At 43.5% G+C, this 71,342-nt stretch overlaps 4 protein-coding genes and 1 long non-coding RNA gene across 5 annotated transcripts in view; 3 read left to right on the top strand and 2 right to left on the bottom strand.

Annotated features, from left to right (window-relative positions):
* The first annotated feature begins 6,763 nt into the window (after window positions 1-6,763).
* On the top strand, window positions 6,764-15,155 carry hoxc13 (homeobox C13). Its single transcript, XM_003216679.4, has 2 exons — window positions 6,764-7,556; window positions 12,812-15,155. Exons 1-2 carry the CDS (start codon window positions 6,854-6,856, stop codon window positions 13,066-13,068), a joined length of 960 nt encoding a protein of 319 aa, XP_003216727.1. The 5' UTR covers window positions 6,764-6,853; the 3' UTR covers window positions 13,069-15,155.
* Window positions 15,156-31,002: 15,847 nt separating this feature from the next.
* hoxc12 (homeobox C12) lies at window positions 31,003-36,366 on the top strand. Its single transcript, XM_003216678.3, has 2 exons — window positions 31,003-33,164; window positions 35,441-36,366. The coding sequence occupies exons 1-2, from the start codon at window positions 32,555-32,557 to the stop codon at window positions 35,677-35,679; spliced, it is 849 nt and encodes a 282-aa protein (XP_003216726.3). The 5' UTR covers window positions 31,003-32,554; the 3' UTR covers window positions 35,680-36,366.
* Window positions 36,367-42,509: 6,143 nt separating this feature from the next.
* Window positions 42,510-45,093, bottom strand: LOC134296508 (uncharacterized). Its single transcript, XM_062971623.1, has one exon. The coding sequence runs from the start codon at window positions 44,845-44,847 to the stop codon at window positions 42,715-42,717; it is 2,133 nt and encodes a 710-aa protein (XP_062827693.1). The 5' UTR covers window positions 44,848-45,093; the 3' UTR covers window positions 42,510-42,714.
* A 2,818-nt stretch (window positions 45,094-47,911) lies between these two features.
* LOC134296509 (uncharacterized) lies at window positions 47,912-57,623 on the bottom strand. Its single transcript, XR_010003287.1, has 2 exons — window positions 57,544-57,623; window positions 47,912-49,426 (listed from the first exon to the last, which is right to left on the bottom strand). It is a non-coding gene; the product is annotated as an uncharacterized LOC134296509 (long non-coding RNA).
* Window positions 57,624-66,497: 8,874 nt separating this feature from the next.
* hoxc11 (homeobox C11) overlaps window positions 66,498-71,342 on the top strand; it is a 7,496-nt gene continuing 2,651 nt past the window's right edge. The window contains exon 1 of the mRNA XM_008103643.3: window positions 66,498-70,559. Coding sequence (XP_008101850.1) covers window positions 69,845-70,559 — 715 coding nt within the window. The 5' untranslated portion in view covers window positions 66,498-69,844. The remainder of the gene's footprint in view (window positions 70,560-71,342) is intronic.

Consider the following 71,342-nt stretch of genomic DNA (forward strand, 5'->3'; position numbering starts at 1 on the left):
GGGTTATTTTTGAGTCTAACAGCTCAGATTTCCCAACATGATGGAAGTCTCATTTTTGTTCACATCAATAAAATCCTTCCACTGTTTAGACATTTCTCTTATAGCAAACTGAAAAAGGGGGCACTATCCAAGAAATATGCCCTCCCTAAGCAAAGGTTTTAATTCTTTACAGTTCCTTGCACATGGCAATGAATTTCCTTAATGTTAAAACAATTATTTTTTTCTTTAATTAAATGATTTCCAATCAAGCTAATAAAAACTATCATTTTTACTCTCAAATCTGGGACAATGCCTGTTTCACCACCGGCTTTCATTTGCTTTTGCCTTCATTCCCTCCTTATCGTTTCTATCCTATTCTTGGTAAACCAAGTTTGAAAAATGTGTTATTGTGCATATATGTGTGTATTGAAACATAATAACCTCCTGACACAGAATTCGGCTTTTTCACTGCTCAACAGCTTTTAGGAGACTGTATATAGTGGAAAGCGAAAACCTCACAATTTCATGGGCCTCCTTCTCATGAGCGGCTCCAACCCTGAGAGAAATGATTTGAGAATAAGGTTTCTTGAACAGAATGGGACCTTGGGTCCTTCCATGCAGTCCCATGTCCCAGAATATCTGCTTTGAACTATATGGCAGTGTGTACTCAGATAGCCCAGCTCAAAGCAGATATTGTGGGATTTTCTGCCTTGATATTCTGAGTTATATGACTGTGTGGAAAGGCCCCAAGCTTGGGATCACCAGACAGAAGGTTATTCCACCTATCCAGATGGAAGATTCCTCAGTTGCTACCCAGTTGCTGTGTCCTCACGTGTTTCGCCCATTGTTCTCCAAGGAAGGTTCTGATTATAAAGCAGGATGTCAATCCATCTGCAGCAGGAATTGAGGAAAAGGATGGGAAGCGCGTCCCTTATGGACAACCGCTACCACAGATATCCGAGGCGAGTGCATTCCAGGAAACTACCTAAACGCTGTTTCTCATTCCTCCTTTTGCACTGGGATATTGCTAATAGATTGAATCACCGGGATTGTGGCAAACCAATCTGCCTGGCTTTCTTTCTTTGCTCGCAGACGGGGGCTTCCTTGTGCATTTTTAAGTTAATTAAAGCCAGCCGAATTGACTCGGGCTATCAATCCACCGCTCCATATCTTAGCAAGATCAGCTCGTTTAAATGAGATACCGCTAAGCCATTTATGAAATGAAAAGCTGCTTAAGACAAGGGCAGATAAATGAAGAGGAGGCCAGGCTCTGGAATAGCATTTCTTAACCAAATGCTAGATTCTTTTCGCCTGGGTTTATTTATTTGGTAATTCCACCATCCAAATTTAAAGCGGAATGTTAATTTCTCGGAGCATGAAAGGCACAGATTTGTCTGACTTTTCTTAGGCATGCTTTGCCCCATTTTCCTCTTACCCACCTGCTCCACAATAAATAGAATTGTAAAATCCGAGTTTTAATTAAGTCTATATTTCATCGAAATAGGAATTGCAAATGGTCTTATATAAACTCTGGGAAAGATCAGGCCACTGGTGTTATTTACTACTTTTGTCCTCTTTGCTCAGGAAACACACCTTTTAAAAAAGTGAACTGGGGGAGAAAGAAAAGAAAGAACTCTTGGGAAATGAAGCTATTTTCTCTGCACACATTCAGATACATCCTTGTGCACGACCCATGGTGTGTCTCTTTCATCAGCCTCTGTATTTCTAAACTAGGACTCTCCAGTTGTAAACCATTCCTTTCCCACAGCTAACTCCCCCTGTGAGTAAACCTCGTGTTTAAAAAATCGTTTTGAATATGGGAAACAGTGGGTTGCTGTGAGTTTTCCAGGCTGTATGGCCATGTTCCAGAAGCATTCTCTCCTGCCTTTCACCCACATCTATGGGAGGCATCCTAAGATGCTGTGAGGTCTGTTAGAAACTCGCAAGTGGGGTTTTTATATCTCTGGAAAATCCAGAGTGGGAGAAAGAACTTTTGTCTGTTTGAGGCAAGTGTGGATGTTGCAATTGATCATCATGATTAGCATTTAATCGCAGATTCAAAGCCTGGATGCTTCCTGCCTGAAGGAATCCTTTGCTGGGAGGTGTTCTCTGGCCCTGATTGTTTCTTGTCTGGAATTCCCCTGTTTTCAAAGTGTTGCTCTTTATTTGCTGTCCTGATTTTAGAGTTTTTTTTAAAATACTGGTATCCAGATTTTGTTCATTTTCATGGTTTCCTCCTTTCTTTTGAAATTGTCCACATGATGTATATTTAATTTAATTTAATTTAATTTGTGTATTGAATGTTTGCCATTAAATGCTAATCAAGGTGATCAGTTGCAACATTCACATTTGCCTCAAACAAACAAGAGTTCTTTCTTCCACCCTGGAATTTTCACAGATATACAAACCCCACTTGCCTAGTTTGCAATAGACCTCACAACCTCTGAGGATGCCTGCCATAGATGTGGGCGAAACGTCAGGAGAGGACATGGCCATACGCACCAACTCACAGCAATCCAGTGATTCTGGCCATGAAAACTTTCTACAACACATGGCAAGCAATGTTTGGTTAGAAGGCAATGATATTTAGGTCTACATTTTTCCATGAGAGTTTTCTCAGGCTGTTGCTGCAAAAACAACCCAGTTTTATGACACCTTACAGACCAAAAATACTTTCATTTGGGAAAATTTTTCCTAAGATTTCAGCATATTTTTCTTGGTCACGTTGAGGACTTCCCCAATAGACTAACATTCACATCCAAACACAATAGTGGGACTGGGACATGAGACATGTATCTCACAGTCAATTTTTGGAATAAAATCACGATATATGCCGATATTGCCAGTGTTCCTTGTTTGATACAGTCAATTCTGCCTATATTGTTCATCCCAAGGCTTTTTTAAAATGATGTATGCCTCTTTCTAGATCACAGTTCAGTAGAATGAACCGCCTTGGTCTTCTCTTTCTCCCACAACTAAAATAAAAAATAATGAGTCTCTTATCTCACACACATAGGGAGAGAGAATAATGGCCTTTAAAATGATATTTTCTAGAAAACATCATCCTTCATACCTTTCCTTGTAATGGCCGCCCCTTCAGACTCAAAGACGTCCCATCCCCTTTAGACGCTACATGTGAACTTCATTCTTTTCGGTCTAGACACTAATTGGGAGCCAGTTGGTCTATTTTGTCTATTTTGCCTTGACCTTGGACTTCGGCTGGTTCAGATGCTTTTGCCGGCAAAGTGTAAGCCACACTTGCATTTTGGGGTCTCTTTCTTTACTTTCCAAAGCAAAAGGTTTCTAGTAGAAGACGGGATTTTCTCTAAAGACGTCAGATCCTGAGATTATTTTATGTTGGGATATTAGAGGAATTTTGTGATTTCAGTGTGACTGTTGCGTTTTGTTGGTGGGTAACTAAGATGTAGTGAGCTCGATGGTGGACAATGTTACCGCTGGACAATGCTACCGAAAATCGCTTGTATCTATGGTTCGCAACTTCAGAGGATCTGAAGCAAAGCAAATGTAATATATATTATATACACACATACATATATACAGCCTTCAGAAGATCTGATCGTAATAAAGCAAGTGGACTCTCTCTGCTTCTCACTATATATAAAATCTATATGTATATATGTGTGTGTGTGTGTATATATATATATATATACACACACACACACACATATATACACCCAAGTATTGCTAATTTTCCTGGAAAGTTCATCCTGCAATAGGTCGAAGGTGTACAATGCTATCGAAAATCGCCTGCATCTATGGCTGGCAACTTCAAAGGATCTGTAGTTAAGCAAGTGGAATATATATATATATAATCTTCAGAAGATCTGATCGCAGTAAAGCAAGTGGACTCTCTCTCTCTCAGTATGTGTGTATATTCCGAAGTATTGCTGATTTTTCTGGAATGTTTATTACAATAGGCAATGGGTGATTTCCTTTCCCCTCTTATGAACAAACCTTGGTCTCACCCTTGTTGAGAGCAGCGTGAGTTGGGTTTTCCTCTTGTCTTTTCCCTCACAGAACCATGCATATGGACTTTCAGTCCAGATATGTGATAACTTTGTCAACTGATCTAAACCAAAGAGAGTTGGAAGGAGTGTGGAGCTAGTCCCAAGATTTTGGGGTGAAGTTGACCTTTTAAGATACTGGTTGCAGTGGGATTTCAAGAGAACCGAAGCAGAAGTCCCATCCATGCTAATCTTGAATTGATTGGGACCATCTTCCAAGTAATTGTCTACAATCCCTTGCGAGTAGGATTACGCTGTGTCTATGGGCAAGAGGGATGCTAGCATTTCTATTTTTGTTCTTCTTTCCTCTTCCTCGTCCAACACACCACCATCCCCTTGTTTGGCTACATTTATCTGTCCAAGTAATCCTTCATAATGCAGGATTGGGAAAGGAGAAAATCAGGAGATCTAAACAATTTTCCACTTGGCTCTTTCCAGTTAAATTTCAAATGCTTCCAAACGCATCCATCTGCATCAAATCAGGAATGGTCAGAGAAAAATATTTTAGAAGTGGGTTCCTTTAGTCATAAATAAGAGTCTCACAAACTCTGAGGATGCCTGCCATAGATGTGGGTGGAACGTCAGGAGAGAATGTTTCTGGAACATGGCCATACAGCCCGGAAAACTCACAGCAATCCAGTAAATAAGAGGTTCTCATCCACATGTAGCGATCATGTGTGTGTATACCGGGGCTATCAATCTTCGGCAGACTAGTTCACAATTCTTCTATTTCATCTATGTAATTATAACCCATCCATCTCGGATCCTGTTTACGCGGGGTATAAAGCGGGTCGCATTTATTTTCTTTTACACAGACACAAATCAACATTGAGACCATTAGATCTAACTCACCCAGCCTTTCAAGAGCAGACATGGTTGCTGCCATATTTACTACTGAGAGATTAAACATTAATAACAAAATATCATAATATAATCACAACCAGTCCTTTTAAAAAATCCCCAGTTGTCTGAGCACGAAAGATTAAGCATTATTGGGTTGGACTCATGCAAGGAACAAACTCTATAAAAACGCTCAAACGTTTTTGGAAGCATCTATTATATTCTTGCAATGTGGCGGCATTTCTTTCTTCCTTCCCGGTTGCTTTTTTCCCTTCGTGCCCCAATAACAACATGGTGGGCAAGTGAATTTTTTAAAAAAGAGATTAAAAAAACTCCTGCAAGAAACAATGTAGTGGTTAAGAATTGTACATAACTCATCCTAGGAAAATAATAATAATGAACCCTCTCCCCACAATATTATCAGACACGTGTCGTCTGTCTTTGTTATGTTTTAACACCATAGGGTGAATTGTTTCACATTCTTCCTGCAATGAAAAGTAAGATACCTTTAAATCCATCAACAGCAATTCAATAGAGCAAATATATCCGCTGATTACACAGAGAGAGAGAGACATACATATTATATATATATATATAGAGAGAGAGAGAGAGAGATACACACAGAGAGAGACATATATATATTACACACACACATATATCTTTGCAATACATATATAAGCAAAGAGATATTAATCTCTTCGCTCCCTCTTAAGACTGAAAGAGGCTGAGAGAAAATCAATTTCCCCGGGCGATAAACGTCTGGATTCCTCGATTCCCGTAAGATCCAATAGTTGATTCCCAGAAACAGACGGTGAGGAAGGGAGGGAGGCAAGGAGGGAGGCAAAGCAAGCGGCTAGCCGACCTTAAGCATGAAAACAAGAAAGACCTTTCAATCCGCTAGGATGGATAACACAACAGAGACAGAGAAACGGGCACAGGTGCTGGGGTCCCAATTTCTGACCTCTAAAATAATCTATCCATGTTAGGTTTCCTTGCCAGGCTGTTTTTAGTTGACCTTCCTCTCATTCTGCTTATAATATACTAGATATAAGGTCTTGTCTAGTCTCAGACCCAGTCCTCCATCTCTCTCTCTCTCTCTCTCTCTCTCTCTCTCTCTCTCTCTCAATCTCTCTCTCTCTCTATATATATATATATATATATATATATATATATATATATATATATGAAAACTCGTCTGATCAATAAACATCACAACCTCTGGGGATGTCATCCCTCAGGCAAGAAACAGACAGGCTTTGAATCTGCAAGGCCATTAAATGCTAGCCAAGCTGGCCATATGCAACATTTACACTTGCCTTCAACAGACAAGAGTTCTTTCTCCCAGCCTGGACTTTTCACAGATATTTAAACCCCACTTGCCGAGTTTCCAACAGACCTCACAACCTCTGCGGATGTAGGCTAAACCTCAGGAGAGAATGCTTCTGGAACATGGTCATACAGCCCGGGAAAACTCACAGCAACCCAGTGATTCCGGCCATGAAAGCCTTCGACAACACAATGCCATCTTATTTTTTAAAAAGAGCGAAACCATTCCATTCCTAATGTGATATGTAATTCTGAGCATTTTTTTCCCTTCGGCTCCTTTGTGTCGGCCAAATATGAAGCGCCCCACCTTGCCCTTATTTATTTCCTCGCACGCTTGACAATCAGTGGGGTGGAGGAGGAGGAGGAAGGGGGGACCTCCCGTCGCCTTTAAGGATTTTTGTTTCTGAGCGCCAATGGGAGCGCTCCGTCCTCTTCCCGAAGCAGAGGGGAGCCCTCCCATTGGCCAGCGCGACGTCACGTGCCGGGGCTCGGCAGCGGCAAGAAGCAGGCGAGAAGCGCCTCCAGACGGGTCACGTGGCCCGGCGGATTTCTTAATGAACCGGCCCCTCTCTCGAGCCGGGCTCTCTTGTGCGCATGCCCGGGCGTCAACAATATGTTGGGGAAATTAGGTGTCTCCTCTCTTTGGGAAGGCGAGTTTTAAAAAGCTCGGCGCAGACCATGCTATGACGACTTCCCTGATCTTGCATCCACGCTGGGCGGAGACCTTCATGTACGTCTACGAGGAGACCCCGAATGAGAGCAGCGCCAACAAGATCCCAGCCTCCGCCGCCGCCATGGAAGGGCTCGCGGGGAACTGCCCGGCCAGCCACTGCCGGGACCTGATCGCCCACCCGGCCCTGGGACGACACTCCAGCGGGCTCGGCGGACACCAGGGCTCGGTCTACGCGGAGATCCCGGCGCCCGACGCCGCCCGGCAGTGCCCGCCGCCGCCTCCTCCGCCTCCTCCTCCCGCCGCCTCCAGCGCCCCCTTGGGCTACGGCTACCCCTTCGGAGGCAGCTACTACGGGTGCCGCTTGTCCCACGCCCACAACGTGAACTTGCAGCAGAAGCCTTGCTCCTACCACCCGGCGGCAGCCGAGAAATACCCCCCGGAGCCCAGCGGCTCCCTCCCCAGCGAAGAACTCTCCTCCCGGGCCAAAGAGTTTGCCTTTTACCCCAGCTTTGCCAGCTCCTACCAAGCCGTCCCAGGCTATTTGGACGTATCCGTGGTGCCCGGGATCAGCGGACACCCGGAGCCCCGCCACGACGCGCTGCTGCCCATGGATGGCTACCAGCACTGGGCGCTCTCCAACGGGTGGGACGGGCAGGTCTATTGCTCCAAGGAGCAGCCCCAGTCCGGACACCTCTGGAAGTCACCCTTCCCAGGTAGGGCTGCCTCTCTCTCTCCTCCTCCTCGGGATGATCCCCCGCCCTTCCCGCTGCCTCTCTCTCTTTCTTTCTCTGCTCCGTATGTTGCATGTTAACCCAGCCGCCCAGGTGAATCTGGGGCTCTTGCACAGGCACGCAGGAGGCGAAGAAGCCAGCGGGTTGGAAATCCGGCTCCGTGCCTGCGAGCTCCGAGGTGCTGCTTTCACACTGCGTGCCAATGAATGTCTGTGCCTGTTTTGATCGCCCCCTCCTTCCCTCACGCAACTGGATTCCTCAATTCTGCTTGCATCCATCACAAACATCGGAATATTACAAACCACATGTTTATATATACAATATCAGAGTTACCCTTTATCTGGCTGGATCTACCCTGCCAAATAATGCCATATATAGATATGTAGGTAGGTAGGTAATTATTACCCCGAGTTACCCATTCTCTGGCTGGATCTACCCTGCCATTTGACTGCTACAGTAATGTAATTCAGATTCCATTATATGGGTGACTGCATCGTGCATTGTACCGGTGACTATACCATGTAGATTAACTGAATATGGCCCTTTCTTTACTGCCATCTAAAATCCAGATTATCTGCTTTGAGCTGGATTATGTGGCATTGTAGACGCCTATAATCCAGTTCGAAGCAAACAACCTGGATTATTTGCTTTGATCATCTAGATTCTAGAACCCCCGTGGTGCAATTGCTGACCGAAAGGTCGGGGGTTCGAATTCGGGAACCGGGTGAGCTCCCGTCTGTCGGCTGCAGCTCCTCGTGCCGGGACATGAGAGAAGCCTCCCACAAGGATGGTAAAACATCAAACATCCGGGCGTCCCCTGGGCAACGTCCTTGCAGAAGGCCAATTCTCTCACATCAGAAGCGATTTGCAGCAAGTCGCTTTTGACACAAAAAATCACCCCAGTTACCCTTTCTCTGGCTGGATCGACCCTGCCAAATATGAAAGCTATATCATGCCATTCAAACTCCATCATGCACTATGCATTATACCGGTGGCTGTACCATGTAGGTCACTAACTATGGCCCTTTCTATACAGCCAGTTAAAATCCAGATTATCTGCTTTCAGATGGATTATATGACAATGTAGACTCATACAATCCAGTTCGAAGCAGACAAGCTGGATTATCTGCTTTGATCATCTGGATTCTCTGGCAGTGTAGATCCAGCCTAATTCATGCTGTTCAAGCTGCATTATTCGACTAGCGTGGATCCTCTTGTTTTCCTCCCCCTTTTGCTCTCTCTCTCTCTCCCTCTTCTAGGAAGGCCAGGCTTTTATTTTTTTCGGAAAGGGACAGTAAATCATATTGCAATTACAGAAGTAGCTGTCAAGTGACATGAATCTTACAAATGAATCTTGTAAGGGTAGCGAAAGGGGGGAACGAGAGCGATGCTTTTGCCTCTGGTTAGAAATCTGGCCTGAGTGACAGGCGGCGATGGGGGGACTGAAAGCTGGGGGCGCTTTATTGGGAGGGAGAGATGGAAAACCCAGGACGACTCCTTTGCTCTTGGGGTCCCCACCTTGCCATCAATATACAGGCCCTTCTCTCACGGCGGGGTGAATAGGAGCGGAGAGTCTGAGACTGAAAAAACAAGGAGGGCTGGGTTGGGAGGGAGAGAAGGGAAGGGAAGGGGTGGGTGAGGATAAAGGCAGCGGAAAGCAGGCATTTATCGTGGGGATGCCCCTTCAAGAGAAGACTCGGCTTGCCAACAATGCCTGCTCGGAGCGAGCGTTGCATGATGGGGGTTTTCCTCCCTTCCTGTAAGGAAGGAGAAATCAGAGTTGAGTGCGGAAGGAAAGAAAGAGAAGGCCCCATTTAGTCTTGCTGTTCTTTCAGCCTCTTGTATTGGCAGAGGTTTCGTTGGGGGGTACCGGTGAAGACCTCCTTGTTTATTTGAGTCCAGAATACCCAAGGAAGCCTGGGTTAGATGGAAGGCGGAGAGGCAAGGGGTTTGCAAGCCTGAGTGGTGTGAGAATGAATGCAGGTTTCCCCATCTGTGTTCCTTTTTTTGGAAGAGGTTGGAAGGGATCTTCCATCCACTGCTGTGGTTCCTAAAAGCAGAGTGGAGAGAGCTCAAAGGAAGAGCCTCATCTCATTTTCTCCTTCATTCTCGTTCCGTTTTCCTGATACATTGTTGGAGGGGGGCGGGACTCCAAAGCACTGTATGTGTGTGTGTGTGTTTGTGTGTGCCTGCCACACTTTGTTTTCACTGCCTCAAAAGACGCCATTGAAATAATAGAAAGATATTCTAGGAACTCTGGGAAAAGTAAGAATCCACCAGCTACACAACTAGGAAAAAAGGAAAACACAAACACCTTAGCTGCCTATAAATAACAAAGAACCCTATCGCTCACTGAAGGCAAGGAGCTTTATTTGTCATGAGCGAGCGGTTAATCTACTACAGAAGAAACAACAGGGGCTTGTAGCAGCTTAAATAGACCCTAGTAGCCAGCTTTGTTTGGCTTGAACTTCGGAGGAGAGCAACCCACTATTTCAGTTGTGAGCAACTGAAATGGTGGGTCTTTAAGGTCTTGCATGATTAACTGCTGCAACCACAATTCGGGGGGGGGGGGCATTTTTCCCCATTGAGAGTGTCTCTTCTCTTCTCCATCATGGAGAAATACTCTCCATGAGGTTTCGGCTGTCCTTCGTGAGGACCCACCCCCCACCCCCCAAAAATACCTCCCTACCCCATCCCTTTGCCCCCTTCATTTCAGTCTTTCCAAGAAAATATTCTGAGAGGTTTCTGCTGTCCTTCGGCAGGAAATCCCCTCCCCAAATTACCTCCCCAACCTACTCCTTTGCCCCTTTAATTTCAGTCTTTCCGTGGCCATAGTTCGGCCAGTGCAAACCAGCTCTGAGGTATTATCCAGCCTATTTAATTCAAGAACGCCTTCGAGAGAAAGATAAAGAAAAGAGCCCGGTTGGAAGGGGGGGGGAGAGATTGAGGTCGATGCACGAGTGATTACAGTTAATCCTGACGAATTGGCAACGGGGCAGCCTTTGCAGAAGATGCTATTAAGGAGGAGACTGTATGCATGAAGGAATAATGAGGATCATTGATTCCCCACTGCCTTCTAGACTAGGCGAGGTGTTTCCCATTTCCCAACAGCGTGGGAATCGCTGGAGAAAGCACAAAGCATTCGACACAACCAGGGCCTGGTGGTTTGGGATTCTTCTTAGTGTAGCTCTCCTGAGCAGCAAAGGATGTGGACAGGAGGGGAAGGGAGAGAAGGTGCAGGTCCCTCAAGCTCACAGATGGCCCTTGAGCTGCATAGGTGCCAGAACTAAACATCAGGAGAGAAAGGGATTGGGAGAAAGAGATACACACACCACAAACACAGAAACAAACACAGGGGACTCGATGCCTCAAATGCTGAGGTCTCCTGGAACAAACCCAGACCGCGTCCACACAGCTGAGGAAAATCCCACATTATCTGCTTTGAATTGAGATATATAGCTGTGTAGACTCAGATAACCAGTTCAAAGCACATCTTGAGGGATTTTCTGCCTTCTATTCTGGGTTATATGGCTGTGTGGAAGCCCCCCCCCCCCCCCCCCCAGTTCACGAGGAAGGCGAAGAGAGTCTCTCTAAAAGCGACCGCTTCAACATTCACTGGATGCTTAGAAGGGGAGTGATGGGCTGGGTCTCCATTAAAAAAAAAAGTGGGGGGGATCACTAATTTTGGAACCAACTTCCAAATTTCTAATTTCGGCTGCCCTCTTTGCTAAATGCCTTTTCCTTGACTTGCTGGGCTTTCTTTGTCTCAGATCAGTCTCGCTCGGAATAGCAGCACCCCTTGATACCTCCCATGCTGATATATTAATACTGGCTGGAGAAGACCACTCCACCCTGCACAGTCCCAACCGCGTCTTGCTTGTCCCCCCCCCCCCCCTTTATTTCTCTCCTTAGTCTCTCATTCTATCTTCCTCTCTTTTTCTCCCCCATCCACATTTCCATTTCTTTCCTTCGCATCCTCCCCATAGGCTTATTTTCCCCTTCTCTATAATGTCTGGAAGAGACATAGCCCATCTAGTTACAAGATGCTGTTTAATATAATAGACATCTTTCTTTCTTTCTTTCCTTCCTTTCCTCCCTTCTTCCTTTCTTCCTCAATCTCTCTTCCTTTTTCCCCTCTCTGTCTCCTTCTCTTCTTCCTTCCTCAATTTTTTTCATTTACACTTTCTCTCTGCTTCTTCTCCGTTAATTTTCTTTCCTCTTCCTTTCTTCCTCAATCTTGATTTTTCTTTTTCTTTCCTCTTCTCTCTCTCTTCTTCCTTTCTTCCTCAATCTCTTTTTTCCTCTTTCTTTCCCCTTCTGCTTCTCCGGCCTTTCTCTCTCATTCCTGCCTCTTTTCTTCTTCCTCCTCAATATCTCTTCTAAATTTTTCTCTTTCCATTCTCTTTTCGGCCCTTTCTTTCTTCTGCCTGTCTTCTCTCCTTCTTCCTTTCTTCCTCAATTTTGATTTTGCTTTTCCCTCCTTTCTTCCTTCCTTTCTTTCTTTCTCTTTCTTCTTTGTTTATTCCTCAATCTCTCTTTTTTCCCTTTTTCTCCCCCTGCTTCTCCTGCCTTTCTCTCTCTCCTGCCTCTCTTTTCTTCTACTTCCCCAATATCTCTTCCTTTTTCTCTTTCTGTTCTCTTTTTGGACTCCTCTTCTTCCTTCCTTTCTTCCTCAATCTCTTTTTTCCTCTCTCTCTCCCTCTCCGTCCTTCCCCAATCTCTGTTTCTTTTTCTCTTTCTCTTCTCTTTTCTGTCCTTTCTCTCTTCTCTTCTCTGTCTTTTCTTCCTCATTTCCCTTCCCCTTTCTCTTTCTGTTCTTGTTTCTATACTTTCTTCTATTTGTCTTCCTTCCTTCCTCAATCTCTCTTCCTCTGACTCTTTCTGTTCCCCTTTCTGCCCTTTCTCTCATCTCTTCTTCTTCTCTTCTTCCTCAATCTCTTTTTCCTCTTTCTCTCCCTCTCTTCTCTCTCTCTCTCCTGTATCTCTTCTTCCCACCTTCCTCAATCTCTCTTCCTTGTTCTCTTTCTGTTCTCTGTTCTGTCCTTTCTCTCTCCACTTCTTCTTCATTTCTTCCTCAATCTCTCACCCTTTGACTCTTTCTCTTTTCTGTCCTTTCTCTCTTCTCTTATTTTTCTTCCGCCCTGAATCCTTGATTTCTCTTCCTCTGTGCTCCTCCGTCCTTTCTCTCTCCCTCTCTCTCTTCCTTCTGCTCTTTCCTCTTCTCCTCATCGTTTCAGATGTGGTCCCTCTTCAACCCGAAGTGAGCAGCTACCGTAGGGGTCGAAAGAAAAGAGTCCCCTACACGAAAATCCAGCTGAAAGAACTAGAGAAAGAGTACGCCGCCAGCAAGTTCATTACCAAAGAGAAGCGACGACGGATCTCGGCCACCACTAACCTTTCCGAGCGCCAGGTCACCATTTGGTTTCAGAACCGGAGGGTGAAGGAGAAGAAGGTGGTTAGTAAATCTAAGGCACCTCACCTGCACGCCACCTGACCCAGCCAGGCCTTCAGAGGGGGCCAGGAAGGGCAAAAACAAAGCCAGAACAAACAAGCCCAAGTCTAGAGAAGCCGCCGACACTCTCAGCACCACTACCGCCAACTAAAGGGGGGACAGGACAGAATCAAAGACACCTATTTATCGGGTCCATTTGTATAAAAATAATAATCCAGCCAGGCATCGGGACTCTTTAATTTGATTATTTAAAGAAAAAACACCTCCAAAGAGGCGGCCAGGGATTGCAACCGCCCTCTTTGGGTTGTCTTCTGTCTTCTGTCTTCTTCTGTCCATGTTGCCATCCTCTTTAACTGTGAATGCCGTCGCCTTTCTTACACAGCAGTTTGGATATGATTTTTCAAGATGCACATTGGACAAGTAGAGGGGAGGGAAAGGTGGGGTACAAATCAGTCTGGTTCCTACCAGGGGTGTCTGAATGTTATATTGTACATCGTCTTCCCTCCCCCCTCTTTCTCTTTCTTTGGCTGTTTTTTTAATGAATATATGTATATATAAATATAAATATATATATATATGGGGAACTTTTTCAAAGCGGTTCCGGTAAAGATACCATAATTATTTGTTTAATATGTTGTCGGAGGCCTTCATGGCCAGAATCACTGGGTTGCTGTGAGTTTTCCGGGCTGCACGGCCATGTTCCGGAAGCATTCTCTCCTGACGTTTCGCCCACATTTATGGCAGGCATCCTGAGGTTTTGAAACTCTTGGAAACTAAGCAAGTTGGGTATCTGTGGAAGGTGCAGGGTGGGAGAAAGAACTCTTGTCTGTTGGAGGGAAGTGTGAATGTTGCAATTAATCGCCTTGAAAAGCCTTACAGCTTCAAGACCTGGCTGCTTCCTGCCTGGGGGAATCCTTTGTTGGGAGGTGTTAGCTGGCCATGACTGTTTCCTGTCTGGAATTCCTCTTTTCTGGGTGTTGTTCATTATTTACTCTCCTGGATTTTAGAGGGTTTTTTTAATACTGCTGGCCAAATTTTGTTCATTTTCATGGTTTCCTCCTTTCTGTTGAAATTGCTCTTCTTATCGTTTGTTGTTATTTCTAAGATTATTAGATAGAGTCCAAATAACTGGTGACTCCCAGGTTTTTGAACAGAATCCGAATCTTTGAGAGATGATTCACTATATATAAAACTATATATCTGTGGATATATAGGTCTATATATATGTGGAAGGTCCAGGGTGGGAGAAAGAACTCTTGAGAGGCCAGTGAGAATGTTGCAATTAATAATTCCACAGATATATAGACCTCACTTGCTTAGTTTTCAACAGACCTCACAACCTCTGAGGATGCCTGCCATAGATATGGGAGAAACTTAGGAGAGAATGCTTCTGGAACATTGCCATTCCGCCCGGAAAACTCACAGCAACCCAAGTATTTGTTTCTTTAAGAGGGACCCAAAGCAAAGTTTGGGAGAGGGGGAGAAAAAAAAAGAGAGAGAAGTAAATAAGGCTGCTACCTTGAATATGTTGCTGTTAATATCACTTCCTCTCTGATTTTAGTATGGGATTGCTCCAATACTTTTTGTCCCACCTGAATTTAAAGGTGACCGGTCAATGTAATGCGGAGGACGCAGTCCAGCTACTCCCAAGACTACTTGGTTTGTAAAGCAAGACATTCAAACGGGTTTTTTCAAAATTCGTCATTGACCTGAATGCGATTAAATATCCCTTCCTTTTTGGCCGAATCGTAGCCTTGTTCTTTTTTAATTTGCTGGAAAAGGTTCTCAGCCGGGTTTGATTTTTTCCTTATTTTTTATTAGAATTGTTGTCGCTGTTGTTGTTGTTATGGTGCGTTTGTTTTCCCCGCTACCAAACTGGAATGTTTTTTTCTCTGTGGACATTGCGGGGGGAAATGCGAAACTCTGTTGTTGATTTTTTTGTTTCTTGGGCGATGCTCCCCTCCTTTCTATATAAATTCAAGTCAGGAAGAGCCGTAGGTGTTCTTTCACGATGTTAAAGCGTCTTTTTTTTAAAAAAAAAAGAGAGAGAACAAAATTGTCTTGTATATGTATATAATGTGGTGTCCGAATGATATGTACTGAATGCAGAATACATTTCTTAAAAATAAGTCTTTCCCTTTCTTTTCTTCCCCCCATCCCAACCAACGCACGTTTTATTTTTCCTGATTTGGGAAACCATGACCTGATGGCTTTCCTTCTGAATGGTAAAAGTAAAATAATAATAATAATAATAAATGATTATTATTATAATAATTATATTATTATTAATAATTATAATATTTTATTATTTTACCTGCCTCCATCCTAATGACTTTACTTCTGAATGCTAATAGAATAATAATAATAATAATAATAATAATAATAATAATAATAATAATAATAATAGATGACGATGATTTTACCCACTTCAATCCAGGTGGGGAACTATAACATTTAAAAAGAAAATATACCATCTCTGACTCAGGATTTCCCCCTTTTAAAGAAAGGTGGACTTCTATGCGGACCTAATCCTCAACCCAATCTGAATAGAGCTAGAGTGTTGGGGAATCTGAGCTGTTAGCCTCAAAATAACCCTCAGTTGGGGTGTCGAGAGCAACCTGAGAACCTGAAAATTGCTAGTTGGGGTGATTCCACCATAAATATAGCAGAGTACCAGAAGTAAACTTCATAACCAGCAGAAACCTAGGTGTGCTGAGCTGGGATAAGCTTCTGTTCCTTAGGATGGTTTAGGATTGCAGAGTCAGAACTTTAGGTTCAATCATATTTCTTTCCTATCTGCAACGCCATTCTGATAAGGAAAATAGGAAGGGGAATGCTGGTGAGCTATTCCACAAAGCGTTTGAGTAGATCTCTCACAGCCTCAGTCAGTCCTCCAAACTTCAGGCAATCTCTTAACCTGATTCCTTACTCTTGCCAGAAACTCCAACAAAGAGAAAGGAAAGGCCCTGTTCTATTAGACTCTACAGGATTCCTCCATAGGTTTTCACGCAGGCAGGGATTTTTTCCCCTTTCTTTAAGTGTTTTAGAGATATAGAGATGGGCGAAGGCTCTCCTCCTGCACAGCCCTGGCATTGGAGAATACTGGCATAGGGCTAACGCTTGAGTGCTTCTCCAAATAAACAATATAAGAGGGGGAAAGGGGGTACAGAAGGAGGAAATGGGTGAATTTCAAGCGGAGGTTGCTATCCCAAGGGAGATTGGCCATTTCACTTCTCATCTCTCCAGGGAAGATTCCTCTTTGAAGGATCTTTCAATGTTTCCCAAATATAAACTCTCTTTTTATCTATATCCCATTTTCCTTAACAGGTTCGGGAGGCTTGAGGACTAGCAGTCTCGCCTACGACTTATGCCGACCTAATAAACTGCATAGAGCTTTCTTAGGCAAAAAAGCAAATGGCGTTTTTTTCAGTCCCTTCCTCTAAAACAGGGGTCCTCAAACTTTTTAAGCAGAGGGCCGGTCCACGGTTCCTGACTATAGTTTGAAAAAAAAGTACAAATTCCTATGCACAGGGCACATGTCTTATTTGTAGAGCAAAAAACAAACGAACAACGAAAGAACAATACAATATTTAAAAATAAAAACAATTTTAACCAACATAAACCTACCAGGATTTCAATGGGAAATGTGGGTCTACTTCTTGCTGATGAGATAGTCAAGTTAATTAGGATTGTTGTTGTTGTTGTGTGCCTTCAAGTCATTTCAGACTTAGGACGAGCCTAAGTCTAAAACTGAGGGCGGGGACTAGAGAAATAACCTTGGAGAGTCGCATCCGGCCCACGGGCCTTAGTTTGGGGACCCCTGCCCCTAAAATATAGCCAACAGCACCCTGTATTCCTTGGCGGTCTCCTATGGGAGCTCTCCTATACAAGTACTAACCAACTTGTTTTCTAAGATCATGTGGGATCTGGTGCTTTTAGTGTATTTAGGACTTCAAGGACAACCTTCCATGCTCTTAGTTGTGAATTGTTGGGGAATCTGTGCTGTTTGGCTCAAAATAACCCTCAGTTGGGGCAATTCCACCAAAAATATACCAGAGTACCAGAAGTAAACTTCATAACCAGCCGAAACTTTGTGTGATGAGTTGGGATAAGCTTCTATTTCTTAGGATGGTTTGGGATTGCAGAGTCAGAACTTTAGGTTGAAAAATATTTATTGAAATAAAAGACATAAATTCTTGATAGAAAAAGGTACTGGAGCTAATTAACTTACTGTGGGCCCTTCCACACAGCCATATAACCCAGAATATCAAGGCAGAATAACCCACAATATTTGTTCTGAACTGGAATATCTGAATCAACACTGCCATATATCCCAGTTCAAAGCAGATATGGTGTGGTTTTATTCAGCTGTGTGGAAGGGGCCCAGGTTTCATCTTTTAATGAGGTAAAAGACCACGCAGCTTCATTTTGGCTAGAGAGAGGCAAAAATGTGCATATAACCCCCTAAGGAGGTCTGTGGACCTTCTTTCTGAGTCAGCACCCCAGAAGTCCACCTTAAATGTTCTGCTCCTGATCCTCGCCCCTTGAATTCCCTGTTCCTGTCTATGAAATAATACTTCTAGGCCTAAAGTCTCTTTTATTTTGTTTATCTAGAAGATGTAAAGACCTGGCCGTCAGAAGCAGTGAACGCTGCTAGACTTCCTCCTGGGTAGACACACAGATTAGGCGAGAGGTGGATCCAAGAGTTTTCTTTGCTTGGGCCAGCGCTAGTATGCATATTTTCTCCCACTGAACCCATCTTAAATTTGTCAGCGGTCAAAGCTTTTTGGACCATCGCTGAGCAATCCGTCCTTGGTACATTATGAAGTCACAGAGGCCCAGCACAACCGGTCCGGAGAGCCCACGGCCCTGGGCGAGTGGGCAAAATGCAGGCGGAGAGGCTGAGGCCGGGCACTCTCTGATCCCTATCTTGAAGCTGGTGTGGCACTTTTCTTCTGCCCCATCGCCTACATCTTCCTGAGCTGTCCTCAATCCGGTAGGCATTTTCTAATTCATTTAAAGTATTTTAAAAATATGAATCTTGTGTACAACAGTGGTGCAAAGTATCCCAAATACAACAACTAACTTATCAAACGCCAGGATCTCAAGCCTAAACCTGTTACATGTCTGCATCTATGGATGGATCTATGCTGCTCTATATTGCAGTTTCAGAATGCAGATATAACATGATTTTTTGTTCCTGGGTTATAAATGCCGTTTCCTAATTGGTTCTGTCATAAAAACATGGAAACAGTTGATTACATTGCATTTTTGCGGGACATCCTGCAACACATTTTGCCATAGTTTTTCAAAGAATATCCCATCGAGCCTCAACCAGTTCAACATAGTAAAAAACAAGATTCTGAAGTATAAGAACTACTTTCAAAGTAAGTACCGCACAATTAAATAGGAATAACACTTTCAAAACAGGAACATAAGTTTTGTTCAAATTTTGTTACCTAGTGTTATATGGCAGTGTGGATTCGCATAATCCAGTTCAATTCAGTTAATCTGCATTTTGAAACTTAATTATATGGCAGTGTAGATCCAGTCTTATTTTATTTTATTCACATACATGGTTGCCGGTCCAAAATTTTTGCACTTTCCAAGAAAGGTAGGGAGAATTTTTTTAAAATAGCTTTAATGTGTTTTCATAAATTAGGGCGTCAGAAGCATTCATCTTTGGATACGCTTATTGTATCTACATATATAGACTTGTTGCATTCTAGTTCAAAAACTCTTTAGTTTTTAGAGTGTGTTCATATAACTGTGAGTTTTAGGCGCATTTGCCTTTCAGTAGATGAGACCAGTCCTATCCATCCAATCCTTGATGCCCTTCAGTGAGTCTAAATTGTAAGTAATGGCTGCAGTTCAAGAAATAAAAGTTATGTCATTATGTTGTCCATGGTTTTCATGGCCGGAATCACTGGGTTGCTGTGAGTTTTCCGGGCTGTATGGCCATGTTCCAGAAGCATTCTCTCCTGACATTTCACCCGCATCTATGGCAGGCATCCTCAGAGGTTGTGAGCTGTGGATGCCTGCCATAGATGTGGGCGAAACTTCAGGAGAGAATGCTTCTGAAACATAACCATACAGCCCGGAAAACTCACAGTAACCCAGTTATATTGGGGGGAGAGGGGAGATATTGCTTCTCAAAAGGTGACAGAGGCCCCTTCCATACAGCTGAATAAAATCCCACATTATCTGCTTTGAACTGGAATATATGGCAGTGTGGACACAGATAACCCAGTTCAAAGCAGATATTGTGGGATTTACTGCCTTGATATTCTGGGTTATGTGACTGTGTGGAAGGGACCAGAGAGAAAAGAAGGGTTGAATTATTCTGTCCTCTTCCTCACTTCGTTTCACCAAACCCGATGCCTTTAAGGAAGCCTGGAATTAATGTATCTATCTATCCCATCCGCTTGGTCGACCTATATTTATGCGATAGAGCCAGGCAAAGCACCCCGCCCGCCTTCCAAGGGTAAGGTTAAGGCTTATGGAAGAAATGCAGTGGACACTCCCCATTGCCCTCCACATTAAATATAGAAACTACATCAATATTTACTTGGGTTAAGTGTTTGTTTTTAAACCAAGGGAGAAGGTGACATGAAAATAAAATCTATATCGGGTCACCTCGTTTGGGGTTTCGGGTGTGACAATGATAATAATATTTTTTGAAAAAACATATCCCTGAAAATATATATGGGCAGGCGCCTGGTTTGAGTCTGACGTCTAAAGATATCTCTGTGCCCGAGTCAGGTTCGATTAAAATTAAGAAGGCGTGACTCCTTACAGCAGATGGAATTCGGCCCCGTCTGGCCCAGTTTAGTCGCTCATGACCCTTGAATCTCAGCAAAGATCTTTCATAGAAGAGATTCACCATGGGGTGTTTGGGTGTACTTTGCACCTTATTGCAATCCGCTGCCTCCTATTGCCCAGACTCCAAACTCGTGGTTAAAACGCAAAGAGGGAGAGGTTGAATTTAATGGGGAAGAATCCCAGGGCGTGTAAATTTCCCATGCTTCACTTGAGTGGATCGTGCCCATCAATCTGAAAAAAAGAGGGTTCTCCCATTGGAGTGTTCGGTCCTAGAGCAGCACAACTGGATCTGCTATGGAGTCCATGCTAAAGGAATCATGTTTTGTGAGCACTCTACTCCCAATCTAAATTCAGTGGTGTCAGTAAGAGCCATTTTGGTTTCGGTGGGAAGGTTGCTTTTGTTTCTAATGCATTCAGGTTTCGGCCTAAAGGCGCTCTGACGGCGCACTTGTGTTCAAGTCAGTGCAAATGTGCTCCGGATAGGAGGTGCAGCAGCCCAGCTCACAACCCCGTTACCCCAAATCTAATGACTAATTACCCCGATCCCCTCATAGCAATGCTTCTGGAACATGGCCATACAGCCGGGAAAACTCACAGCAACCCAGTAATTCCGGCAATGAAAGCCTTCGACAACACAGAGTCATAGTAATAATGTCTTAAATTTTTCCTTTTGGTTTTCTCAATGCTTTCTGGATCTAAAGGCTCATCCATGTAAACCAGTGGTTCTTAACCTGGATCCCCAGATGTTTTTGGCCTACAACTCCCAGAAATCCCAGCTAGTTTACCAGCTGTTAGGATTTCTGGGAGTTGAAGGCCAAAAACAACTGGGGACCCCAGGTTGAGAACCACAGATGTAAACCCAGTGAAAAAGACTGCCTATAAGAATTGATTCTTTATTTCAAGGCTGTGGAGTTGGTGGTTGTCCTCCTCCTCCTTTTTTCTGTTTTGATAGCTCTTCTCTCATATTTGGGGAAGAGAGATTGCTGCTGCCAGTGCCTAGCTAGCGAACAAGATCCATTACCTAAACGAGAAGAAAACAATAAATTTCAGGGAAGTGTTGGTGGTGGGGGGGGGGGAGCAATGTGAGAAGATAGACGTGGCTCCCTTGGGCTGCAGTCTTCCATAGGGCTGTGTTATTAGTTTCCCTGGCCTAAATCCAACTGTTATTTCAAACTGGGGTAAACTCACTAGGAACTCGAAAAACTAACACTCATGTAAATTCTATTTATTCAATGGCTCGGGTGGCGGTCAAGAATGAGATTTAGGTTTCTGGTGCTTCAAAAGAGGAGGTCAGGCTCAACATTTTACCGGCTTTTTCCCCCTGCCTTTCTCCCACCAGAAAGAGGCCTTGAACCAGAAAGAGGCCTTTTATAGGGCCTCTTTCTGGGACAAAAATTGATTGGGAATGCACGTCTGTTTTCCCGGGGAAATAAACAGCACTGGAATCAATGCCTCTTGATATCCAATAGGCTCCAATAAATAGGATTACAGGATGAGATGTGGGGTTTTTTTTTTTCTAAATTCCTGGTTTGTTTTGTTTAGTTTCTGCAAACCAAAGGAAATTAAGGTGCCTGTAACCAGTTTACATAAGATGAAGAGTAATAGCTAATTGGGTGGTGGGATCCTGCTGTTTACCTTGAGGGTAGAGATGGAAATCATGAGACCCTCCAGTGTTTGCTGGTTTGCAATTCCAGTAGCCCCAGTCAACATGGTCAGAGGAAAACTAGAAATCGTAGCCCAGCAACACTTGGAAGTCTACACCACTTGCCTTCCGTCCTGGTAGTGTCCTTTAATTTGAAAGAAAGGTGTAGTGATTTCTGCCTAATCTAATTTCAGCGATGAGCATAGCAGAAATATTAGGACATCACTACTACTGTACTCATCTCAGTTCCAGCGTTTGGGATGCTGTTGCAGAAGGCTTTCATGGCCGGAATCACTGGGTTGCTATGAGTTTTCCAGGCTGTATGGCCATGATCCTGAAGCGTTCTCTTCTGACTTTTCACCCACATCTATGGCAGGCATCCTCAGAGGTTGTGAAGTCTGTTGGAAACTAGGCAAGGCATGCTGTTTCCTGTAGATCTTCCTAGAGAAATTGCTTTGGTTTGAGAGGGAAAGGCCACAAAGATGAACAGAGCTTACTTAGTTTGCTTTTTGGACGACAGCTTCCAGAATCCTCCAGACAGTACTTTGAATAAACGTTACTCCCCCAAAGTATTGATGTTTCTCCCTCCGCAATGCCTCTTCGACCCAAAAGTTCTCAAAAAGAGCCTTATCGAGCTGTAGCTCCTGCAAACAGACAGAGTGGCGGTTATTTTATCTTTTCCATTCAGTCCCAAGAGACAAGCCAACAGTGAAGCAACATCATTGACAGCAACTCAGAGAAGATTCCTGGCATCGTCCATCTCCTTTAATGGGGATCTGGCACTTCATGCACAACTATGTCATTTCTCTTTCATGTACCACTGTATCACCCTCAACTCACAATTTACTAAACAACATGCATTCCCCCTTCCATTCAAGCACTTTATTTAAGTTTGCTGATTCCTTATTTGGTGTTCTACATATAAATGGAACAGCCATTCCTAACTTTTCTTTGGAAGCACGTGTACAATCCTTTGTTTATATTACTGTGTGCCTTCAAATCCCTTACGATTTATGGCGATCTTAAGGACAACTTATCACCTTTTTTGTGGTTGAGAATGTGTGATTCACCAAGTACCATTGGCCAAATGGGATTTGAGCCATGGTTTCCAGAATCATTGTCCAATCAAAGTGGGCTCCGTAATAATTTGTAACCTTGTTTATTTGGCAATTGGCAAGGCAGACACATACACAACCGAGTTTAACTGTCCCAACAAAACGTGTACAGCAAGAGTGGCCTTCTAGATATGCCTGGACTGCAAGTATTCTCCGTTTTAGCTTGCATAACCAGTGGGATTGAAGTTTCAACGGGAAGGTCCTGATGAACAGAATCACAGCCTTACATGGTTTCCTAAGAAGCTTTTCACCAAGTGGATATCTAGTCTATAGAAAACCTACACCACAGTGTATCTGTTAAACCAGTGGTTCTCAACCTGAGGTTCCCATATGTTTTTCAACTCCCAGAAATCCTAATAGCTGGTAAACTGGCTGGGATTTCTGGGAGTTGTAGGCCAAAAACATCTGGGGACACCAGGTTGAGAACCACTGTATTAAACCTTTGTTATTCCTCTTTATTTCCATGTTGTTCTCAGTATGTAACTCCGGGACACACTTCAGGCTCGGAAGATACTAGTGAAAAACTTATGAAGCCATGAAGCCAGAAACAGGCATCTCTGAACGATAAATGAGCGATTTCAGGAACTGCTAACAGGTTGTCTGTTGATTTTAACAGGAGATAAACCTATTAGGAATAAATCCATCTACACAAGAAGGAAGAAAGAGCAAAAATCAAACTTTGATACTTAAGTAAGCAACTAATTTCAGAGGTGCCCTGAAACTTCTCTCTTAAAGAAGTTTTTAGGAAGGATTATGGTCTGAGGAAATGCAATAACCCGGTCCACATCCTATGGTCCACTCTGAAGTCCATTTACACCGCTCCGTTTTTCATGGGTTGTATAAACTTTGCCTCCTCTTGTTCTTCCTATTTGAATCTTTAACAAGCACCTGTGGTCGTAAAAAGAAAAAAAAACTTTTAAAATAACTAACAACAGTTTCGTGTGTCTGCCGACTGCAGGATCTGTTGAGAGACAGGGCTTATGTGGAAGGAAGAGCAAGGGAAGAAAGGGGGAGAGGACTTTAAAAGGGGCACACCAACCGAAACTGGTCGACAAATTTGGGACAAACTAACCAACAACACAGCTGTAAATGCCTCTCATCAACGCACTTGCACCCACAGCTCTCAAGTTCGTGGGGGAGTCTGCAGGGGACTTCCGAACAAACAAAGTTTCTTTGAGTCTCCTTTGTGGAGACAAAAAAGCAGGATATAAATACATCACAACAACAACAATACAGAAGCAGCAGCAACAACAACATGACTTTACTTTTTTCTTCTACACTCAGGGGTACCACTGAACTTGTCACGTCACAGATAGTTTGCTTATAAAGTTATGTTCCTTGGTACTTCTCCCCATGCACCCGGGGAAAAACTTTAGGCGAATCTACAATGTAGATTAAATTATTTATTTATGTATTTACTATATTTATATACCACCTTTCTCACCCCTGGGAGGGGACTCAAAGCGGTTTACAATATATTAATGGCAGATATTCAGCGCAAACATACATATAATAGGGGGGAAATCATAATAGCTAAACACTAACATGTAGCTATAAATTAAAACAATTAAAATCATTAAACATATGCATAAGCAGAATTTAAACACTAAGACAAAGCATTAAAACATCCTAATATAAATATTAAAACCACATGATCCAATGCTGTTTGCCTCCAATTTAACTGCCATGGCTCAATACTGTGGAATCAGGAGAGATGTAGTTTGATCAGGCACCAGTCCTCTTTGGCAAAGAAGGCTAAAGACCTTGTAAAACTCCAGTCCTCATAATTCCCTAGCACTGAGCCATGGTAGCCGAAGTTGTGTCAAACGGCATTAATTTTACAGAAACCCCAGTCTAAGAAAGCAATTTTGGAGGTCCAACAATAGCCAAGTGCATACTGATATTCCAAACTATGTCTTTTACCTCAGAAGAGGAATCCCATTCCATCCTGACTGTGAGCCATTCTGCCTTATGCTGAGCGAGGACTTGAACCACCACCTCCAATCCTGGGTTATTGTTCCAGACATGAAACAATCAAGACCAGTTAACACCTCCCAACAAAGGATCCCCCCCTCAGGAAGCAGCCAGGCTTTGAAGCTGCAAAGTTTTTCAATGCTAATCAAGGTGATTAATTGCAACATTCACACTTGCCTCCAACAAAGAGAGTTTTTTCTCCCACCCTGGACCTTCCACAGATACATAAACTCACTTGCCTAGTTTTCCAATATACTTCACAACCTCTGAGGATGACTGTCATAGGTGTGGGTGAAACGTCAAGAGAGAATGGAACATGGCCATACAGCCCGGAAAACTCACAGCAGCCCATTGATTGGGCCATGAAAGCCTTCCATAACACAATCCTGATTTAGTTGGCATGGGTGAGAAGACTGTGACGTCACTGCCGGGCTAGCCTTGACCGTGACTATGCGGCCTATTTGACCTTGACATCACTAGCTTCCTGCGTAATGATCAACAAGTCTAAAACCTTGATCTTCCAGCAGCCACTCAAGAGCTGGTCTCCTCTCTTAAGTGTTCCTTGCTTCTGTTTGCAGATAAACAAGGTGTCATTTCAAGTCTAGACAGGCGGCCTAATGGCCAACAATAAAGGCTTGAAAAGGAAACTTCCCAGGTTTAGCCCTTTCTTTCCTTTGTAAGCACTGCCTTGACTACAGTCTTTTATAGCAGAAAAAGGAGCCCCCTCCTCCCTTCAGCCATTTCCCCCATTTCCTATGTAGTTAGTTATACATCCCTTGCACTTGAAGTTTGCTTTTTTCAAGTTCATTATTTATCTGCAAGAGGAAATTGGTCTCACAGTACAAAATAGTCGGCTTGATGGTGCAGTCCCATGCTTGTCTTTCCAGAAGTTATTCCTGTTGTGTTCAATGGGACAGACTCTGAGGTAAGTGTATAAGACTACAGCCTTAATTGCTAACTTTTCGCATTCTTCCTCTCTTTAAGGATATCATCTTTAGGATTAATGTATTTCTGACTTAGAGTGGGAGAGAGTTGTAATTTACACATAAATAAATCTAAATATAGGAAAAGGAAGCAATGCAGAGTCAGCCATGGGCGAGTACTTGGATGTGAAACCGCCCCAAAATATCAGGTGTTACAGACTCTGTTTCAGAAAATTAACTAACAAACTACCTCTAAATCCATACACTGCCATATAATCGAGATTATCAAATCATATAATCCACATTATCTGCTTTGAACTGGGTTAGACGAGTCTACATTGCCAAATAGTCTAGTTCAAATCAGAAAATCTGGATTTTATACGCATCTTAGAGCCAGTTTGAGGCCCCTTCCACACAGCTGAATAAAATCCCACATTTTCTACTTTGAACTGGAATATATGGCAGTGTGGACTCAGATAACCCCGTTCAAAGCAGATATTGTCGGATTTTCTGCCTTGATATCCTGGGTTATATTATTGTGTGGAAGGGCCGTTAGTGTTCTTTGCCTAAGAAAACCCCATGAAATTCATGGAATTGCCTTAAATCCACAAGCCACTGGAAGGCATACACACTCACAACCCACGAACACAATTCTGAAACACCGTAATGGATAGACTTTTTAGCCGCAGAGATTTTGATGCAAGTATGTCCCGGAAGCAAGATGTTTTCAGTAGACGGTTGCAGGAAGGGTTCAATTGTGAAAATGATATCTCCTGCCAGGTGTGTGAGTGTGTGGTATTGGGAGGTGACCTTTTTGGGTTTGTCCTTTGATACGTCTGTGATTAATACACGAAGAGAGACTTTACTTCTTGCCTGTTGCATTTCGTTTGACTCCATGAGAAGTTTCAGGAAAGTTCTAGAGATTGACCACCCAAGTATTGGAACTGAAAAACAAGCCTTATTGAAATCAATAAGGTGCATTTTGGTGGGCTTAGGAGATAACTGTTCACCCCACCATTCTCAGACAATAAACGGGCACTGAACAAAATGAAAATACTACATAACTGAGGGCCCTTCCACACAGCCATATAACCCAGAATATCAAGGCAGAAAATCCCATAATACCTGCTTTGAATTGGGTTATCTGAGTCCACACTGCCATATATACCAGTTCAAAGCTGAAAATGTAGGGTTTATTTAGCTGTGTGGAAGGGGCTTGAGAAGCAGAAGAGGCAATGAATAGGTAGAAGCCAAACCTTGCTGTCTTTTCCCTCTTTAGCCCTACACCTTCCCTGCACTCAAGATACAGGAGTAGGTTTACATAAATCCAGCAGGAGAATGATAGCCTCTGCTGGCAATGTTGGGGAAAATGTAGCTGCATCCATAAGCGTTTAACTCTTAAGGGCACTTGAGCAGGATCAGCAACAAAAACATTTAAACTTGTAATCTGATTTTTTTTTTAAAAAAAATCAAAGTCCAGGTAAAGCTAAAGAGTGGAGGTGTTTCTATATCTTCAGAAGTTCCATTCTGTTCTCTTTCTTCTCCCCACTTCTGCAATGCTCTCATAAGAATAACTCCACACAGCCACATATCCCAGAATATCAAGGCAGAAAGTCCCACAATATCTGCTTTGAACTGGAATATATGGCAGTTTGGACTCAGATAACCCAGTTCAAAGCAGATATTGTGGGATTTTCTGCCTTGATATCCTGGGATATAGGGCCGTGTGGAAGGACCCTCAGTCTCTTTTATCCAGCCATCAAATCCATCCATTTGAACAGGACCACTTCTATAGGCGTTCGTGATCAATGGCCAATGCTGTGGGTTTGAGGACCATTTTAAATCAATATGTAACTTGATGAAGCCTTCGACAACACGATATATCATAAGGAATATGACCAAGAATGGGGCAAACATAGCGGGGGGGGGGGGGGGGATTGTATGGAATGTCTATAGGTGGTCTAAAACTTGAAAACACTTTAGTAAGGAGGAATTTGGGTTTTTAAAAAAGGTTTTGTTTAACTAAATAACATTCTTACCCAAAAAAATAATAATTGGAGACCATATCAATTGGGTGTTAAAACGGGGGGGGGGGGGGGGTGTTGTTGGGAAGTCACGGACTGTACTCTACTTTTTATGTAGCGGAAAGGAATTTTCCATCAGAAGTTTAAGTTCAATTGTATTCTCTTGCCACAAACTGGAGACGTTTTCCTAATATTTTTATGTATTTTTTATTTTAATGCAATGTTGAAATAAGTTGGCACGGTTTGGAGTTTGGGTGGGTGGGCGGTGTTGCTTCCAGAAAGACCCGCTTAAGGGAGGGCAGAATATTTTTGGAAGCAGAAAGAGAGAGAGAGAGAAAGAGAGAGAGGAGTCAAAGAAAGAAAGAAAGGCGAGGGGATCCTTTTGAGAGGGTGAGGGCACAAGCTTTGTGGAGAGAAGAAGAGTTGCATACTTTGCGGAGGGTCTTCGGAAAGGTGAAAGTAGCTGGGGACAAAGCTTTGCTGGGAAGAGCCGAGGGAGAAGAGAGGGGTCTCCCACCCCTCCCCAAGCTCTTTCTGTGTCTCTCTCCCCTTCGCAATAGCTGGTGTCTTTCAAGACAGTCATTTGCATAAGATGTCGGGCCCATTTAATACACTAGACAGTGACCTTGAACTGGCTCAAGCGCCATCTCTCAACTCGGATTCCACTTTCGGGGGGGGGGGGGGGGGCTTCCACACAGCTGAATAAAATCCCACATTTTCTGCTTTGACCTGGGATATATGGACTCAGATTCAAAGCAGACATTATGGAATTTTCTGCCTTGATATTCTGGGTTATATGGCTGTGTGGAAGGGCCCTGGGCCCCTTCCCCCAAAGAAACACTTCTCAACAGAGAAATCATTGGATCCTGTAGGCTAGAGAACCCCACATTTCTTTAAATCCCAGATGGGTGCGTGGTGGAGGGTTTTGAAAGCACCCCTTCCTTCTTTGCTCTGCCTTTGCTATAGGGATAGATATATCTCAGGCCTATTAGTGGCCTTGATTTCCTGTATCGGAAAAAGGTGGGGGAATAAACTCTAAATTAACAAATTAATTTTCCTCTTCCTCACAAGGCTGCCCCATAACTGGCTAACAGTATTATTTTTTAAAAAAAACAACCTCAGGACAGTAAATAAAGAACAACACCCAGAAAACAGGGGAATTCCAGACAGGAAACAATCAGGGCTAACTAACACCTCCCAACAAAGGATTTCCCAGGCGGGAATCAGCCAGGCTTTGAAGCTGCAAGGCTTTTCAATGAGAATCAGGGTGATTAATTGCAACACTCACACTTGACTCCAACAGACAAGAGTTCTTTCTCCCACTCTGGACCTTCCACAGATATATAAACCTTACTTGCTTAGTTTCCAACATACCTCACAACCTCTGAGGATGCCTGCCATATATGTGGGCGCAACATCAGGAGAGAATGCTCCTGGAACATGGTCATACAACCCGGGAAACTCACAGCAACCCAGTCAAAAGCCTTCGACAACACAATGCCCCATAACTGTTCTTGATTTTTCTTTGTAGGACTTTTGAGGCGGCAAACAGAGAAGCCCGGTCTCTTTGCCCAATATCCCAGAAGTCTTGACTTACAAACCCATGGAGATGCTAAATGAGAACCGAATTCACCCTCAGACGCACATTCCTTTTTCTCCCTTTTATAAAAATGCCTTTCTCCCTTTCCCACTCCCTCCTTTAAATTACTAATATCAATTATTCATGAGCGAGGCTTAGCCTAGTCTTTCCGAATGTTTGATTTTAAGGACAGCAGTGAAATAATTACATTCTCTCTCAAGGATAGTTGTGTGGAGGTTCCCCCCCCCCATCTTAAAGACGCAATAACAACCAGAGGGGTGTTTTTTTTAGAGAACGGGCACCATTTTTGACAATAGATCCATAAAATCTTTGAAAGACATAGAGAAAGATTTATATTTTTATTCTCCTTTGTTTTGTTTTTTAATCTGCGACATTATTATTATTATTATAGAGGAAAGCGATAATAATAAGGGACAATAGAACAGAGGCAGCAGCAGTCAGGAGCATGTTATTGAGCTGATCAAAAATATTGTGTTGTTCCATATAAGGGAATCTTTCCCTCTCATGAAACCGATGCTGTCTTAAGGAGCTCAAATCCCACTTAAATCAATGAGGATGAAAAGATCTAAGCGAGGAAGTATGAGACTGCACAGCCGCCTGATCTATTGGATAGGATTATCCAATTTATAATATTGTCTCCCTTTAGTCTCAAGGTGTTTCCAGACTTCTTGGCTACATCTCCTATTTAAGGGCTGGATATATTTGAGAACTGAAGGGGGGTTCATGAGATGGGATAATTTTATTTTCTAACTGACGTGATGAAAAGCTTAGGGTGTCTAGCATTATTATTTATCTCTGCTCTCTATCCTGAACTATTGTTATCGGAGCACGGAATATAAATGTCTCCGCCAGACATATGGGAAGCTGAAGTTACTCTTCCCCCGGATTGATAAGAGAACAAAGCCATGCAGTCTCGGGAAGCCACAAAGCCAGAGAGAGAGAAAAGGACAAGAGATCAAAACAAAGAACTAGGTCTTCTTTTAAAAAATAAAAATAAAATAAAATCCCAATAGTATGGGATTATTTTAGATCGCACACGAAGGAGGCTGTAAAACGGTTTATTCCACGGCGGGTTAACAGAGAGAGATAAAATATCTCCATTTAAAAGCGTGAATTATAAGGCGGCGCCTGGAAAGGTTAAGAATATGGGCTAGCCCTGCATAATGTCGGGTTAACGTTGCTTGGCTGCCGGACACAGGACTCGCGTTTAGAAGGTACAGACATGCGGCTGGGAAAGGAGGGCTTGCTTGCATGTGGGCACTTGGGAAAGGGGATGGGGGAGATGGGGGAGATCAGGGGCTGCCCCTTTAATAGAGAGAGGAAATACAAATGTTTATTTGATTAACACGTGATTTCTCACCCCCCCCTTTCTTCCTACCTAGCGGGGGCATGAAAGTATCCAGCGGGCCATTAACGTAAAGGAAGCTCCCCCCCCCATAACCGAGGCAGAGGAATGTGGAGAATCCTGGGGGGAGGGGGCCTTTTAAACCTTAACGTGAAATATGTGTGGGTAGAACACAACCCTTCTCTTTTTTCCTTTTCTTGGTTTCTCTGGAGCGGGGTGTCGCGTCTCTCTTAAATCCGTCCTGACCTCTATAGGAGTATTTACGGTAATTTTGCCCTCTCGCCCGGCGGCCTTGGAAGTTGGTGGCGGAGAAAATTCCTCAGACCTTCTTGGGAGGGAGGAGGGCAGGGAGGAAATCGGGAGGAGGAATATATGTGTGTGCGCGCACGTTAATAATATAAAATTGTGTATATATATTATATTATATTATAATATATTACATATATATACTTTAACCTTATAGAAATATATCTGTATATATATATCCATCCCCACTAGATAACATCTCTTTCCTTTGTTCTCTCAAGCGCCAGGGTTGGATTCTTCCCAAATATGGATTATCTTTAAGGCTCTCCCTCCCACTCCCTTTTGGGAGGGGTAGGAAGCTCGATTCCCAGAGACAGAGAGGATCTGTTTTCTGGGAAGCAGCTGTCTTTGCGGGAGGACCAAGTTTGCTAGGAATTAGATATTTCTCTAGATCCTATGTTCATCCCTATATACGGATTCCTATAACTTTGATCCCGCCTCCCTATAGTTATGACAGGTGAGAAGTGGGGAGAATAGACACCCTCCCATTCCCTTTGTTCCATCAAGGACCCCACTTCAGGAAGAGAACCACTCATTTAAAAAGCCAGGGAAATGTACGCAAATGACACTTGAATTTTCCCATATCCCCCCCTTTTTAAAAAAAATGAAGATCGAGTTCACCCGAGTTGGAATCACTGGGTTGCTGTGAGTTTTCCGGGTTGTATGGTCATGTTCCAGAAGCATTTTCTTCTGATGTTTCTCCCACCCTGAACATTCACAAATATATAATCCCAATTTGCCTGGTTTCCAACATATTTCACTACCTCTGAGGCTGCCTGCCATAGATGCAGGCGAAACGTCAGGAGGGAAAGCTTCTGTAACATGGCCGTACATCCCGGAAAACTCACAGCAACCCGATTTATGTTTGCTTCAAAAAAAATCAACCGGGTGTGGGGCTGGGAGGAAGTAGAAAGGTGGAAGGGCTGGAGCTGCTTGGAAAACTCTTCCACCCCTCTCATCTGTAAATATGAGCCTGTTGCGGTTAGACTCATTCGTCTCCTTAAAGAGCCTGTAAACTTTATATGACACAATATCTAATAGTAATTTATTAGGAGATATTGTAAATTCCAACCGGTTTTAAGTTAATAAAGGGAGCCAATTAATGAGGGAAATAGCTTAATTTTGCCAGCTGTTGAAGGCACCCTGGACGCAGCTGGGTATGCTTTATTTTTTGTAAAAAAAAAAATCAGAATATATAGAAATGTCGGTTTAGAGATAGATGCACCCCTATGTGTTTTACAATACCGTGGCTTTCTCAGGCCAGTGCTTAAAGCCCGTTTGTTTTATTTTATAATATGTTTTATGATTTTTAAAAGCAGCATATAAAAGAAGAAGAAGGGGAGAAAGAGAACAAACACGAAAGGCATTATTTTATTTATTAATTTATTTACTGGACTTATACCCCTCACTCAGGGCGGCTTGCAAACTATGGCAATAATTCAATGCCAGATTCAGACGATAGCAATATCAGTAAAACACACTATTATAAAACTGTAAAAACATATATATATCAATTAAAATAGTCTTTCGAATATCAAAAGTCTAGCAACAAGGGAGGTTTGTAAACATTGAACCAATTGCTTCTCCCGTTCTGTTTTGTTTGGTCTCAAATTGCTAAAGGTGGGTGGCACCCTTTTCCTCCCCCCCTCCCCTTCTTTTCCAACGCGAGTTGGCGCTCACGTGACCCCCTTGCGGACCAATGGGGCGGACCTTTAGGTTTAACTATGTTTAATGTCAGATAGCAATAAACTAGAAGCTCTCGGTCAGGCCCGCGGAAATGGGCGAGCATAATCTCCTGAATCCGGGGTTTGTGGGGCCGCTGGTGAACATCCACACGGGAGACACCTTCTACTTCCCCAACTTCCGGGCTTCCGGGGGCCAGCTCCCCGGCTTGCCGTCGCTCTCCTACCCGCGGAGGGACAATGTCTGCTCGCTGCCCTGGGCCGCTTCCGAGCCCTGCAACGGGTACCCGCAGCCCTACCTCGGCAGCCCCGTCTCCCTCAACCCGTCCTCCTTCGGCCGCGCCTGCGACCTGGCCCGCGTGGAGGAGAGCAAGTGCTACTACCGCGAGGCCTGCTCCGAGGGCGCGCCGCTCAAGCGCGAGGACCGGGCGGGGGGCGGGAGGGACGGAGGCGCCCTGATGCCCCTCGAGCCCGGCGGCCTCCCCGGCAGCGGCGGCATGGGCGCCGTCGCCGCCACCTTCTCCAAGTTCGACTACCCGGCCGTGGCCCCCGAGGCGCTGCCCCACGACCCCGCCTCCTGCCAGTCCTTGGAGTCCGACTCCAGCTCCTCTTTGCTCAACGAAGGCAACAAGGGAGGCGCCGGCAGCAACGAGCCTTCCGCGATGATCTCCCCTTTGCACCAAGGAGGAAGCCTCTCCGCCCCCGGTAAGCCGGCACCGCAGCGAGATCCATAACTCTATCCCCAAGACATAAAATATCCCCAGTGATGTATCCCCCTTCCTTTCTCTCTCTCTGTATCTCTCTCTACGGTGTCTCCCTTCCTCTTCCTCCTCTTCTCTCTCTCTCCCAAAGTCTCCTCGCTCCAGATCAACTCCTCCTGGGCTCCGAAGGCAAGGAAGGTCTATTTGTGCCGAGGCCGCTAGGGGTAGCACTCAAATGCCTCGCGCTTTTATGAGGTGGTGCTTCTTTGAAAAGAAAAGCCTATAAACATGTAAATATCCCATAAAAAAAATAAGAGAGACAGAGAGAGGATGGGCAAGGCAAGCAGACCGCGCTCCATGCTTCTTTCTCTCTCCATCCCCAAACCTGATGGGTTTGGTAACAGAAAGGGAACCCAGAAAGGGGTTTCTTCTCCAGTTATTGAGACATATACATATCTCCTCTATCTCCAAACCTCACGGGTTTGGCAGTAGATAGGAACCTAGAAAGGGGCTTCTTCTCCAGTTATTGAGACATATACATATCTCCTCTATCTCCAAACTTCACGGGTTTGGCAGTAGATAGGAACCTAGAAAGGGGCTTCTTCTCCAGTTATTGAGACATATACATATCTCCTCTATCTCCAAACTTCAGGGGTTTGGCAGTAGATAGGAACCTAGAAAGGGGCTTCTTCTCCAGTTATTGAGACATATACATATCTCCTCTATCTCCAAACTTCACGGGTTTGGCAGTAGATAGGAATCTAGAAAGGGGCTTCTTCTCCAGTTATTGTTGAATATATATATTTCTCCTCCACCTCCAAACCTCCTGGGTTTGGCAATAGATAGGACCCAGAAAAGAGTTTCTTCTCCAGTTATTGTTGTATTTTTTTCGTGTCAGGAGCGACTTGAGAAACTACAAGTCGCCTCTGGTGTGAGGGAATTGGCCGTTTGCAAAGATGTTGCCCAGGGAACGCCAGGATGTTTTACCATCTTGTGGGAGGCTTCTCTCTTGTCCCCGCATGGGAAGCTGGAGCTGACAGACGGGAGCTCACTCCGCTCCCGGATTCGAACCGGGTTAAACCCATTGCGCCACGAGAGCTCCTTATTGTTGTAATATATATATATATATATATATATATCCCCTCCATCTCCAAACCTCATGGGTTTGGCAATAGATATGGACCTAGAAAGGGGTTTCTTCTCGAGTTGTTATTTCAAATAGTTTCAATAAGTTCCTTGTCGGCAGCTCTCCGAGTCTTCGGCTCAGAGAGGACTATCATTGGGAGGACTTTGAATAACTCTTTCTCTCTTTCGCTGGAGTTATTTCTGGTGAAAGTCAGGGGAGGAATATCTCAAAACAAGAGGCTTCCCAGTCCATCGAGAAACCTGGCTTTCCAAGCCCCAGCTCTCTCCTCACCACCCCACAGCCCAATACAAAACCGCTATCAGTCCATATAGAGATCTCCTTTTAATAATGGAGCCTGTTTGAAAGAAAGGAGCCTTTCTCATAGACTTCCCGCTTCACTGGTGAGCAAGCCTTCCAGGAAGAAGGGCCAGTGGGTTGCCTTCCGCTTTGAGGTGCCTCTGGGTTGGCCTGTGGCTGCATGCATACTTTCTTTTCCTCTACTAAGCCTCGTTATTGGGGCTCCAACATGGAGACCCCCACCCCTTTCCCACTTTTGAACCACCACACTTCATAGCATTGCCTTGACGACTGCTTTCTCTGCGAAAATTACATTAAACTTCATTCCAGGGTATGGCTGATCCTGAATTTTCGAGTTGATGGAATTTGAGCAGCCGATTCTAACTCTGCTCTGTCTTGTCCTTCCATGTCTTAAAATCAAAAGCCAACCTCCTTTCCAGCAACCCAACAGCAAAGCGTTGGTATGCATACCATTCAAACTGTGCATGAGAGACAACGCTAGCAGCCATTTGCTTCTGCCTTGTCTTCAATTTGTATTGGCTTTCCGCGCTATTCCTGATCCAGTACCTTTGGGTCTTCGGATCTAAGACGCAGGTGGTTTAGGCTTCCTCCTTTTCGTTCTTTCTTTCCTTCTCTTCTTCCTTTCTTTCTCCAGGGGCTAAATATTCCCTACATTATGTACAGAGAGCTGGAGCTTCACCTTGGCCAAGAACTTGAACTGAAAGTTGGCTGAAAGGGAGGAATTGGTGGATTTTTTTCCTCCCTAGCCATTGTCCCTGTTCCCCGTTCATTCTCCCTCTCTCGGTCTCGGTCTCTTTCCACGTGTAAACTCTCCTTTTCCACCACACTGTCTCTAGGTGCCCCCTGGTATCCGATGCACACAAGGTCTCGGAAAAAGCGAAAGCCCTATTCTAAGCTGCAGCTCGCCGAGCTGGAAGGGGAGTTCATGGTCAATGAATTCATCACTCGCCAAAGACGGAGGGAGCTTTCAGATCGGTTAAACCTGAGCGACCAGCAAGTGAAGATCTGGTTCCAGAACCGGCGCATGAAAAAGAAAAGACTCCTCCTGAGAGAACAAGCCCTTTCTTTCTTTTAAGCGCCAGACAAGTCCGTATTGGGGGAGCCACAGAGACTCCGTAGCCTTCCTCCCAGCTGACAGTCCCGGGACTCTTACCTGTCTGGTTTCCATTGTTATCTTTTTTTTCTTTTTCAAGAAAGTCGGTATCCTTTTCAAAAGCCCAACAGCGGGCCGTTGTGCGTGTGTATGTGTATGTAGGGAGTGAGAATGAGAACGTGAGCCCCTCTATCCCTGGACTTGTTGGGGAGAGCCTCAAATGTGAATATGAACCCCCCCCCCCCCCGCATTCACTCACCGCCTTGGGTCTCTATGGTGAACAAGGCTTTGGCCGCCAGTGTGGCAGAGCTTCTGGATGAAAGATTGAGCCCCGTATTTCCCACACCTCTTTGCACTCAGTTTTCACAGGTAGGGCTTCCATTTGGAGCAACAGGACACCCTGGTCGGATTTCCGACGCAGTCTCCTTGGCTTTAGCGTTGAGTAGGTTGCCCGATCCACCAACAAAGCTCTCGCCTTGCAGTCTGTAAATGGGTGTTTTGGGGTTAGCATGTTGGGATTTTTCATTCCCTGGAGGAAACCTAAAAGTAGACGTGATGCCAATTGGAACCATTCTTAGGGGGAAATGACTGAGGCCGGTTTTTATTGTTTGCCAGAGAGAACTTTCAAAACAGGTCTGACGAAGAGCGGAGTTCCACACTCCTAAAGCAGAGAGTATTAAAATCTCTCTGAGTGTCCAGCATGTGAGGTGTGGATGAGCGCACATGTCTTCTACTAGTTGTCCCCACAACATACAGATTGAGAAGCTCTTGGTTGTTTTCCATGTTTAAGCTCAAATAGTCTTGGGGAGTGCACTGACTGCTACACTCCGCCCGTAATGTAGATTTCTATTGGAAGGAACGCCCTATGGCAGTCATTGGGTTTTTTAAATCGTGTCAGAAGCGACTTGATAACATACTGCAAGTCGCTTCTAGTGTGAGAGTATTGGCCGTCTACTCTTTGCCCAGATGACGCCCGGATGTGTAAGCCCCGTGGCAGCCGTTGGGATGACTTTCGAGTAAACGGCTTGAGTCAACACGCCAACAGTAAAAAAAACCAGACCCATTCGCCTAGTTCATCGTATTCCCCTCCTAATGAATGTCTTTTAGACTCGTTCTGTGTCACTCTGGGTGCTTAGGCTGGCTGTGGGTGCATGAGCCCCTCTCTTTTGCCCTCGCCCCACCCATTCCACCCAACTGGAGAACGCTTATTAACAATTACAACCTGTGTGCTTGATGCGGTCTCGTCCACACAGCTGAATAAAATCCCACATTTTCTTCTTTGAACTGGGTTATATGGCAGTGTGGACTCAGATAACCCAGTTCATAGCAGATATTGTGGGATTTTCTGCCTTGATATACTGGGTTATATGGCTGTGTGGAAGGGCCCATAGTGCTTCTCAATATTGTTGCTTATGGGATGATGGAGATAGTGGTGCTCCCTTTTATACATCAGTTATATGGTAGCCCTTATGTGGTAACCCCTCGGAGCGAATTAAAAGCTATTAATCCCCCCTCTTCTCTTAGAGATCTCATCTAACACGATTGGTTGCCGTTTTCGAAATGAAGGAACAGGGATCCCCCTCCTCCTTATAACCTTCCTCATGTTTAGTCAGTCATTGAGTTAAAGAGGAATTAAAACCAACAGCAAGGAGCGGTAGTCTTCGGGAACCAAGAGGTGGCCTTGTGTATTTTTCAGACTTGGGTCTCTGTACACAACTACACTGTCTGTTTTCCCTTCCTGGTTTTCCATAGGTGGCCAGGGTGAACATTTGGGAGGTGTCAACTTATGTCCCCATTCCCATCCTTTCCTTCTTTTTTTGCCCTCTCCCTCTCGCTTACAACCAGACATAAACAGCCGTTCAGACTCGAAACCTTGCTTTCGGTGATATACGGTAATTTCTCACTCAAAGCTTCCATTCTTCCCTCGGTATCCCCCTCTGCAGTTTTTCCTTCAAAAGTAGTCGGGAGCAGGAAGGCTTGGGGAAGAGCAGATCTAGTAGGTCTCCCAGATCTGCTTATTTATTTGTCGCGTCAACTGAGGGTATAGTTGTAATGAATTAAAAAACACAAACAAAGTTAAAAACTTGGCATTATATTAAATGTCCTTTGATCAGTAGCTGGCCACCTTTGACCAGTAGAGTGCCTCTGGTGTTGCTATCAAAAGCTCCTCCATTGTGCATGTAGCAGGGCTCAGGCTGCATTGTAATAGGTGGTCTGTGGTTGTGGACTCCACATCTGCTGTCTTGTTTGTACAAAAGGAAATGCCAATGAGATTTTTCGGAGGGCTGTCACGTTGAAGCATCCCTTCCTCTTTCCTGAGTCCACTTCTGGGGTGGCAGAAGGGCGGTGTTCAACAGGATTCCTCCTCCTTCAAAAACGCAGCCCTTGTTTAAGAGTCATTGCAAGCGCCCCCAACTCTGTTCTCACTCTTTCGCTTTCCTAGGCGCATACTTTAAGAATATTTAAGGTGTGTGCGTGTTTGGGGGGGGGGGTTGCTTTGTCGCGGCACGCTTTGCTTCCTTCTTCGTTTTTTATATCAGAAGGGATTAATTTTACGATAAAGGCAGGCGCTTTTCTGGCAGGGTTGCAATTTGCAAGGCTCCCCGCGTGCTTCCCGATCCCGGCGTTCATGGTCATGACCAGTGGCAGGAATGCCTCGCCTTTACGAGCTGCAAAGGATGCGGTCTAGTCCTTCAAATGCCTCCACCACCCCCACCACCCCGCCTTCCCTTGAGTCTCTACCCTCCTCGCCTCCAACAGCCTTTCCCTTTTCCATCCATATGCTTAGGATGAGGTGAGAGGGGTTGGTGGGAGATCTTTTTCTTTTAAAAAGCCTCCCTTTCTTGCAAATAAAGAGCCCTAGAAAGCAGGCTTAAAGAAATAGGAACCCCATAGCGCGCATACTGCAGCTCTCTCTCTAAATCGGTCTCTGGCTCTCTCTTCCTCTAGACTTAAGTGCTGTTGTGAGTGACACAAAGGGAAGCCGAGGAGCCCCATCTTAAGTGCACAAGCACCTTGTTGGGGAATCTGAGCTGTTCGGCTCAAAATAACCCTCCATTTTAGGATTCTCTTCTGCCTTTTCTTCCTCCCAGTAAGGACGCATTTTGCATCTCTCCAGGCAAAATGTAGCTGCATTGATATTTTCACCTTTTACCTCTTTAGAAAACGAGACTTAGCTAGTTAGCTCCAAGACCTTTTCTATCCAGAATGTATTTCTTTTACTTCAATAAATATTTTTGAACTCAAGTTCTGATTCTGCAATCCTGAACCATCCTAAGGAATAGAAGCTTCTCTCCAGTTTATCACACGTAAGTTTCTGCTGGTTGAGGAGTTTACTCTTACTTCTCTGCTATATTTTGGTGGAATTGCCCCAACTGAGGGTTATTTTGAGCCTAACAGCTCAGATTCCACAACACACCTACTTTTATTTTTCACCGGAAAGCTACTTTTGCAGAAATGGCCCCATAAGCTTCTAGTCCCGGCTTCCTTTCGCCTTTGGCTTTGCAAGGGTGTGTGTCTGCGTGTGTGTGCATTTCAACAAGAAGCCTTTTCCCGAACAAAGTGACCACCGTGAGCCATTGAAGCATAATGTGATATGTTATATAAATATATATATAGGTATATAAAAGCAAAGCGGAAGCTTTGTGTAGACGTAATAGAGGGATTGTTGTTGGCAAATGTTCCAAGCACCGGATTTCTCCATGTTGTATTTGACTGGTTTTTATTTTTTACCGCCGGCCTTCGCTTTGCCAACTTGAGGTTCTGTGACTTTGGGATGGGTTGACCAGGCGTGTAAACTTCTTAATGCGGGTTGAATTAGACCCGCGTCAGCTGGGAGGGAATGAGAAAGAGATCGAGAGAAGGAGAGAGGGGGGAGAAGGAGGAGGACGCCTGAGGAGAGACTGTCTTGTTCATATTTTTCGTGCCGAGAGCCGTTTCTCTCTCCATTGAAGGACAGGGATTGCTGCTCTTGGAATCACACGGTACACAACGCACCAGCAAGAATCCCATCCTCGGTGTGTAACTGTCCACACGAGAAGATTCTCGGTTGCCACTCCAGGGGAGGGGACAAATGTATTGGTTTTTTTAAAAGAGAGAAAATATGAAGAAGTTGAAATATATGCAATATTCTCTTTCAAATTGCATTCAAGTATTATTCCGTGTGAAATTATTCTGTCCGTCTTGTGTTAGTCCCCCGGTGTGGTCCGTGGCTCGGTCCCTTGCTTGTGAGTCTCTTAGTCTAGTTTTTTCTCCCTGCTGTTGTGAAATATGCACCCACCGCAATATAGTCCACATGTATTGTTCTTACCTCAAGCTATTCTATGTAGAGCCTATGCAAATATCTGTCATAGCACGTTTCCCCAGCTTTGTAGAGTCATGTACAAAGTTGTTTCACAATAATAATAATAATGACGATGATATTAATGATAATGATGATGACGATAATAAATTGAATGTATTATTATGTGATTTCTGATAATAAATAAAATGGCTCCAGCCTCCAGTTGCTGATTTACTATCAAATGAGGACGAACCGGCAAGGTTAATAAAAGAGTAGTAAGTTAACCTACCTCTTCCAAAGAACAACAACAACAACAAAAACAACAACAACAACCAGTGAAATCTTCGAAGACATATAATTAATGGGTTGCTGTGAGTTTTCCAGGCTGTATGGCCATGATCCAGAAGCATTCTCTCCTGCCCTTTCACCCACATCTATGACAGGCATCCTCAGAGGTTGTGAGATATATTGGATACTTGGCAAGTGGAGTTTGTATATCTGTGGAAGGTCCAGGATGGGAGAAAGAACTCTTGTCTGTTGGAGTCAAGTGTGAATGTTGCAATTAATCACCTTGATTAACATTGAAAAGCCTTGCAGCTTCAAACTCTGGTTTCTTCCTGCCTGGGGGAATCCTTTGTTGGGAGGTGTTAGCTGGCCCTGATTGTTTCCTGTCTGGAATTCCCTTGTTTACAGAATGTTGTTCTTTATTTACTGTCCTGATTTTAGAGTTTTTTTTTATACTGAGAGCCAGATTTTGTTCCTTTTCATGAACAATATATGTTATTCATGAAAACGGCCATGAAAGCCTTCCACGACACATATAGATGCTTCAATTTTTTTAAAATAATAGTAATAATAATAGGTAAATAAAATATATTATTAAAAAGGAGGCTGCCTCAGAGCCTGATGAAACCAATCACCAGGAAAAATGTCGGGATGATAAGAAAATAAATTAACCATAGATGTTATTGTTTTAATGAGAACCCCGTTTGGTGTTGGGTGGGAAGGAAGGAGGAGAAATCCTTGGGTGGACTGGCCTATGGATAGAATAATTGGTTAAATTATAAATATTTTTCGGACAGAGAAATATTATCCAGAAAACATTTTCGGTGAAGTTAGATTTCTAGCAAATTTGGAGAGGGAGAAAGAGTAAAGATTTATTTTTCACGGTATGTATATTTTTAAGGAAGAAATATTATTTAACTCTAAAGATTAAATATATTGATTATGATTTTTTAAAAAAAAATCCTTGGATTTGATTGGAGAATCCCGTATTTTAATATTATATTGCCCCTACTGAATGTCCACCCATATGGTAAATATAAAAACAGTAGAATTTGTATGTGTTTTTCGGATTATCTAAAGAGTATAGCGGCAGTTAAGGGCCCTTCCACACAGCCCTATATCCCAGAATATCAAGGCAGAAAATCCCAAAATATCTGCTTTGAACTGAGTTATCTGAGTCCACACTGCCATATATTCCAGTTCAAGGCAGATAATGTGGGATTTTATTCTGCTGTGTGGAAGTGGCCTAAAGCATTACATTCGTCTCTCCCTCCCCTTCCTCCCTCCCCTCTCTCTCGCTATACATATTTCTCTGACTTTTTCTTTCTTTCTCTCTCTGTCTCATATGCACAATCTCTCCTTCCACAAACCTTTTAAAGGATCGATAATTAGAAACAAAGGAAGAAGGGGAGTCTAGCTCCACAAAACGAAGATATACTTCTACGTAGGTTCGGTTCTGGTGACAGCTGAGCCCGGCTTTGAGTAATTTTGCGTCTATAGCTTGGCTCTCTCTTCTGCACTTATCCATGAAGAAGAAAAAAGCCCCGAACCGTACCTCAAAGCTGCAGCAAGAAGGAAAGACCTGCCCCTACGAGCTGGGAGATCGGTTTCATTTTATTTTGATCCCCCTTCTCCCCCCTAGCGGCGCCCCCTTCTGAACAGACATCATATTGACGCCGGGAAAACTTAAAAGGGGTGGCTTTGCTATACTATACATCAGGGGTCCCCAAACTAAGGCCCGGGGGCCGGATGCGGCCCTCCAAGGTCATTTACCTGGCCCCCACCCTCAGTTTTATAATATATTTTTATATCAGTTGTAATAATATAATATATTGTATATACATATAATATTGATAATAATCTTATGTTATACAATATAATACTAATAGTAATACCATATAATAATATTAATTATATGTTATATATTAGATATTATATAATAGTATAGTGGTATAGTTCAATATAGTAATATACAATGCTAATATTGTGTTATGCTAATAATATAATATATTGTATGTACATACAGCTGCTCTGAGTCCCCTTCAGGGTGAGAAGGGTGGGATATAAATGTAGTAAATAAATGCAGTAAATAAATAATTAATTTTAGACTTAGGCTCGGCCAAAGTCTGACATGACTTGAAGGCACACAGCAACAACAACAACAACAATCCTAATTAACTTGACTATCTCATTGGCTAGTAGCAGGCCCACACTTTCCATTGAAATCCTAATAAGTTTATGGGGTTGTTGTATGTCTTTCGGGCTGTGTGGCCATGTTCCAGAAGCATTCTCTCCTGACGTTTCGCCCACATCTATGGCAGGCATCCTCAGAGGTTGTGAGGTATGGAGAAAACTAAGCAAAGAGGTTAATATATATCTGTGGAAAGTCTAGGGTGAGAGAGGTCAGTGTGAATGTGTGTAGTTAATCACTTAAATTAGCATTGAAAAGCTTATCTGCTGTCTTCTTCCTGCCTCTGGGGCATCCTTTGTTTAGAGTCGTTAACTGCCCTTGGTTGATTCATGTCTGGAAACCCTCTGTTTTCAGAGTATTGCTTTTTATTTACTGTTCTGATTTTTGAGTTTTGTAATACTGGTAGCCAGATTTTGTTCATTTTCATGGTTTCTTCCTTTCTGTTGAAGTTGTCCACATGCTTGTGGATTTCAATGGCTTCTCTGTGTAGTCTGACATGATAGTTGTTAGAATGGTCCAGCATTTTTGTGTTCTCAAATAGTATTCTGTGTCCAGGCTGGTTCATCAAATGCTCTGCTATGGCTGATTTCTCTGGTTGAATTAGTCTGCAGTGCCTTTCATGTTCTTTGACTCTTGTTTGGGCGCTGCGTTTGGTGGTCCCTATGTAGACTTGTCCACAGCTGCATGGTATCCGGTAGACTCCTGCAGAAGAGAGAGGATCCCTCTTGTCCTTCGCTGACCGTAGCATTTGTTGGATTTTCTTCGTGGGTCTGTAGATAGTTTGTAGGTTGTGCTTCTTCATCAGCTTCCCTATGCGGTCAGTAGTTCCCTTGATGTATGGTAAGAACACCTTTCCTCTGGGTGGATCTTTGTCTTGACTCTCATGGCTTGTTCTTGGCCTTGCAGCTCTTCTGATGTCTGTGGTGGAGTATCCATTGGCCTGTAGAGCCCAGTTTAGGTGGTTGAGTTCACCTTGGAGGAGGTGAGGTTCGCAGATTCTTTGTGCACGGTCTGTCAGGGCTTTGATTGTGCTCCTTTTTTGACTTGGGTGATGGTTGGAGTTTTTATGAAGGTATCTATCTGTGTGTGTAGGTTTTCTGTAAACTGTGTGGCCCAATTGTTGATTGGGTTTGCGGATGACCAGAACATCTAGAAATGGCAGTTTTCCTTCCTTTTCTTTTTCCATGGTGAATTGGATGTTTGGGTGGATGCTGTTAAGATGGTCCAGGAACTTGCTGAGTTCTTCCTCTCCATGGCTCCAAATTGTGAAGGTGTCATCTACGTATCTGAACCAAACAGTTGGCTTTTTTGGTGCTGTTTCAAGGGCCTGTTTTTCAAAGTATTCCATATAGAAATTTGCTACTACTGGGCTGAGAGGGCTCCCCATGGCCACTCCATCCTTCTGTTCATAGAATCCAGTGTCCCACTGAAAGTAGCTAGTGGTGAGGCAATGGTGAAACAGGGCTGTGATGTCTTCTGGGAAGTTTTGTTTGATTAGTGTGAGGGTGTCAGCTACTGGGACTTTGGTAAAAAGGGACACCACATCAAAGCTGATCAGGATGTCCTTGGTGCTTAGATTGAGGTTGCTGATCTTTTCTATAAAGTGTGTAGAGTCCTTGATATAATGTGCAGTGAGCCCAATGTGGGTTTGTAGCTGTGTAGCCAGAAATTTTGCCAGGTTGTAAGTCGGCGATCCAATGGCACTTACAATGGGTCTGAGTGGGATGGAGTCCTTGTGGATTTTGGGGAGTCCGTAAAGCCTGGGTGGGAGGGCTTCTGATTTGCACAGCTGTTGGCGTATGTCAAAGTTAATGGAGGAGTTCTTGATTAGAGTGTTCGTTTTTCTGGTGATTTTGTTAGTGGGGTCTTGTTTCAGTTTCTTGTAAATTGTGGGATCTAGAAGTTGTCTGATTTTTTCTTTGTATTGTTTTGTTTCCATGATTACTGTGGCATTCCCCTTGTCAGCTGGAAGAATGATGATTTCAGGATCTGAGTTGAGATCTTTGATGGCCTGTCTTTCTTTTCTCGTTATGTTGCTGGGGGGGAGTTTTGCATTTCTCAGGATCCTTGCTGTTTCCATTCTTACTTCCTCTGCTTCTTCCTCAGGGAGCTGGTAAATTGCTGATTCAACATTGGCAATGATGTTTTCTACTGGGATCCTGGTGGTGGTGACTGCAAAATTTCCTCCTTTTTCTAGAATGGATACTTGGTCTTCAGTGAGTTGTCTGTCTGTCAGGTTGATGATGGTCCGTGATTTATCCAGTTCTGGCTTTGGCTGTTGCTTACGGCATTTGTCAAATTTTTGTTTTTGTCTCTTGGTGTGGAGAACCATGTCTTTCTCCATTTTCTTGTAGGTAAGGCTGTCTATTTTATCCCAGTCCTGGGTATTCATCTTTTGGCTGATGTTGATGTGGAGGTGCAGCAGTTCTTTGTCTGTGTTTGCGAGTTCTTTACGGATGGTGTGGATTCTCTCTCTCAAGAGGTTGCGTTCCAGGCGGTTGTAAATGCGATGAGCCTGTGGTGTTTTGAAGGTCCTTTTGGCTGCAAGAAATTGTGGGATGGTATCTGTGTCTCTGCAGCGTAGAAGGAAGGTCAGGGAGCACAGCAGATGTGCTTTCCTGGTCCTTAGTTTTTCCAATCTCCGTAATAAGTTTATGTTGGTTAAAATTGTTTTCATGTTTAAATATTGTATTTGTATTGTTCTTTCGTTGTTGTTGTTGTTGCACTACAAATAAGACATGTGCAGTATGCATAGAAATTTGTTTGTATTTTTTATCAAATGATAATTCGGCCCCTCAACAGTTTGAAGGATTGTGGACCGGCCCTCTGCTCAAAAAGTTTGGGGACCCCTGCTATACATGTTAGCAGCACTGAGAGCCTGGAGGAGAGCAGGTTTGGGTTTACAAGGGAGAAACAGCTGATTCCCCAGAGAGGTTCTTCCTAAAACCCCATCTACACTGTCATATAAAACCCAGATTATTTGCTTTGAACTGGATTACACGACAGTGTGGACTCATATAATCCAGTTCAAATCAGACAATGTGGATTATCTGATTTGATAATCTGGATTATATGGCAGTGTAGAAGGGGCTTTAGAATATTCGAAACCTTTCCAGGATGATCCTCTTTTCAATATGTAAATGCAAGATGTACCAGTGTGATTTTAAATCCATGCAGGGGGTCCTCCAAGTCTTGGTCTCTTCTTTAATAGCAAAGGAGAGCATTCTACTTAATTCAGCACTGGCAAAACCATCACTCTTTTGAGAAACTTTGTGGAGATGAGGAACCTTGTGTGCATGAGGACAGATAATTGAACAGCAGGAGGTAGAGAAAGACCTTAAGGAGAGGAGCTGAACATGTAAACACAGATATCCTCATTTGCTTATTTGTTAAGGGACAGGGGTCTGGAGAAAATAAAGTATCTATTGTGGGATATCCAGAGTTTGATCCCCTTCATGTTATCACATGGAAATTCACTCAGCCTTCTACCCAGGAGACAGAAGTAGAGGGAGACGTTGCAGAATTGGGAGAGAAGCTAAGCATGTCAACAATCACAAATGTCCCCATTTGGTTCTTCGTTGAGGGAGAAGACTCTAGAGAGAGTTATCTACTGCTGGATATCCAGAGTTTGACCTACTTCAGATTATTACATTTTATGATCTCAAGGGAATTCACTCAGCCTTCAACCCAGATAGAAGTAGAGGGAGACATTGCAGAACTGGGAGACAAGCTGAACATGTAAACACCACAGATGTCCCCATTTGGTTCTTCACTGAAAGAGAAAGATCTAGAGAGAGTTTAGTACCTACTGATGGATATCCAAAGTTTGACCCAGTTCAGATTATTATATTTTGTGGTGTCCAGACCACTACTGTTAAAAGAATCCATTCAGTTCTCAACCCAGCACATGGAGGTGAGTTTCATTAAGAACTAGAAGACCTAACTTTTCTGGTAAATGAGGTTCTGAGCTTGTTCAAGAGAAATTGCATGGATATACCATAGTATCCTGCATAAGAATTGGGCATAAATAGGGTTGGATGGTATCCTATTGTGAGATAGCCAATGTGAAATGCACATATGTGGCTTCAGCTTCATCTATACAGGAGCAGAGCCCATTGTTTAAATTCTTTTTTGAATACATATTTTTCTTTCATTTCTTCCCCTTTGTTCCCAAATACTAAGAAAAATATTTTGCTGGGACTTCACAAATGTGCCCCAGGTTTTACACATGCAATAATATTCAGCTTCAGACTTTCCCACTTGTAATATAGAAGTGACCCTGGCCCATTCTATAGGATAGTTGCAATGTATATGAAAATCTGAGTTGCTGTGAGTTTTTCAGCTACATGGAACATCCAGTAGCATTCTCTCTGAAGATGCCAGCCACAGATACAGGTGAAACATCAAGAGAGAATGCTACTGGAACATGGCCACACAGCCCAAAAAACTCACAGCATCCCTGTAATTCTGGCCATGAAGATCTCTGAACACACTTAAAAGAATTATGCATCATCGTAATTACCACTATCATAATTACTATTATTACCAATACACTTAATTGTGGTTTGATGGGCGTTTACATGGGGATAGTCCCCACTCAATTCAATGAGACTTCCAAGTTAACACAGCTCCTTCACAGCCCCACTGTAGTAAAGCAATACTGTATTAGAGATATCTATGTTTTGAGTACATTGGGACATAAAATGACTAAATTGATCCACAGTGTCCCACTCAAAGCATGACTTAATCTGGAACCAACTGATTGTTTGAGGACTGAGATATCCTTTTTCTGGATATTGCCTCCCCACCTTGTTGTCTTTCACACAACTGTATTGGAGACTTCCCCTGGGCTTAAGAGAATCTGAGACTTCACTCCCAAAATCATGAATTGCTTTGGTGAAAAAAAAAAGATACACTAATTGGAAGAAAGTACCCACCCAAACATAATTTTCTCCTGGAGGCATGGGACAGTAGTTGGCTGGACATAAAGAAGGCTGCAAAGGGTTCCACAGAAGTGAAGAGACTGCTGGCCCATGGCCAACAAGGCTGGACTGTATATAGTGGCATAAATTGTGTAGAAAATTGCTGGTCGGTTCACCTTGAAGAGCGAAACTTGGTTCCAAAGATGCTTAAACACTCATCCAAATAGATAAAACTTATTTATTACCAGTGAGTGGTCGGACAAATTGTTGCAGGCAGTAAAAGTGCATATTGTTTCTGTGCTTGCTTGCTTGCTGCATGTGTGTGTGTGTGTATACACACACCTACTGCTTGTATTTTATAGCTATGGTTTTAACATGAATTCATTAAGGAGCTGGAGTTATATCTCCATATACATATATATACACACACACCTCTTGAATTCCAAAGAATAATTCTGCCTTGGAAGGGAGGAAGAAAAACATACCTTCTAGGTAGTATTTCAGAGGGGTGAATTATTCCACCATAACAGGAAATATGCAAAAGCTTATTTAATTAATCCAAACATAATTCAAATAATTTCCAGGTTATCACTTTTAGGGCTGATATTTTCCATATCAGAAGGATAGTGAGTGCATAAGCGTTAGAATAGATGAAATTTGCCCTTTAGATTCGAAGAAAAGTGTTGTTGTTCAGTGACATAAATGTTGGAAGACTAATTTGCACAGAACAGAATTTGAACAAACCCTCCCACTCTCAAGAGAATCCCAGCCACAAATCTCAGGTAGTGTATATAGGGCAATCTCATCATCCCAAACAGATAGCATTCATGTGTAATTTTAGAGTTTCTTTCTTCCTTGTGTGTGTTTCCACTCCCAAACCTCTCAACCTGACATTTCTGGGATAATTTGCTTCTGATCAAAGACGGCAAAGACTATACAAAGTCCAACACACACAAAAGTATTTTTGGATGTTTTGGTTTTTTAGGCCTGGTTCTGGGGTTATTTGAGGTGCTCATTCAGAAAATTGCATTGGATACACTTCATCAGTTCAAATTTCTTGGATATGGTGTGACCAACATTTGTATAAATGTGTACTTTTTGTATGAAATAAGTAGAGTTCCATGTAATACACATTTCCTTTAATTTTAATATGTTTTCTTCATGCTTTAAATATATTAATTTAAACACAATAATTATGTAACCTGGTTTTTTATAGGCAGGTGAAGTGAAGAGTGGTATATGCTATATATTCTGTATCTCAAAAACTAGCACTAATAGGAGAAAACTGATGCCATTTTTGGGATCAGCAGGTCAAGGATACCAAGAAACAGGACTAACATTTAAGGTACCCAAATGTGTGTTGACCAGTAGGCAGGCCAATAATTCCAATAAAGCGAGCTGGAAACATTTATTGGTGGTAAAGTTGGCAAACCAACACTTAGGGCGCTTCCACACAGCTGAATAAAATCCCACATTATCTGCTTTGAACTGGAATATATGGCAGTGTGGACTCAGGTAACCCAGTTCAAAACAGACATTGTAGGATTTTCTGCCTTGATATTCTGGCTGTGTGGAAGGGCCCTTAGATCAGTTTCATTGATGGAATGGGTTAGCTTTAGCTGAGTTAACCCATGATTTGATTCATGTATTAAAAAAACCCTATGCACCCTAGTGAAATAAAAACACTAATTTCATTTTTTTTTAAATTCGCCATATATATTAGAAAATATTATCTATACTACAAACTGACATGCCTGCCCTCCTTCATGGCTCTTCCCTCTGTCCATCCTACATAGGGCAAATCTTGGTCTCAGAGAGGATTCCCTTCTATCAACCTTCTGTTGCTTCATAAGCTTGTTTTGAAGGAGTTGAGAAGAGGGTTGACAATTCTGTCTGGCACTTCCCGGGCGCAGGGAGGGGATGTCTTCCTTGGTGACAAATGGGCCCCGTTTGGGAGGTCGGCAGGCTTTGCTCTTGGCCTTCACGGAGAGGAATCTGCGGCTGAACTATCTGCCTCCTTGCTCGCCTTGGCTTTCATCCTGGCAAGGCCTACAAGCCAAAAAGAAAGAAAAAAAGGAGGGGGGAGCAAAGGAAGAATGACAAGAATTCCCGTTCTCTTCTTTTGACGTTTTGGAACCCCCTGAAAGGTTGGGTGATGATAGGGCAAATAAATAGATAAGCACATAATACATTAAGCAATGTAACGTGAAAGGCATTACAAAATGAAACATCCATTTAGCTCCAGGATGTATTACAATACTAAGCCCCTTTTGAGATTGGCAAAATTAGCCATTCTGGGGGGAAATAGGAAAAGGCACCAGAGGGGACCCAACTTTGGGGGCAAATATCAATAACCCCCACATCTCTAGGATGACAGGTGAGGATGGTGACAACTATGATACCTGAGGTTATGCTATATAAAGAAATGTGAATGCATGTAAGTATTTGTCCTTTGGAAGCATTCTGAAAGCATGGACCGCGGAAAATGCATGTTAGCATAACTAGGTACTATTACTAACTTATACAAGTGATGGTACAGTATTAGTAATATTAAAGAACAAACCTCATTTTGAAATATTGGATGAAAATGATAGTTGTGTTATGGAAAGCTTTCATAACTACAATCACTGGGTTGCTGTGAGTTTTCCGGGTTGTCTGGCCATGTTCAGAAGCATTCTCTCCTGACGTTTCGCCCACATCTGTGGCATACATCATCAGAGGTTGTGGACAAGCATGTGGACAATTTTAAAACCATGAAAATGAACAAAATCTGGCTACCCTACAATCAGGGCAGTAAATAAAGAACACTCTGAAAACAAGGGAATTCCAGATATAAAATAATCAGGGTCGGCTAACACCTCCCAACAAAGGATTCCCTCAGGCAGGAATCAGCCAGACTTTGAAGCTGAAAGGCTATTTCAATGTTAATCAAGGTGATTAATTCCAGCATTCACACTTTCCTCCAACAGACAAGAGCATTTTCTCCCACCCTGGACCTTCCATCCCATTGATATATAAACGTCCCTTCCCTAAGTTCCCAACAGATCTCACGACTTCTGAGGATGCCTGTCATAGATGCGGGCAAAACTTTCGGAGAAAATGCTTCTGGAACATGGCCACACAGCCTGGAAAAATCAGGGCAACCCAAAATGAGAGTTGTTGCCTAAATGTTTACATCTATCCAGCTGCAAAAAATAGAACTGGGCTTCATCTTTAGATGATGATGATGGATGGGAACCAGACTGAGGCCCCTCCTACACTGCCACATAAAATCCAGATTATCTGCTCTAAAATGTATTATATGGCAGTGTACAGTCATATAATCCAGTTCAAAACAGATAAAGTTGATTATCTGCTATGATAATCTGGATTATATGGCAGTGTAGAAGGGGTCTGAGTTCAACACTGTGAAGTTTCATTAAGTGTAACAGAAACAAGTTGTTTAAGCACCCCACTGAAACTGGTGTACATCTACACCAGTGGTTCTCAATCTGTGGGTCCCCAGGTGTTTTGGCCTACAACTTTCTGAAATCTCAGCCAGTTTTCCAGCTGTTAGGATTTCTAGATTTTGAAGGCCAAAACATATGGGGGACCCCACAGGTTGAGAACTACTGATCTACATTGTAGGGTTAATGCAGTTTGATACCACTTTAACTGTCATGCCTCAATGCTATGGAGTCACTAGAATTCTAGTTAGATAAGGCCTTATCATCCTTTGGCAGAGAAGTCTAAAGTGTCAAACGACCACCCCATAATTCCATAACATTGAACCATAGCATTTAAAGGGGTATTAAACTGCATTAATTCTAGATGCACCCTGGGAGGTCTGTGGACTTGCCTGGATTCTCCTTAATGGGATTAAACTCAGTGCCATCTAGGTCAGCACTACTCATAGCAGTGGTCGCTGGACGGGTGCCGATCCCAGGCAAATTTCCAGAAAAGAAAGGAAACAATTGTAGTTAATGACTCTAAATATGGTGCCGGTTCCTGGCGCACGGAGGGAAAAATAATTGCCAATCCTCCACACCAGACAGACACGCTGCTCTGGATAATACTATATCCCTCACCCCCGTTTCATTTTTAAAAATGACAAGTTAGCAATAGGGACGCAGGAGGAAAGCTTCCTTTGCGGTGACAGAAAGAGCAAACAATGCACTGGGGGAGCCATATAGCCTTTGGTTTGCTGTGAGTTTTCCGGCGGTATGGCCATATTCCTGAAGCATTCTCTCCTGACATTTCGCCCACATCTATGGCAGGCATCCTCAGAGGTTGTGAGGTATATTGGAAACTAGACAAGTGGGGTTTATATATCTGTGGAAGGTCCTCAGGAACTCAAGTGTGAATGTTGCAATTAATCACCTTGATTAGAATTGAAAAGCCTTTCAGCTTCTAAGCCTGGCTGATTCCTATATGGGGTAATCCTTTGTTGGGAGGTGTTAGCTGACCCTGATTGTTTCCTGTCTGGAATTCCCTTGATTTTAGAGTGTTGTTTTTTTTATTTACTGTCCTGATTTTAGAGTTGTTTTTTTTAAAAAAAATAGTGGTAGCCTGATTTTGTTCATTTTCATGTTTTCCTCTTTCTGTTGAAATTTTCCACATGCTTGTGGATTTTAATGGCTTATCTGTGTAGCCTGACATGGTGGTTGTGAGAGCATTTCTGTGTTCTCTAATAATATGCAGTGTCCAGGTTGGATCATCAAGTGCTCTGCTATGGCAGATTTGTCTGGTTTCCAATGTACCTCATAACCTCTGAGGATGCCTGCCATAGATGTGGGCGAAACGTCAGGAGAGAATGCTTCTGGAACATGGCCATATAGCCCGGAAAACACACAGCAACCCAGTTATTCCGGCCATGAAAGCCTTCCACAACACATATAGCCTTTCATCCTTTTTTACTTCGGACACAACCGAAAGCACCTTTCAAAGCCACCCCTTGGCAAATGACCTGCTTGCACCCACATCCAATACACACATCATGAAGAATTAAATCACAGGCAAGTACCATGAGGTTGGTAAAGGACTCAGATACCCGCCTTCTTCCCACAAAACCATATGCTATACACCGATGCAAATGCCACTAGGTTCAAAGGAGGTAAGTCAACAGAGGACTAAACAGAGCCTCCAAGAATCTCTACAAAACTGAATTGGTCTTGATCTGAACCCAGTCGCTTTCAAGACCTTTTTGGCACCTTTCAAGCGCGTTTTGTGTGGTTGAGCCGAACTCCTCAAAGCACGGGAGAAAGTAAATGGTGTATCGCCCCCCCTCACCCTATCTGAAGGAGTCCTGTATTTAATCCGCAAGTGTAAATCCGCTTTACGAAACACACAGGCGAAGCCAAAGAGAAACAGAACCGCTGCCGGTTCAACCGCAGCAGGAGTAAAACCTCCCTCTGTCCCCAACGAGACGAGGCTCTTTTAAGTAACATGTGCCATCGCCATCAATATGCCAGCGCACCTTTTACTGAGTATTTTCTCCCCCTTTTTTATAAGGGTGGGTTCATAAATACACAATAAAGACAGAGTGGGAATAATTAGCAATGTTTACCAACATATGCCACCCACGCCACCTTTGAATCCGTCTTTTATACTCTGGGATTGGGAAATGAAATAGAATACGAGTAATTAGTTTTAAAGCAAAGCGTTTCAAATGGAAACTTATAGGTAAAGCCTAATGAACTGCAGAAGAGGGTAAAAAATATCCCAGCCTGATTTTTATATGACTTGGTAGGTAGCAAGGAGACACCGCAATATTTTACTGTTGAGAGAATAAATTAATTAATATGTCTGTAGCAACCAACTGCAGTGGCTCCATGGTTGACTGCATTTAAACGAGATATATGTATCAGGCCTCGCTGGTGTTGTTAACAAGAGTGATAATAAAGATGAAAAGGATCGGAAAGATAAAAAAGATCGGTAGGTTTGTATTCCTTGCAGGGAAGTGGAAGACTTTGCTGAGGTTTTCTTACTGGCAGGCTTTGTGTCTGGGGGATGATGTTACAGCGGATTGGGTATGTGAAATAAAGATTTTTTTTCTTTCTTTAAGGAAAATCATAAATTGAGATTAGATTTAGATCTGGGTTGGAGCTAGACATAGGCCCCTTCCACACAGCTGAATAAAATCCCACATTTTCTGCTTTGAAGTGGAATATATGGCAGTGTGGACTCAGATAACCCAGTTCAAAGCAGATATTGTGGGATTTTCTGCCCTAATATTCTGGGATATAGGGCTGTGTGGAAGGGCCCTTAGCAAAGTAGACACATTGAAATAAAAGTGGCACACAAATCATAGCTGACTGAATTCCCATTTATTTCCCTGGGTCTGACTTATAGCTAGACTCAACCTAGGTATACACAAGGGCTAGATCTACATTACAATATAATGCAGTTCGAACTGCATTACATAGGATCCTTTCACACAGCCATATAACCCAGAATATCAATGCAGACAATCCCACACTATCTACCTTGAACTGGGTTATCTGAGTCCACACTGCCATATATATTCCAGTTCAAAGCAGAAAATGTGGGATTTTATTCAGCTGTGTGGAAGGGGGCATGGTCTGTAGACTCATATAATGCAGTTCAGAGCAGTTCAAACTGCATGATATGGGTCTACCCTGACCATACAATGCACTTCAAACTGCACTATATAGCAGTGTAGATCTAGCCATAGACACACACACCAGTTTGCAAGGAAATGTTACCATGGTTCTGATCCGACCCAAGGTGAGTATGTTGGAGACCCACTGGTTTCAGTTAGTCCTGTTTCTAAATTTTTTCCTTTACTCAGGCCCCTTCTACACTGCCATAGAATTCAGATGACCAAAGCAGATAATCCACATTATCTGCTTTGAACTGGATTATGTGAGTCTACACTGCTATATAATCCATTTCAAAGTAGATAATCTGGATTTTATTTGACAGCGTAGAAGGGGCCTCAGGGCCTTTCCACATAGCCATATAACCCAGAATATGAAGGCAGAAAATCTCAAAATATCAGCATTGAACTGGGTTATCTGAGTCTACACTGCCATATATTCCGGTTCAAAGCAGATAATGTGGGATTTTTTTGAGCTGTGTGGAAGGGGCCAGAGATGCACAGTGATTTAGTACAACAGTGCTTAATTAACCACAAACGAGTGCTGAAATCCCTTCCCTTGAAAGGAGTGGGTTCCCCATCATGAACCCTTCAGTCCCTATTGATTCAGACGATAAAACGATGCTTAATATGGGCTGGATCATGGCCCTCTCTTTGGATGCAAAAGCGTCCCCTTTCCTTCCCAGAGCTGATGAATTTAATCCCTTCTGCTTTTACGGTATGCCCCAAAGTCTTACTGTTTTTCTAAATACGTTTACATTTCAGAACCTCTGTTTACATTTGCCTGAAACAATAACAGCGGGATTCTGAAACAGCCACGCTAAAAAATATTGTTCATTCTCTGCAGTATAGCGGTGCGGAGGCCTTTGTTGTTCTTCCTATATGTGAGAGGGTCTCAAAGAATCGCCGCCGACATTAATCTTTTCAAGAAAGGGAAGGCGGGAGAGCATCATTTCAGGAGTGGTATCCAGGCCTTAGCTTTTACCTAAACGCACGTTTCACAGAGATGATCACATAATTACAGGGCAAGGAGAAATTCATTTCATTGGGTTGAAAAGCTAGTAATCTAGGACGAGGGCAGCGAAAAGGAAATGATTATTGCCACGATTAGCTGTATTACATGAAGGAGGCGAAGAGGAGCAGACATCCTCCCAAGGAACAAGAAGAATCACAGACTGTTTTGCCATAGACTCTACTGAGGACTGGGTTGGACCACATTGTTTGAGAAAGCTGCGATTCAGCAAAACCTAAGGGCCGGCCCGTAGTCTGCTTTGTGACGCTTAACTAGACTGCAAAAGCCAGAAATCCAGTCCCAGGGCAAGAAAAGGAGGGAGATGTAATATTCAGTCATTCTGCATGTATTGTACCATTGGATTGACAAGGCAGCTGGTTTTCTTGAAGACAAAGGAATAGGGATGCAAACGTATTGGGATGCAAGGTCCAGATCCACACACTGGGGGCCCTCCCACATAGCCATATAACCCAGAATACCAAGGCACAAAATCCCACAATACCTGCTTTGAACTGGGTTATACAAGTCCACACTGTCATATATTCCAGGTTAAAGCAGATAATGTGGGATTTTATTCAGCTGTGTGGAAGGGTCCTGGGAAGACTTAATCACAAAAGGGGCCCAAAATAAAGGTTTTGGATACTTTAAAAACCTCCCCAGTTGTTCTCACTGCAATGAAAAAGAGCCTGCAGTTTTTCCAGAAATTGTTGAGGGATATTTCAAGATTGCAAGCCTTTCACTACAATGTTGGACTCTTCTATGCACCTTTATGTACTTACAACAAACCTCACCATTTCTCCACTGGGCAACCGATTTTTAAATAATAATAACAGTAGTAGTAATAATAATAATAATAATAATAATAATAATAATAATAATAATAATAATAATAATAGATACATGTACTATGCTCTACACTTATTATTTCTCCTTCCACAGTCAGAACCAGATGAAAAAGCCAAGAAATTGTGATTCATATCTATATCGATATTTGTAGTCTACTTCCATGCCTGAAAGAAGGAAAGGATCTCCAACAAGAGGAACATAGGGTTGCTGTGAGTTTTCTGGGCTGTATGGCCATGTTCCAGAAGCATGGCCATACAGCCCGGAAAACTCACAGCCACCCAGTTATTCCGGCCATGAAATCCTTCCACAACACAAGAGGAACATACTTTATCAAGTCCCTCTTGGTCACAATAAGGATGACCCCTATTCTCTCTATAAAATTAGATGAGTGGGTGGGCCCATGGTCACCACTTCTAAAGTCTGTGGCTGATACTCCAGTCCTCTTATTTTAAAGATTGTGGGATGTGAAATTCGAGAAACAGAAGGTCTCGGAAACCTCGCCTAATAATTCACCTTAGTTGGCCTGGAACTCAATGGCTTATATAGCAAGAGTTCATCCTAAATGACTAATGAGTCAGGAATTTGGAGCAAATCTAATCATGTTCTATTTCTCACCGCTGTTTTTTAAAAATTCTTTCTTTTCCTGAAATTTAAGCCTAAATGGTAAACGTTGCCGTTTTTTACAGTAATCTGTGAGAGCCTCTTTTGTCTTCTGCCCAAGCAAACGCACAGCACACTTAAGGTCTAAACTCTCCTTGAACCCATATGCCGATATTTTCCAAAGCAAAACCAACACTTATTCTCTTAGCTTTACTATGGCCTGCTATTTGTGTCTATTAATACCAGCATTAGCGTTGTTAATATTTATTAATATTATGTATTAGTTAATAATATATATTAATATTATTCTGCTTTTGCAGAAATGGCGAGTAAGCCTGTTCTTTTTTCTCAGACTGTGTGAGCAAACTGGGTTGTTGTTTTTTCACGTCCCAGATTTCAGTTTTCCCTGTAAGAAATGAAGCTTTCAGTAGATGCCAGGATAAGCAGAGATCTTGTTTGCTAAGGAACTCTGGGGTTAGAAGGAGAAAATCAAGTCTTGGTTACCCCCAAGGAGGAAAAAAAAAAGGAAAAGGGGGAGAGAGAAAGCTATCAATTTGAGTCTGGACAGACCATTGCATTAAAAAGAAGAGCTGACCACGACCACCAGCCCTTTTTTCTTCCCCCCCCCCCCAAATGCCATCTCCACTACTTCAAGGCCACATTCAACAACAAAAACAACCTCCGACGCTGCAGTCTGCCCCAAACCCATTCCTTTGAATAGCCCTTTAATTCAGCAAGCTCAAGATTGCAAGAGGACGGGGGTTGGAGGGGGGGCGGAGACCGGCTTTTTTTTGGGGGGGGGGTTAACCTTTGGCGGTTTCCAATCTCGATCCTGACCCCCTCTTTTTCTCCCTTTCCCTCCCCTCCCTTCACCCTCCGCGAGGAAGTAGAGAAAATCGATTGTACCTCTTTTGGTGCAGGCTTTTAAAAATCAGCCCAAAATCTTAGCAATTCGGTGAGACCTTGCCTCTAATCCGCTGCTGATCTCTTCCCCTCACCCAACCCCTCCCTCCTCTCTCTTTTTTGGGTCGGGATGACTTCTGTTTACAACTGTCTGTCTGGGTGGGCGGGGGCCGCCATTGCAAAGTGAAGGTCAAGTTAGCATCCTACCTTATATGGCTATACAGCTGTCCTCCATTTTCAGGGGTTTGTCACAAGGCGGCTCAGTGGACATCGCCTGGCTTCCCCCAAGTAAACATAGGGGGTCTCTGTCCTCCCCCAGCCCACCATTCTTGTTTTTTGGGGAAATGGGGGTCATCTGAATGCAAGGAGAGAGGAAAAGGGGGGCTTAGAAGATCTACTCGTGACGACTGCGGCTTGGAAAATCTCCCCCCCCTTTCTCTCCCTCGTTCCCTCCCTTCTCTCCCCCCCCCCTTCTTGGATTGCAGACTTCAAACAAGTCTTCTTTCAGCAAGATGCAAACACGTCTGCCATGGAGGAAATTAAACGTCATAAAGAAAAGCCCAATTAGGGTTTTAATGTCTCAACATTCCCGTTTCCTCCAGAACACAATGAAGTTCGCTCGGTAAGGAGGGGAGAAAAGGGGGAGGGAAGAAGCTTGGGAGGAGGGAAAGGAAGACTTAGGTTTCCTTGTTTTGAAAGTATAATCCTTAAAGAAAAGATGGTGGAACAGGGGGGGAGGGTGGGTGGAGAGATTGCCATGAAGGAAGAGAGAGCCCCAAAACACTGGAGTGTGGGAGCGTGCGTGCGTGTGTGTGTGACTTTATGGAAGTGTGTGCTTATGTCTGTATGTACACAAAGACGGACAGAAAGGACAGGCGCGTGCACGCGCGCGCGCGCGCGCGCAAACACACACACACACACACAGAGGGTCCTAGGCCAAAGCAGCCTTAACCCCCTCCGGACATCTGCCAATGATTGGGGAGTAAGTAAGGAAGGAGTGGGTGGTCTCGGAAAATACCGAGATTGAACTGATAAAGTCTTATAGCGGCTGGATCGAGGAGAGGGAGAGGTGTGAGGGAGAAGAAAGGGGCCCCTAGGTGACTTCGGGTGCTCTATCTCCCTTCTCTTATCTTCCCTCCCTCCTTGGGGCCAAGCAATTTCCAGAATGGCAGGACTTTGTGGAGGAAAAAGTCCAAGGCAGCCGCCAACCAGCCCCAGATGCCACCCACTGGGAGGAGGAGGACTAGCCTCTGCCTTTGGGACCCAAAGCATACCTTTTGGGTCTCTGCCTTGATTGTAATCGTGCCCCCAAGACCCAGACATTGGCGTTTCCCTGACACTTCCGTAGACTCTTTTGTATATTCTTAGTGTGGGACAGGAGGAGAGCCAGTGCGGCGTTCTTTACCCGCAATCCCTTAAATCAAGGAGTAGACCGATTCTCCAGTGACAGCCTCAAAAGCTGCTTAATCTATCCAAGGTGCGTGCTTTTGCGTGTGTCTTCCTAGACTGAAGCCAGATGTGAATTTAAAAGTATTATTATTATTATTATTATTATTATTATTATTATTATTATTATTATTATGAAAACGCTCCTTCCCGCTTTGCACTTTCAGTTGTAACTTTTGTTTATTTGGATCTTGCGGGGGATGGAAGCCACTAAAATACGTCCTTGGCGGCTTTCATTTGCCCTGTGAGCAAAGGATAGATTAAAAAAAACAGGAGGGTGCATTCCCACAATTTTAAAAAATATAAATGAAAAACAAAATATTTCTTTGGGCTTTTTTTACAGCAAATATCACTTTTTCAATCCCAAATTAGTTAATCATTTTACCCTGTTTCCCAGGGTTTTCTCGGGGAGATAGGGCAAAATGACTAATTTGGAACTGAAAGAAGTGATATTTGCTGTAAAAAAAAAACCCTCAAGGAAATCTTTTGTTTTTCATGTATATTTTTTAAAATGTGGAAATGCACCCCACTCCCCATCTTCCATGATGGGAACGACTTGAGATGGCATACAGAAACACCTCCCAACAAAGGATTCCCGCAAGCAGTAAGCAGCTAGACCTTGAAGCTGAATGGCTATTAAATGCTAATTAAGGTAGTCAATTGCAACATTCACTCCTGTCTCAAACAGACAAGAGTTCTTTCTCCCACCCTGAACATTGGGCCATATAGTTTCCAACATACCTCACAACCTCTGAGGATGCCTGCCATATGTGGGCGAAACATCAGAAAATAATGCTTCTGGAACATGGTCATATAGCCCAGAAAACTCGCAGCAACCCAGTGATTCCGGCCATGAAAGCCTTCGACAACACAAAAAGTCATTTCTTTTGTCACCTCCATGTCCTGTTCTCTATGGCTGTGATAAGGAAGAATGGGACGCATGAGCTCAACTCCATTTGATTTGCTTCATAAGACGGATTGGGAGCATTTAAAAGGAGTTTGTTTTAATTAATAAGTAAGCAATGGCACTTCTATGGCTTTCAATCGGTCAATGGGCACACAGCTTTGGGCTGAGGTTTGCAAACAGCCGAGGATCTTTTCTTTAACTGACTATTGGGAAGACAAAGCAGTATCTGTGATACTATGGGCATTCCTATCTCTTCATCCTAAAAGACAAGTTTCTGTGTCACTGGGTTGGATAAGTGGTTCTGCTCCTAGTATTTCAGAGAAGGAAAGAGGAAAACTGGAGTGTGTCTGTAGAAAAGAAAGGGAGCTGCAAAAGAAAAAGCGAAAATACTCATGTAAAGGGCGGTAGAAAAGAAAGGGGGGAAGAAAAATAATGAGAAAGAAGGAAGGGAGAGAAGGAAGGAAGTGAAGCAAAACGTCCTTTATCTTGAGGAAAACAAACATGAAACATGAAATGGAATCGAATAGTTAAAAAAAAACACTGTCCACACAGAATCAGTCACTTTAAAAAAATCCAGTGTATTTCAATCATAAATAATGTTTTTAATTCTTCCATAGACATCAGGGAGAGCTTTTAGACTATCTCTTAGGCTTGTAGAAGGTTGCTATTTCCAACAATCTTGGTCTTCTGGAATGACCTATGGCTGAATATGTCTGTTTTATTCCGACATTTTTAAAAATATGCCTAACCCACTTTAGAATGGCACTTTGGTCAGCAAAGTAGGTACTTCAAAGTGTGTGCGTGTGCGTTCGTGTATATATACATATATACGTGTGTTACATATACCTATTTATATATATATTCCTTGAAGTATATATGTGTGTGTATATACACTCACACCTTGAATATACAAATTACATACAGACACACACACACACACACACGTTGTTATGTGTGTACTGTATATGTGTGTATATATATATATATATATATATATATACACACACACACACCTTGAAGTATATATTTTGTACACACACATATATACACACCTTGAAGTATAGATATTATGTACAGACACACACATACCTGTTACGGTGTGTCTATGAAGTATATGTATATGTATATATGTACACATATATACACACACACCTTGAAGTATACATATTATAAACAGACACACATAGATATTCGTGTGTACGGTGTGTACACCTTGACGTATATGTGTGTATATGTACACATTATATGTGTGTTACTCTCTCTGTGTATATATATACACCTTGAAGTATATGTATATGAGTGTATATGTACACATATATATACACATACCTTGAAGCATAAATATTACACACACACACATATAAAAACATATATGAACACACACGTAGAGTATGTATGAAAGCTTTTAATGTGAAGAGTACCACAAGGTCTCCCATAGACTTCAACCACACAGTATGGAACTTGTCTGCATCATTTCGAGCTTGTATTCCTCCCTCAGTAACTGTCTCTAAACCATCCACCGCTAACTTTTCAAAGTCCTAAGGTGTGGTCAAGATTGCCGTTATTTGCACCTAGGCCAATCTGATTGTAAATTGCGCTCCATGTTGCTGCTTTCAAAGGGATCCCTGGATAGAGAAAGAGATAGAGAGACCTCACATTTCTGGAGAGGGCTGCCGCGCGCACGCGCACACGCTCCCATTCAAACAAAGAGGCTGATATTTCATAGCAGGGCCAAAAAAGAAAGAATGAAAGCAAAGAAACCCTCCCTCGCTCCGAAGGCTCTGAAGTATCCTGCCAACCCATACAACGGGATTCTGTGTTCGCAAAGTGTCACCGCATAACCATCCCAGACAATTCCGTGGTCAATTTATTCAGATTAGTGTGGATACTGGAACTGATCCCAATGCAACCCAGCTTCCACTGAGGCGGGTGGGGTACAGAGCAGCGGTAGGAGGTTTAAGATGGGTGTGTGGTTTTCTCCCCTCCCCCTTCTTTTTCTCTTCCTTTATCCTCCTTGATCTCCACATATAAAATAGGAACAAGGCGGCCTGTTTGATGAAATGAAAGAAAAGTAGCCATCAAGATATAGAGATGTGCCATTTAAAAATATTTTTAATCTTTCTGCCCACCCTGAGGCACGCTTCCAGGCCCACAACTCAAAGGGCAATGTGTCTTCTAAGAGTGTTTGGATCAGGCCCATCCTCAAAAACTTTGTATTTCTTCAGACAAACCAAACCAAGTCCTTTTCCTCCCAGATATTGCCATTCTTGAAGTCCTTGCTTGTAAACCGGGCTGGCGCCTGAAATGCATTCTTCTTACTGCAAACCGGGTGTTGTGTATTCACTTCCCTGCTTTCCAGGAAAGCATGTTCGGACAATAAAGCAATTTTTAAAATAAAAAAGCACTGTCTGGTCACTTTTGTACCGTTTACATGAATAGCATTTAACACTCGTGATATATTTCTGAGTTTGTTGCATGTCCTGTTGGTAAATACATGCAGCAACGAATTTTTCATTTTGTTCTTAAGTAAGCGACTAGCATAATAATGGATTACTGTGAGTTTTCTGGGCTGTATGGCCATGTTCCAGAAGCATTCTCTCCTGAAGTTTCGCCCACATCTATGGCAGGCATCCTCACAACCTCTGAGGATGCCTGCCATAAATGTAGGCAAAACCTTGTGATGCTTCTGGAACATGGCCATACAGCCGGGAAAACTCACAGCAAGTAACCCAGTGGTTCCAGCCATGAAAGCCTTCGACAACACATAGAATAATAATTTCTGGAACTGGGGTCTCTCTGCCGCAAAAGTTGATTTCTTGGCTGAATTTCTATGCTTCTTTTGATTTCTTTTTTTTAAAAAAACATCATAAGTCATGGGCAAACTCCAGTGAACTTGGCTTTGTGAGTTATTTACACACCGCTTCCCTTCTCTCCTTCCTTGCTCCCCCTCTTCCCTCCCTCAAAATACTGGGGCAATGGTTTCTTTTTATTTAAGCCAGTTTTGCCAATGCATCCAACTGATTTGAGGGTGCCTTTAAAGAAATTTGTGTTGCCACTGGCATCTCATCCACACCTCCTTGGAAGGAAAGCCACCCTGGAATGAGACTCACATCTACACAAAATTAGGCTTACCCGAGGGGCGAGCTGTGTCCAACTTAATCCAAAGTCTCCTTGCCTAAGATGCGAGTCAATGAGAAGCCCTGGACTCTCCTCTTTCTCGTTGCCAACCCAAACCAGGAGCAGAGTTGCTTATTTTCACCCCAAAGGTGCTCCTCCGGGGAGGCACCGAGTGTACCTCTCTCTGCCTTTTAGGCCGCCTAAGAGCTGGCTTTGAGGGTGGCTGGTAAGCCAGGCCGCTTATCAGCTTTTATCTTTATTGGGTCCACATGATTTTGAACTTGCAACCCTGGCCTGGGAAAGATCTTTGACAAAAAAGTCCTCCCCTCCGCTTTGTTTCCTTTCGCAGCTTATGAAGCCGTCTTTAGTAGGCTGGCTTATATCCAATTAAATTTATCTTTGCCATTGGGGGATCATAACATTGTCCAAGAGCTTCCTACTTGTGGCTATTGTCTCTTGGCCCCGGATTTCCTCAACGCTCAACCAGTCGCGGGTAATCTATTTGCTGGCGAAGTTGGGCTTTTTTGGAAATACCCTTTGGGCTTCATTGAAATAGATCAGGGCATTTTATTTTGCCTTAGACAGTCATTATCTAAGGCCCTTTCTACACTACATATAACCTGGATTTTATATGGCAGTGTAGAAAGGGCCTAGTGTGTGGCAATCCTTTTGCCTAAATTAGTAAGTAACACCACCATCAGCATTAACTTAGTACACGTTGAAATAGATCAGAGCATTTTATTTTGCCTTAGGAAGTCATTATCTAAGACTCCTTCTTTACTGCCATATAAAATCCAGATTATCTGCTTTGAACTGGATTATATGGCAGTGTAGACTCATACAATCCAATTCAATGCACATAATGTAGATTATTTGCTTTAATGATCTGAATTATATGGCTGTGTAGAAAGGGGCCTGAGTGTTGCAATCCTTTTGCCCAAATTAAATAAATAACACCACATCAGCTCCAGTTTGGGACCCCAAACATGTTGACATCCAAAAGTCACTTCCACTAGAAATTTCGATATCACAGAGTCCTTAGGAGGTAAATGTTTGGGGAGGGTTTGGCCCAAGAAATGCATGAAAAACGGGTTGTATTAAACATTTTGAGGGGTTTTGCCTCTCAAATCATCCTGAAATCCGCAGAAGAAGCTCGTCCATTCTGAAAATATAAGCTTCTCTATCCTGATTTCTCTCTTTTGAAAATAAGAATAAATTCAAAAGCCATTATCGATACTCCCGCTGAGGAAGATAAGGAAAACCATCCGAAATTTAGATTAATACACATGATGGTATCCCTTTATATTTGTTTTCCAGTAAACGGTCTCTGTAAAATAGTAATATGGGCAGAACTGACAAAGGCTTCTGTGTTATAGCCTCCACAGAGAATTTTCCCTCAGTTTGGACCAAAAAGCTAAACCAAATTGACTTTGGATGGCAAATATGAATTTCTTTCTCAGAGGGATACTTGACCAAAGAGACTCGTTTCTTGACGGCAAAGGTGGGTAAACCGTGTCCAAAACCTCCTTGGACATGATATCATGCTCAGTCTGGACTTCTTTAATGTGCAATGTACACAAACAAGCCAAAGAAGGGCTGGAGTCTTGCCACTGAGACGGGAACATGCCTTTGGCCAAGTCCGCCACAACTATAACAGAGACGGGTTCTTTGGAAGTTCAGTTTAGCCGCAGTGAAAGAAGGTTTCCTAGAAAGCCTTGCTTTTGAATGTTTTCTCTCTCGTTTTACAACTAAAAATAAAACAACAAAAACAAAAAACACTGCAGTATGTATTTCACTGCTCACCATTAAAGCAGGCAAATGAGATGGACATTTATTGTATTGTTTGAACATAGGAATGCAATACGATACAATGCCGAAATACTCTCGAAGCTACAAAGAAATGGCAGGATAAATAATATACATACTTCTAATTACATGATGAAACCTTGCCCAAGAGTTTATATATGAAGATTTCCTCTGCCCTTCCTTCTTCCCTTCCTTTACATTTTAAGAAACAATGGAGAAATCACATTCTCGTGGAGGCAACTTTGAAAACATTTTGAAACTTTTTAAAAAAATCTCTTTTTCTCTTGTGCACATGTAAGCGTCTATAAACTGTAAAAAAGAAAAGCTATCCCTGATGAAAGAAACCCGCAAACACTGCAGTTTATTTGCCCTACACACATTGAGCTGCTTTTTTTTAAAAAAGAAAAAAAGTGGAGACCAAAAGGAATGTGAGACTTCCAGTCTTCATTCTTCTGTTTTATGGTAGTCAGGGAATTGACTTTGGTGGTTCAAATTCAAGTGCTGGAGCTCCGCAGCTGTCTTTTTCTGGGCTTCTTCGCAGGAAGCTGACAAATCCTATACTTTCAACCGGGCTTTAAAAAAAACTGCACCACGGCACTGGGGCTTTGCTGAGGCTTACATCTACCTATTAAGAGCAATAAATTACTGGCACACCTAAAGGAGAGATCCTGCTCATTATTATACCACCCCAATGGCTTTCAGCAGCCACCCCCTCGAGACCCCCTCTGCTTCGCCACCTAAGCAGCCCAGAAAGATGGCGAAATTAATCTAATCTCAAGAACGGGGAAATTAGAAAGAAAATGCATGGACTTTTTATCCTTTTTTACCTCTTTAAAAGAGGAGATATAATAAGTTAGTTAGCTCCAAGACCTTTTCCATCAAGAATTTATTTATTTTATTTCAATAAATATTTTTGAACCTAAAGTTTTGACTCTGCAATCCTAAAACATCCTGAGGAATAGAAGTATATCCCAGCTCACCACACTTACGTTTCTGCTGATTATGAAGTTTACTTCTGGTACTCTGCTATATTTATGGTGGAATCACCCCAACTGAGGGTTATTTTGAGCCTAACAGCTCAAATTCCCCAACAAAAAGAAAGAAAAAGAAAGGAAGGAAGGAAGGAAGGAAGGACGGGAAGTGGCATAGTCTCTCTGCAAGTATTCTCCCTACCCAGACCCATGGCAAATAATATCCGCCTGATCCCACACACCATTGGAGTTGTTCTGTTTGTGGGTGGGCATGAAGCCCCAGGATAAAGTCCCTCGTAAACAAATGCTTTATTAGTTTGGAGTTGGTATGAATATTACTTCGTAAAAAAGGGAGAGAAAGGCTCCCTGGCACTTTGCGTTTTAAAAGTTTGTGCTTAAACCAACAGCCAACTCGTAAAAAGCTGGCCGAATGCAGGGGTGCCTGCTTGAAAACAACCCATCCTTACAATGAGCAATTTTAGTGGGGTTGTTGTTTCTTCTTCTCCTTCTCTCCCTCCTTTCCTGGATCCTTGCCTTAGCCCTAAACTAGAAAGGTGTGTTGGAGATAGCAATGGGACGCAGAACACAGAAATGTTGGACCATTCTAACAACCACTATGTCAGACTACACAGAGAAGCCATTAAAATCCACAAGCATGTGGACAGTTTCATCAGAAAGGAGGAAACCATGAAAAGGAACAAAATCTGGCTACCAGTATTTTAAAAAAATCTAAAATCAGGATAGTAAATAAAGAACAACACTCTGAAAACAGGGGAATTCCAGACAGGAAACAATCAGGGCCAGCTAACACCTCCCAACAAAGGATTCCCCCAGGCAGCAACCAGTCAGGCTTTGAAGCTGCAAGGCTTTTCAATGCTAATCAAGTACATTCACGCTTGCCTTCAACAGACAAAGTTCTGCTTCCACCCTGGACCTTCCACAAATCTAGTTTCCAATATACCTCACAACCTCTGAGGGTGCCTGCCATAGATGTGGGTGAAACGTTAGGAGAGAATGCTTCTGGAACATGGCCATACAGACCGGAAAACTCGCAGCAACTCAGTGATTCTGGCCATGAAAGCTTCGAAGACACATTGGACGCAGAAGAGTTTTCAGGCCATATCTTTGAAAGAAGGACAGTACCTCAAGGCGAAGGGAAACCTCCAGAGTTCCAACGCCTAAAGGGAGGAGAGAAGGAAGGCACCCCGATCGGGTTTCGCCTTGAAGGGAGGCAAAACAAGTTGTCTGTTTCTGAAGCCCATCCCAGCCGAGCGAAGGCTGCCTCTCAATGCCAAGGGTAGCCCAATTTCTCCCTCCTCCCAGCCCACTCCTCCTTGGGCGTCCTTTAAAGATGGGGCTCTTTTGTCAGGTAGAGTCAATCTGCTTCCTTCCTTTGAGGAAAGGGCTCCCCTTCCCGCCTTCCCCTCTGAATTATCTTTCTTACTAATGTAATGATTCCGTTTTGATTCAACCACCTTCTCCTCGGTTCTCAACGCCTGGTGACTAAAACCTACCTGTGGTTTCAGAGTGAAGCAAATGGAAAAGAAATCTATTCAGAAGAAATTATACTGAGGTCATCTCAGGACGGCTCTTTTTGTGCCATTCATTCCTAGAATCGCATCTTTTCCCTTCTCACCTTTCAAACAACAAAAAGGGCTCCAGAGGAAACGTGTTGGGCTTGTTTTTTTTTTTAAAGGCGTTCAAAAGAGAAAGGGTTCAGCTCCCAAAGTGTATGGTAATAGACCGCTCTGGCTCTGTTTTGTTCCTGGACTGGGTTATTTGTTCCCGAGAGCTTAATTTACTGCAAGGCGAATTGACAGGATATCACTAATAAAGTCATTTTACCCTCCTGATGCGGTGTGAATTTGGTTATGGGGCTTTTAAAACTGTCCAAAATTGGAGCCAGGGATGGAGGTTAAGGCGGGAGGATGCTACATAAGTAAACAAAGCCATGTTGGTAAGGGGCTCAACGCCAGTCTCTAACGTTATAGAAATAATAATAATAATAGTATTTCACGTCCCCCTCTCGCATCTTCACTTCTTTGAACAGCAACAGACCGAGTCAGCAATATTTGGAAAGCGATTTTGCAAAAGAAAATAAAAATCTAGGCAGGAAGGAGAGAGCAAAGAAGCAAACAAAAGAGCTAATAGATAGCAACATCCAAGTGAAAAACCCCTTTTAGAAAAGATCCACATTGCGTTCTATTTTTAAACCAAAAGGAATGATTTTCTATTGCCAAGTGTAAAATATTTTTGAGGCTTTGGGTGACTCCTGCCTAAAGTAATCCGAAGTATTACGAGATTTTTAACACACATCTTGACGTCTCTTCCCTCGATATTTAAGTACTGTCAACATTCCTTATGTGCACTCGAAGCTTCTTCTTTTTTCATTGTATTGGAATTAATTGCTGTTAGTACTGTCGATTAACAAATAGGTGACAAATAGGTGAAAATCGTCCGAAATGTTCTGCAAAACACCCTGAACAAACATGCCTACTTTCAACTTCCAGTTTCAACGAGATACAGAGAGAAAGAGGAGGGATAGGCAGCCCACCCCTTCCCAGCACCAAACCCAAGGACAAACGACTTTAATCAGAACCTTAATTTTTTCGCCCCTCCCCTTTTATTTAGCTGGTAAAATAAAGGTCACCAGGCATTGTGACCATACATTGATTGACAATAAACAGCAGCATTAAATATTCACTATACCACTTTTCCATAATAAATATTTAACCAAACGTCAGAAGATGCTTTGGAGTAAGTATCAGTCCTCGACTTAATTCATTGGGTCCAGGTCTTGATCTGTTTTCCCCCAACCCAGGCCGCTACCTTTAGACGAATGTACTGCAATCCTAAAACATCCTAAGGAATAGAAGCTTATCCCAGCTCATTACACGTAAGTTTCTGCTGGTTATGAAGTTTATGTCTGGTACTCTGCTATATTTCTGGTGAGATCACCCCAACTGAGGGTTATTTTGAGCTTAACCGCTCAGATTCCCCAACATTCTGCAAAAGTCCTTAAGCCAGGCCTAAATGTGTTCAAGTTTGGACTTAAATCCCTTGAAAAAGTTTCAAAGCTTTCACTGCTTGGCGGCACTGGAGAGATGTGTATATGTATATATGTATATTGTTATATAGCATCGCTGATTTTGGGCATACTTGAGGTTCAGGTTTAAGGGAACAGCCAAGGTTAGAAACTGGCTCCTCTCCCTCCTTCTTTACCTATTTCAAAGTTTCCAGGAATATAACAATATAGAAAGGTGTGTTGTTGAAGGCTTTCATGGCCGGAACCACTGGGTTGCTGTGAGTTTTCCGGGCTGTATGGCCACGTTCCAGAAGTAAACAGCCCGGAAAACTCTCAGCAACCCAATATAGAAAGGTGTTTTCTACTCTCCTAGCAGGATCTTGAGAATGGTTTGGGAAACTTAACTGAAGAATCCTTTCTCAGTCCTCTGGGCTGGTTCCAGTCATTACTAGGATTATTATTATTTTAAGGAGTAGGAATGGGGGAGGAGAATATATATGCCTTATCACGCCTAAAATGTGACTGCCCTGGAAAAAAAAGAACAAACATGTGACCGGGGAGAAATTACAGTTCACACATCTCTTAGACCCTCCCTCACCTCCCCCACCCCACACCCCATATCCCAATCCCTCCTTGAACCACTCAGTGGAAGCAAAACCCAAATGGAGGAGAAGAAGAGAGAGAGAGAAAGAGAAAGAGAGAAGTTCACCAGCTCTCCATCCCCTCGCTCTCTACTCTGAATGCAGCTTCTAGAGAGAGAGAGAGAGAGAGAGAGAGAGAGAGAGAGAGAGAGAGAGAGAGAGAGAGAGAGAGAGAGAGAGAAGTTCACCAGCTATCCATCCCTTTGCTCTCTGCTCTGAATGCTGCTTCCAATCCAAAGGGTGGGTGTGTGCTGGTGCTGGTGGTGGTGGTGGTGCGCCTGGCAGCAGAAAATGATTACAAATCTGCGATTGATTTTCATAATGTTTCTGCGGTGTTTGAAAACCAATCGTTTGAACCTCTGAGATCTTACCTAAGTGAACCACTCCTACGCCTACGCGCGCCCTAAGTGCTTTCCCCTCCAAACTGATATATGACAATATCTACTTTGAGGGGGGGGATCACGTGTCCTGGAGCGAGCGACTAAGACGGATCGCGCGTCATCTCGCCGACCCCAAATTTGTTTCCCCCCCTCTGCACCTCGGATCCCCAAACCCGGCCGTGTCCGCCAGGAGCCCAAAAGGCAAGCACGGGAAGATGTTTAACTCGGTCAACCTGGGCAACTTCTGCTCGCAGTCGCGCAAAGAGCGGAGCGGGGACTTCGGGGAGAGAGCCGCCGCCGCCGCCGCTGCCGGGTGCGCCTCCAACCTCTACCTCCCCAGCTGCACCTATTACGTGCCCGAGTTCTCCGCCGCCGTGTCCTCCTTCCTGCCCCAGGCCCCCTCGCGACAGATCTCCTACCCGTACTCGGCCAACCTCTCGCAAGTGCCCCCCGTGCGGGAGGTCTCCTACGGGCTGGACCCCGCCAATAAATGGCACCCGAGGAGCAATTACGCCTCCTGCTACTCCGCCGCCGAGGAGCTGATGCACCGCGAGTGCCTCCCGCCCGCCACCATGACCGAGATGCTCATGAAGAACGAAGGGGGAAGCGTCTACAGCCACCACCACCACCACCCGGGCTCTAACCACCACCCGGCGCCCACGGGCTTCTACGGCATGAACAAGAACAGCGTCCTCCCGCAGGGCTTCGACCGCTTCTTCGACAACGCCTACTGCTCCTCCGCCTCGGCAGACAACAACCACAACAACCCCGCCGCCGCCGAGAGCTGCCTGCAGAAGGGCGAGGGCAAGCTGGACCCCGGCGAGAGCCAGCCCGACGCCGACCCGGAAGACGAGGAGGACAACACCAACCCGGGCTCCTCCGCCTCCTCCGCCTCTGTCAACAAGGAAGGCAGCAAAGCCAGCAACGCCAGTAGGTAGAGGGGAGAGAGAGAGAGAGAGAGGGCCGTAAACGGGAAAGGTTAAGGGACTAGCCCGCTGTTTTTGTCGGTCAGATTTTATGTGGAGTTTTATAAGCATTCAAAGGATTTTATTATAACCTACAAAAGCTCTTTCTTGCAACGAGAAGGGTTTTTACGATTGGGGGGTGGAGGGTGGAGAGAGAGAGAGACTGAGATGCTAGGCGCAGACACACACACTCAGGGGTCTCCGAGTCTGTGAAATTTTTAAAAGCACACCATGGTGACAAATATTAACTTTGATCATGAACTTACGGGAGCATTTTAAAAGGAGTCCCCGTCCCGGGCTTCTCGGAGGGTAAAAGGCAATTGGGCAGAACACTGCTTTCGCTTCCTGTCCTCTCAAGGAGGAGGAGGAGGCCGGGTGGGGAAAAGAGAGGGGGCTTTTCTTTCCTTCCTTCCCCCCCACCCCCTAAAAGCCATTGCAATATCCTCGGACCTAGAACTGGAGGCATGTTTGGGAGGAAAGGAAAGGCAGCCTGTTGGTGCCCTTCACCCTGAACGCATTTCCTTCCCTTCGCCTTCAAAAGTGTTTGGGTTTATTTCTGAGAAGACCTTGGATTATTTTTAAATTATATAGAGATATAAATATATAGATATAAAATATAAATTATATACCCCGTTTCCCTGAAAATAAGACTGCTTTAGGTATTGTGTGTCCTCGGGTGAGAGAAGTAAAGCTGTGGCTGCCGTTTTATTCAGCACTGTGGGTCTCTCTCTTCCCCAGCACCAACCAA

The sequence above is a fragment of the Anolis carolinensis genome, chromosome 2 (assembly GCF_035594765.1).
Source record: "Anolis carolinensis isolate JA03-04 chromosome 2, rAnoCar3.1.pri, whole genome shotgun sequence".
In the NCBI taxonomy this organism is placed as follows: Eukaryota; Metazoa; Chordata; class Lepidosauria; order Squamata; family Dactyloidae; genus Anolis; species Anolis carolinensis.

What these genes read in the sequence shown, in the direction of transcription:
- hoxc13 (XM_003216679.4), top strand. Translation starts at nt 6,854, where the DNA reads ATGACGACTTCCCTGATCTTGCATCCACGCTGGGCGGAGACCTTCATG. An exon ending in CTGGAAGTCACCCTTCCCAG is followed by an intron (nt 7,557 to 12,811) that starts GTAGGGCTGCCT and finishes TCATCGTTTCAG; the next exon opens with ATGTGGTCCCTCTTCAACCC.
- LOC134296508 (XM_062971623.1), bottom strand. Translation starts at nt 44,847, where the DNA reads ATGAATACCCAGGACTGGGATAAAATAGACAGCCTTACCTACAAGAAA.
- hoxc12 (XM_003216678.3), top strand. Translation starts at nt 32,555, where the DNA reads ATGGGCGAGCATAATCTCCTGAATCCGGGGTTTGTGGGGCCGCTGGTG. An exon ending in AGGAAGCCTCTCCGCCCCCG is followed by an intron (nt 33,165 to 35,440) that starts GTAAGCCGGCAC and finishes CACTGTCTCTAG; the next exon opens with GTGCCCCCTGGTATCCGATG.